Source organism: Anoplolepis gracilipes, unplaced genomic scaffold, assembly GCF_047496725.1.
Source record: "Anoplolepis gracilipes unplaced genomic scaffold, ASM4749672v1 Contig19, whole genome shotgun sequence".
NCBI lineage: Eukaryota > Metazoa > Arthropoda > Insecta > Hymenoptera > Formicidae > Anoplolepis > Anoplolepis gracilipes.
This window is the reverse complement of record NW_027328667.1, coordinates 585,659-657,747: the sequence shown is the minus strand read 5'-3', so window position 1 is coordinate 657,747 and position 72,089 is coordinate 585,659. Positions and strand designations below refer to the sequence as shown.

The following is a 72,089-nucleotide window of genomic DNA, read 5'->3' as shown; positions in this document are numbered from 1 at the left end:
TATAGACGTTCGCAACGTGGTAGAGGGAGAAGGTGCGATAGACGTTCGCAACGTGGTAGAGGGAGAAGGTGCTATAGACGTTCGCAACGTGGTAGAGGGAGAAGGTGCTATAGACGTTCGCAACGTGGTAGAGGGAGAAGGTGCGATAGACGTTCGCAACGTGGTAGAGGGAGAAGGTGCGATAGACGTTCGCAACGCGATAGAGGGAGAAGGTGCTATAGGCGTTCGCAACGCGTTAGAGGGAGACGGTGATATAGGCGTTCGCAACGCGTTAGAGGGAGACGGTGCTATAGGCGTTCTATATAGCGTAGGACAAGGAGAGTATGACGTGGTGTGAGAAGGAAAGCGCTGTATGTGTATGACAAGGGAGTGCATGATGATAGGAAAAGGAGAGCATGATGGTAGGAAAAGGAGATATGGGTGCGAGAGAAAAGAATAGAGAGGAAGAAGAATAGCGAGAAGGAGAGCGTGTTATGGGGGGCGAGAGAAAGAATAGAGAGGAAGGAGGATAGCGGAGGCGCAATAAGACGGAGGCTAAGGCGTACGCGAGAAAAAAGATAATTTTTGTATGTTAAGTTTTTTTATAATATTAAATGTTATCTTATTATCTAATTATATCTAATACAGAGGAAGAAAGATGGGATAGATAAAGAAGGCGGATAAGTAATAAATATATATAAGTTTAACATAAATTTTTATTTAAAAAGTGTGTATGTGTATACATATAAAGTGTGTGTGTGTTTTAAAATTAAAAAAGATATAAAAGATATAAAAATTTAAAAAGATAGAAAAGAATTAAAAATCGGTTGGGACGATGCGCCAGGGGCGCTGTCAAATGCATCTGTAACAGGAAAAAAACATTTTTATTAGTACTTTTAAAAATATTTTCTAAAATGATAAAAATTATAAATACTCACAATCTATTCAGAGTCACTCTCATCTGACGACCTGGAGTCCTCCTGCAGAGTTTCGAGGAGCCACGGTTCCTCTGTCTCCCACACCTCATACGGAAGCTCATCAAAGAGTTCGCAAACAAAGACGATCCTTGTTAAACTGAGGAGTCACCTCCTCACACCTCCAGTTCTCGGGAGTGTCACCCCAAAGATCATCACGCACCCATGCGTAACAATAATAGTTTTTGATGTTTTTACACATAAGTCCTCGGTGTATGTGCGACACTTACCAATAATAGTTTTTTTGTAGTATTCACACAAGTCTTAAGTCATACAAATTGGATACATATTGCAAGGTAATATTTGAAATAATGGAGTTCGACACTCGCTACAAAATAGTCCGAGAATTAATGCGTAAATATTAATTGAATGTTCCCGCACAGCACGAATCTCATCAAAAAGGTACGCCATTCTTATAAAACACGATGCGCAGAAATAGGTGCCATCTGCAGTTGCATAACAAAAATATATGCAGCACATCCTTGTTAGTTCATTATACGAATTAATTTTCGGTAAGTCCAAATCACGAGAGATTCTTTCCTCGAAAACACTTTCGTCACTCTCATAATCACTGTCCGCTAAGCGTTGTACTTCAATGTCCAAATCACCCTCTTCGTCAGAATTGTTCATATTATTATCACCATTATTTTCATTAACATCTAAACCGATATTTCCAATATTGGCATTATTGTCATCATCATCACTAGATAGTTCTAACAGTGGCACTTTATTGTCCGATTCCTCTTCGTCAGAAATGATCATTAAATAATCATTGTCATTATTTTCATCCATATTCGGAAGACACACGCGCAATGCACAGATTTACTCACGACACGAGCACAATGCATAGATTTACTTGCGACACGAGCATGTAATAAGCTTCTTCTTAGAGCATATAGGAAAAAAATAACCACGCGCATTTATCTCAAATATATAACACGAGATCCCATATCTCATCTCTCTCTAAATAGAGTATCTCTTTCTAAACAGACTATGCATATGATCTTATGAGAGGTATACGTCTTTGTTTGACTGAGACTAAGATAGCGCGAGGAGGAGGAGAAAGGAAGAGTCGTAGAATAAAATAGTGTGAAGAGAAACATTAATGTTAATAATAATTTTTTATTTAAAAAGATTTGTTTCAAGTATCATAAAGTATATCATTTATAGCACACGCCAACAATTCGCAATCTACGAGTGATCCGCTATCGAACGCGTCACTCTCGCGAATCGCTTTCACAGCATCATTTACATTAATAATATCGTTACGTTGCAAAACGTTACAAAATTGTTTAAATTTTTCATTCACGAGATGTGTATTTTGACACAACTATGAATGCATATGATCGATACAATCTTCAAAATCGAATAAATGTAATAATGTTTGAGGTTGCATATACAAAGACTTATTAGATAATGTTAATTTAATAATCCTCGATCCGTTTAATGCAATCATTTGGATAGATAGATCGCAGATCCATAATGGTTGACTTTCAGTCGATTGTACATGTCGTTCAATGTCTGTACGTTTCTGCATCAATGAGTGCCAGAGTACGATAGACAATACTAATCGATTACCTCGGTTGTCATCAAGTATCAATTCTACATACGACATAGCTCCAACGCTTATTCCAATCTCCAAATATTTGTAAGATGTCGGGGTTAAGATATACCTTCTCCCAAGTATGCAAACCGCACGACAAGAAGAAACGCTATATAAAATATTAAAATATATTAAAAAATAATATTTAGAAAATAATATTTAGAAAATAATTGAAACTTACATTTTCTTTGATTGAATTTCACCGTTCTCAATCGGAATGTAAAAATTCATCTTGCTGGTTTCTTTTGTGGAGCACATTTTTTTTAGCACAACCTTATGCACAAACAACTGATGCGATACTAAACTATTGAAAGTACTGCGAGCAATTTGTAATATCGCAATACGTAATGAGGAGGGGAGTATTTCTGACGTAATTTTGCAAGCGCCAATTAAGGCTGCTAAAAATTATTAAAAATCGCGTCCCTACGTGCTTTCTCGAGCGCCGTGTGTGGCTGCCGTATGATGAAATCGATTCAAATGTATACGACGACTGAAATATTCGGTTACAAATGTATACGGCAAAGCGTGAGATAAAATTTTTGCTAAATGATAACATAAACAGAACGTCGACAGTACGGATGTTTGCGCCGACAGTACGAATGTTTGCGCTAAAGAATAACGTTTCGCATAGTGGGTAAGCATTATCATGTATATTTGACTATAAATATAAATAATAAATATAATCCTATGCGTAGAGGATGTCATATATTACATTACCACGAAATATGTGTGAGATAAAGAGACGTGATATTATAGAAATGACGGATGTTTACACGAAAGAATAACGTTTTCGCAACGTGAAAAAGAATATAACGATTAGATATAAATCAGAACAAAGAGTCACATCTCGCCATTATTGTCGAAGCTTGCACGAGTGTACCTTATATGTAAAAAATGGAGCAGGTTTTAACGCATCAATCTACCTTGATAAATTCGGTAGAGGAGTACTTTGCGTGGGAGGAGCGATGCGATGATTATATCAAGTCGTTGGAAGAGCAGAGTCGAATTAAACGAAAAACGCGAATATCGATCGGATATCGACAATTGTTGATCGCAAAGATCGCGCGACTCGAAGGACTGAAAAATGCGTTGCGCAAACGTTTCGTACACGCGGGTGCCGGACACAGCGCGCATCAAGCTGCATTATTTTGGCGAGAAATTGATACAGCGTTCGAGAACCGTATATCGACTGGTGCGATAATCAATATCAATTATATCGAACCTCGCCAGTTTCTCGAAGACGCGAGTGATATCGTGCTCGAACATATGCGAGACGCTATCGAAACACACTGCAGTGTGAAAGTGAATACTGTGTTTAACGGTGAGTTTGTGGCGGGTGAAAAGCACGACAATAAAAGTGTAAGTACAAAAAACTGTGAACTCTTTCGTACATCTGATTTACGCGAATGGTACGAGCAACGTGTTATCGAGCTCACTTTAGCATCTCTCGAAGAATTTCAAGAACGTGATAGTGGGTGGGCATTATCGCGTATACTTAATTTGACTGTAAATATAAATAAATAATCCTATGCGTGCGGGATGTCATATTATATTACCGCGAAAGATAATGATGAAGCGAGCGGTAGTTAACGTGCAATCCAAAGACAATGCATGTTTTGCATGGGTAGTGACTGCTGTTATGTATCCCGCTGAAAGAAGGGTTGAACGAAAATTATCATACCCGCGTTATACGGATGTGCTAAATCTTCGAGACATTGAGTTTCCAGTGACTCTTAATCAAATTAAAAAGTTTGAAATTAACAACAATATTTCAATCAATGTGTATACCATCGAAAACGAAAATATTGTTCCTGTTCGTCTTTCGGAGCAAAAGAGGGACAAGCACGCCAATTTGCTCTACATTCAAGATGCGCGAGATATCGGACATTTCGCGTGGATCAAGAATTTATCGCGACTCGTGAGTTCGCAACTCAATAAACACAATGGACAAAAATATATCAGTATGTATATTTTAATATTATTAATTTTTCTTCAAAATATATATAATTATTATTCCTATTTTATAGATGTTAAAATATATATATAATTATTATTTCTTTTTATAGATGTCTACATTATTTTTATTCGAAGAGAAACTACAGTCACATACTGTAGACTGCGGGAAAATGAATGACTGTGCTATTCGATTACCGAGCGATAAAGATAAGTGGCTCGCTTTTAACAACTATTACAGGAAGGAGCATGTTCCTTTCGTCGTGTATGCCGACCTGGAATGTGTTTTGAGAAAAACGGACAAAAAAGAAGTATAAAAAAATGTATACCAGCATCATCAAGTGTTTAGTATCGCTTATTATGTACATTGCTTGTACGATAATTCGTTATCCGCGTATCATTTTCGTCGCGAAGCCAATTGCGTCGCATGGTTTGCTGAAGAATTAAAAAATTTAGCAATGCGCGTGAAAACAATTTTATCTACAAATCTTCCCATGATAAATTTGACGCGCGAAGAATTGGAAAAGTTTAATAGCGCTACTCAATGTCACATATGTGAGAAACCATTCGTGGAAGACGATACGCGCGTATACGATCATTGTCACCTCACTGGGCGGTACAGAGGTCCCGCGCATTCAAATTGCAATCTAAATTATAAAGAATCCTTTTATATTCCAATTATTTTCCACAATTTATCCAGTTACAATTCACATTTTATAATCGAGGAAATAGCCACAGCGTTCGAAGGAAGAATCGATCTACTTCCGATAACTAAAGAAAAATACGTTTCATTTACGAAAAATGTTTAACTTACGGAAGACAATTCGCGAAATCACATTAAATTACGTTTCATCGATTCTTTTAAATTTCTCACAACAAGTCTCAACAAATTAGCATCTTTTCTCAGTAAAGATAAATTTAAAATTTTACAATCTGAATATCAAAATTTGTGGGTAGAAGACTTTGATCTGTTAACGCGAAAAGGTGTCTTTCCGTACGAATATATCGATTATGTAGATAAATTGCACGATACATGTTTACCTCCGCGCGAATTATTTTACAGTTCCTTGACCGATGACACAGTATCCGAGAGCGATTACGCGCACGCCGAGACTGTTTGGAACCGATTCTCCATCAGAACGCTAGGCGAATATAGCGATCTATATTTAAAAATCGATGTCTTGTTATTAGCCGATGTTTTTGAAAATTTTCGTGACAATTGTATCAAGAGTTACGGGCTCGACCCTGCGCATTACTATACTCTGCCCGGATACACGTGGGATGCCATGTTGAAGCATACAAATATTAAGTTTGAATTGCTCACTGACATCGATATGGTAATGTTTATAGAACGAGGTATACGCGGTGGTTTGAGTCAATGTTCCAACAGATACGCGCATGCTAATAACAGTACATGCAGTCATACGACCCATTGAAACCGTCATCGTATCTAATGTATTTCGATGTAAATAATTTATACGGATGGGCAATGTGTCAACCTTTGCCTTACGCTAGTTTTCAATGGGTCGACAATATATTCAATTTTGATCTATCATCGATCGCGTCCGATTCGCCTACAGGCTATATCCTCGAAGTCGATCTCGAGTACCCGCAACATCTTCACGACGCGCATACTGACTTACCGTTTTGTCCGACGCGTGACAAACCACCCGGCAAGAGACAGAACAAGTTGCTCGCAACCTTATACGATAAGAAACGATACGTAATACACTACCGCAATCTGCAGCAATGTACGCGACACGGTCTTCGCGTTACAAAAATTCATCGCATATTACAATTCGCGCAATCTCCATGGTTACGTACATATATTGAATTAAACACGCAATTTAGAACAATGGCGAAAAATGATTTTGAAAAGAATTTATACAAATTAATGAATAATGCAGTTTTCGGCAAAACGATGGAAAATGTGCGCAATCGCGTAGATGTTAAACTTATAACAAAATGGGACGATAGGCACGGCGCAGAGACAATGATCGCGAAACCAAATTTTAATAGCAGGAGCATTTTTTCGGAAAATTTAATCGCTGTGGAATTGCGTAGACTCGAGGTGAAGTTTTACAAACCAATCTATGTAGGTATGTGTATATTTGATGTATCCAAGATGTGTTTGTACGAATTTCATCACGATTACATGATTCCAATGTATAAAGAAAAATGTAAAGTCATGTACACCGACACGGATAGTCTCATATATCACATTGAGTGCGAAGACGTGTACGAAAATATGAAGCGCGACATCGGCAAGTTCGACACGAGCGACTATGCGATAGACAATGCGTACGGTATACCGCTCGTGAATAAAAAGGGACCGGGTCTGATGAAGGATGAAAACAACGGTATGATAATGACAGAATTTGTCGGGCTTAAAGCAAAAATGTATGCGCTAAAAGTAGATGGTAAAAAGAATACGAAAAAGGTAAAAGGTGTCAAGAATAGCGTCGTCGCGAAAATGATAACATTTGACGATTACATGCAGTGTTTGAACGAAGGAATTGAAATGACGCGACAGCAATCGACTATCGAAGATCAAAAATGCATAAAGTATATACCATGCAGCAGAAAAAAATTGCTCTAAGTCCACACGATGATAAACGGTATATAATACCTAAAAGTATCGATACGCTACCATGGGGGCATTACAGAATACCGTTGTAAAAAGAAAAAAGTGTATATATTTGAATATTATATATTTATATATTTATATTTTTATATATTTATATATATATATATATGTAAACTTTATATAATATTTGTTATATTTTTACAATACATTATTTTTATGTATTGTAAAGAGAGTTCCGTGAACTATCGAATCCCAACCATTTCACAAAAACTTCATCCCCCCTCTTCCTCAATATCTTTTCCACAAGATATATATCGGGATTAGCAACGAGTTGTAGTTCGTATTTGTAAAATCCATTGGCGACGGGATTTCCGCGCGAATCTTTTAATATATACAGGGTGTCCCAGAACAACCTTCCATCCGTAAAATGACGTACTCCTGACACAATTCTAAGACAATTTTTCCTTTACCAAAATTTGATTTAAAGCGTAGTTTTTGAGTTATAAGCGAAAATAGTTAGCAAATAACGCGTCGAGTATAAAAGACAGCTAGGAGCGGCGCGGCGCACCGCGAGCGCGGGCGCAGCTGACTGTCCGACGAGTGATTACCGCCGCATGAGTCAAAATCGCTGACTATTTTATCTTATAACACAAAATTATGCTTTAAATAAAATTTTGATAAAGAAGAAAATGTCGTAAAATTACGTCAGGAATAAGTGTTCCTTAAAATAACGTCGGACGCTACGATCAGCTGATTGCTACACGCGATAAGTGTATGGCTGAGTGTGTGTGTAAAAGAAAGGGACAGAGTGAGTGAGTGAGTGAGTGTGAGTGAGTGAGTGAGTGAGTGAGTGTGAGTGAGTGAGTGTGAGTGAGTGAGTGTGAGTGAGTGAGTGAGTGAGTGAGTGAGTGAGTGTGAGTGAGTGTGAGTGAGTGAGTGAGTGAGTGTGAGTGAGTGAGTGAGTGAGTGAGTGTGAGTGAGTGAGTGAGTGTGAGTAAGTGAGAGAGAGAGAAAGAGAGAAAGAGAGAGAGAGAGAAATAAACCGTCTCTGCGACGGCGACGCTCCTTCGATTGTCATCGACATTGTCGTCGACGACTTCAAGCCGATCGATATATTGATTTTCCAGCTCAGCTGACAGGCACATCGCGTGTAGCAATCAGCTGATCGCAGCATCCGACGTTATTTTAAGGAACACTTATTCCTGACGTAATTATACGACATTTTCTTCTTTACCAAAATTTTATTTAAAGCATAATTTTGTGTTATAAGATAAAATAGTTAGCGATTTTGACTCATGCGACGATAATCACTCGTCGGATGGTCAGCTGCGCCCGCGCTCGTGGTGCGCTGCGCCGCTCCTGGCTGCCTTCTATACTCGACGCGTGATTTGCTAACTATTTTCGCTTATAACTCAAAAACTACGCTTTAAATCAAATTTTGGTAAAGGAAAAATTGTCTTAGAATTGTGTCAGGAGTACGTCATTTTACGGAAGGTTGTTCTGGGACACCCTGTATGTCACGGGATTAGTTTTCTGTATCTTAACAATTTCAAACACTTCGGTGGTCCAATTTGGTGTGTAGTCTTTTTCGAATAAAGTCTTAAATTTACACACGCGCACCGAATCGCCTGTTTTAAATTTCGCCGGCGCCGCAATCTTTACATTGCTGTACATCGTATTTAAAAGTTTATCCGCGACGGCTGGAATAATATCGACAGGTCTCATACCGATAGTGCGATGTTTTTGCGTGTTGTACTCTTCAACGAGTCTCGATAGTTCGTCGATCCACTTGTAGTTTCCATTGAGCGTAAACATTTTCCACATTTTATTCTTCAAAGTACGATTGAAGCGTTCCACGATCGAGGCTTTCATGACGGAATATGTCGAATAATGATTAATATTGTGTTTCTTCATGAGGTTTTGTACATTTGCATTGTAAAATTCTTTTCCTTGATCGGTTTGAAAATTTTTCGGGCATCTCGCATCGTCTCGAATTATCTCTGCAATCGCATCGGCCGTCTCGCTTCCACCTTTACTCTTGAGCGGTACGACCCACGCATACTTGTTCAACACATCGATAACAGTGAGTATGTAATTGTATCCCTTGTTGACTCGAGCATCTCGACGATGTCGGCTTGCCACAGATCATCGTATTTCCGCACTATGACATGTCTTCGGAGGAAATTTCTTCTCGCTGGCGCGTGCAGTTCGTTTACCAACTGCCGTCTCTCCAAACTATGTTGATTCTTTGTTTTGTCAGTTTTTCACGATGGTTGTTTGCTGTTTGCTTTTTTATCACTCATTTTCATTTATCGTCTTTTAATAACCGTTCTTTATGTTCCGTTTTTCCTATGTTTTTTCATATTTTCTGACCCGTTCTTAATCCGTTCTTGCGTCCTTCACCGCCGTCCTTCACCTATTTGAAAATCGTTCTTGACCCGTTCACAGTTTTTTTCACAGTCGTTTTTGACTCGTTCGTAGCCGCTTTTGAATCGTTCGTAGCCTCGTTCACAGACGTCTTTTGAACGATCGTAGGAGTTTTTGAGTTGTTTGTAACCTTGAGTGTAGCCGTGAAGAACGTGTTTGTAGCCTCGTTCGCAGCCCTCCTTGAGATGCTCATAACCTCGTTCGAGGCTGTTGTTGCTGCTGCTGCTGCTAGGTCGTTCACTACCACTGCCACTCATTGTAGTTAGATAGCAGTTTGGTAATTCTTCGTAGCTGTTCGATAATTGTTCGCAGCCGATCGATAATCCTTCGTAGCTGTTCGATAGCCGTTCGATAGCCGCTCCTAACCCGTTTACTGATGCTCATTCAGGTTGATAGCTGTCTTTGAGTTAGCGTTAGCCGCGCGTTGAAGTTTGTTTAGCGCAATCTGTAATGCTCGCACGTCCTTCTCAAGTGAAGTAAGCTTCTCGTCTGATTTTTTCTGTCGATTCATTAATCTTTTAACGCAGGACTGCACGTACAATTTGTTGACGGCATCGGTGTCAGCCTCAGGTTGCGCTACACGGCGAATCTTACGCGACCTCGCATCGAAGTCTGTAACGACGCGACACAGAGCGTTTTCGTGCACATAACTTTTTACCAATCTATCCCAAAAGCCGTTTGAACCGGTTGCATCATTTCTTGAATCGAATAAGCCAAATTTGTTGATAGGCATTTTTTTCCGACGCTTCGTAAAGTGTCACGCGACGCTGATCGACTGATTAGTTTTGTCGAGATATCATTCAATTTATAATAAGACCATCTTCGCGAAGTTCTTCGATAATCGACATGATTTCATTGTCGTGAGCATTGTTACCGGCTCGACGCGAAGCATCCAGTAATCGCAGACGATCTACCAACTCGTTTGGATCGTTCCAATGCACGTAGTCGATCTTATTGTCGTTTAGAGTCATAGCGCGCGGTAGTATACCTTTTCCAGCTTTTCTAGAAAATAACGGTGCAATTACATTTTTATACTTATATCCTTTAGTCCCTAATACTAGATTATGTGCTTTGTTCCCACGTTTATGCGCATTCGTCGCCAGTAATATACTTTTATATTTAAGCAGATCATCTTCGGTGTATATTTCATCGTTGGGGATTTTTTTGAAAATTAATTCATAGAGACCCGGCGTTCCCGTATATTTTACTTCATTGATAATTATATTATCATTTTTGTCTACGTCAAAATGTTTATCACTGAGGATTATTCCATCGTTAGAAAACTTAATGCCGTACACATTGTTACGTCCAGGCCCGTAGAAAGGATGGGTCAGAGGAAGGGCGTAACAGGAACTGTTCCGATGTCAAAAGTCTTATCGACGAGTGACTCGGTCGAGCGAGCTGCAGGTTAGCAAACAGGTAAACGACGGGTGTCGTTATTACTCTGTTATGCGAACGCTCTCTCGGTGGTCTCTTTTTGGTAAGAGAATCGAATCTCTTTTACGCGGGACGGGACCTTGTGTGATCTTTCGCGTGGAGGGAGTGAGGGAGTTAAATAAGTTTACCGATCATTTAATTTTTAAATTAACATTTATTCAATTGATCCCTACCATTATACATATAACTTTATTGATATTATCAAATCCGCCTTAGAATTATTTGTATGAGTGTGTGTGTGTGTTTGTGTGTGTGTGTTTGTGTGTGTGGATCGCGGGTGTTACATAAGTACGGAGGTCATCAACCAGAAAAGAAGGGGAACGAGTGCGAGTCTAAAGATTTTATTCTGGTTGGTATTTGTACAATAGTTTATAATAAGAAAAAAAAAATAATAATAAAGATTTACGAACAGTGTTGTGTATGTTACGGCGCGATTTCGCACACGGTCGTGTCGTCCGATCTATGGTCTCGGTTGGCTCGCGAGAATCGGCGGGTCGGCGCGATTTTAAACATTTTAAATAAAGAATAAGGTTGAATAAAAGGGAAAGGAGACGATGAGAGGAATAAAAACAAAAGAGAAGGAAATTAAACTTACTACTTAGGCAGTTTGGTTGCGTTTTAGGTGCTGGTGTAGTTGTGGTCTTACTCGGCGGGTGGTCTTGTTGAGCACTGATTCTAATAGTTTTTGAGACGTAAACGGAACTCCCGTAGTGTAGACGAATTGCTTGAGTCAGCGAACGACCGAAATGAATCTGATGTACTGTTAACTGATTTTAAATTTTGGAATCAATGGTAATGCGCGAGTCTTCCCTTTTTATATTAAATCTTGAGGGCGTGTTAACAATTTGGGCGAGAGTATTTTTTGAGATTTTGACGTGTAAAAGCTGTCGTTCGGTGAGATTCTTCTCCTCCTTATTTTTGATTGTTGCTGATTGGTGGGCTCTGTACGGCCTCTTAGGAAATTTGGAGATTCTTCATTTGGTTATCTCCTGGGATTATGCGGCTGTTTTTATCCATTATTTATTTAGGAGATCTCGCTTTCGGTCCTTTTCGGTCATTTCTTTGAACATCGATTTCAATATTTAAAACAAATATTTTTCGTTCCGCGGCCCTCTTATGACTAGTCGGCCAATTATTGCTTTATCTTTATAGAAGGTAAAGACGTGGAGCCGACAGTGCGTAGCGGCATTATTTGTTTCTTTCTTAGGATTATGCAGCTGTGTTTGTTGATTTATTCATTTAGAGGATCTCACTATCGATCCTTTCCGGTCGTTTCCTTTGAACATCAATTTCAATGTTTTAAAATATTTTTCGTCGCGCGATCCCTTTTATGATTAGTCGGGCGATTTTTGCTTCATTTTCGTGGGAGGAAAAACGTGGAGCCGACAGTGCGTAGCGGCATTATTTGTTTCTTTCTTAAGATTATGCAGCTGTGTTTGTCTGTTTCGTTGTTTAGTGAATTTCGTTATTGATCCCTTCCGGTATTTGTTTAGATATCGTTTTTAGTAGGTCTAAACATTATTTGATAATAACGGTTCTTTTCTATTGCGCGACCCGTTTTTTTTGTGACCGATCGGACGATTATTGTTCATTTCGTGGGAGGAAAAACGTGGAGGGGACAGGACGTGACAACATAATTCATAGCTTTATCTTTATCTTGATTCATAACAGTTAGTATATATTTTTGTCCGAGTGGACCTAAATGCTCTCGAAATATGTTTACACCTGCGGACGTTAGCAATTCACGTTGAACCGTTGTAACCAACGAATCGGGTGTAGTTTCAAAAATTTCGTCGGCGGGTGGTTGCTCGTACGATAATTGGCGCGGTTGCGCAATTTCTATCTGAGTAGATGTGTCCGGTATCGTTCGTCTTTAATTCGGTGTAGAAGTTATCGGCAAATCATTTAATGAGACATTTAATCGTTTTTGCTTTGGGCACCAAATCATTCAATGAGATTCTTGGTCGTTTTTTAACTTTAATAATTTTCTTTTCCACATGGTCTTTTTCGAGTATATCAAACGGCTCGATTTTCGATACGTCGGATTCTACATCGATGGTATTTTGAACAAGCTGTTTTAGAGGCTCGTTAATCGGCTTAAACTGTTTCTCCAACGCTACAATTTTACCAGTTTTTAACGCGCGATATTTTTTGCGAATTGACTCGCTCGTTTGTACAATTTTTCGCGCAATCTTTTCACGATCACTGTTATCACTCATGTTTTTTTATGTAGACGTTGCTCTGTCAATGTTTCGATAGCAACTGATCATTTTACGGTACCGCAAATTCATTAAAACCTCTTCTATAACGTCCATTGCTCATTGAACTGTCTTTGTCAATTACTAGAAATCCATACTTGTGCTGCCAACATTTTTGACATAACGCGCTAAAATCATCGTACGACATGTCAGTATTTACATGATCGTTGTACACATGTCGCAAGTTTGTACCGTCTTGTTTAAATAAAATCAACAGATTAGCATTGTCGCGTATAAGATGCTTGGGTATCTTGACATACGTTTGACAGAGATAGAAACAATCGACGCTTGAGTGTCGACCCATTGAGAAGTACTCTCTTATCGTATCTTGCTTGTCTCATGCCACGTCATCAAAGATAAAAACCGAATTTGGAAGCGCCTCTCTCCATGGAATGACATCGCTGTTATTAGAGAACGTAAAGTAACCAATTTCATCTATCGATGATAGTAAATTTTCCAAATATTGATATTTTGGTTGTTGACTTTCTATCAAGCTTATCAACAAGTTAGTTTTACCACAATTTGAAGGGCCGCAAATGAAACCGCGTATTGTATTCGGTAACATTTTTCCATGTTTGTGTATTTCTTTTTCAGGCATTAGCCTATTATCAAAATTTGTTACTTTAATTACTGTTGGTTGTAGCACGAATCGCATGACTTGTCTAATCAGACTTAACGATACTTTCTGAGGAGGAGGAGGCGGAGGAGAGCCTATTTATAGATGCGCATCAAATCGAAACTGCTCAGTATCAAACATGTTTCTTTCACTGTCGGATGACTGTGATATTCTCAACCTTACCTCAGAACAGTTGCAATATATACCAATATATGCAATATATATGAAGATTATTTTATTGAAACAGTTTGGTCGTTACGTGGAACGTCTGTGGGACAAACTTCCGGAATACATAAAGGTGGATTCGGAGGATCAGACCTATCGTCGCTGTTTCGAACATTACAATCGACCGTGGCAACGAACGCACATTGACGGTCCAGCGCCGATGATAAAAGATTGTTACGAATGTCAACAAAAACCGTAAGAGGCTGTGGTCTGTTGAATCGCGCGATAAACGCACTCCCTATCGAATTACATATTCCTGGATATCAGTTTTGCGAACCGGGAACTCGTTTACAAGAACGATTGGCTAGAGGCGATCGAGGCATCAACCCATTGGACGTCGCGTGTCGTGAACACGATTTAGCTTACTCGCGAAGCAACGACCTCGGCGAACGACACGTAGCGGATCGTATACTAGCTGCAAGGGCGCGAGAACGTATTACCACGAAAGATTCGAATTTTGGCGAAAGAGCAGCCGCCACGACCGTTTGGACGGTCATGAAAGCAAAGACGAAAATGGGTATGGGGATGAAAAAGTCGTCGACGAAGAAAAAGATTACGAAAAAACAAATACTTCCGGTAGCGAAACGCGGGGGCATATTATCAATTCTACCAGTGTTGGGTGCTCTCGGATCTCTGATTGGTGGAGCGGCTGGTGTAGCAAAGATGGTAAATGACGGAAAAGCTACGCAACGTCAGTTTCAAGAGATGCTACGTCACAATCGCGCCATGGAAGGTCGCGGATTGTATCTCGCGCCATACAAATACGGACAAGGAGTCTCAATGAGAAAGAAGAAAAAAAAAACGTCAAAGAGACACTAAAAATGCTAGACGGTGCAATTACCAACGTACAACTGCTGCAACTAGCAAAACGTATGCGCATTCCGTATTTTAGAGGTGTTTTTATGCGTGACTCATTACTGATCGGCGGTATATATCGAAACGAGAGCAGCATCATAAATTTGGATAACGCTAAAGACTCGGGTACTCACTGGGTAGCGTATGCAAAGAGAGGGAATCGCGCTATATATTTTGACAGTTTTGGCAATCTTCGCCCGCCGAATGAATTGATACGATATTTAAATGTCTCAAAAATAGATTATAATCATACATCCTATCAAACTTATAATCAAAGTATCTGCGGACAATTGTGCTTGCAGTTTCTCCGAACGGTCGATGCACGCGAATTTAAATTTTAACACATACACATTATATGTATGAAAACACATTTTGAATAAAAATTATATATTAAACATATATATCGACATATGTATCTTCTTTATAAAATCCTATCCTTCTTCCTGTATATTATATATTATATAAGTTACATTGATATATTTTTTTAATCGAAATGCGTGATTTATTGGAAATGTGTCAAGAATACTTTTAATATCTTAATAAGTTACGTTTATATTTCTTTTACTGCAGCCTTCTCCTTTGCTCTCTTCTTTCCTTACACATCATAATCTCCTTGTCCTACGCTTATAGCACTGCCCTTTTCCCACCATCATGCTCTCCTTGTCCTATGCCTATAGCGCTGCCCTTTTCCCACCATCATGCTCTCCTTGTCCTACGCCTATAGCGCTTTCCTTCTTACACCACGTCGTACTCTCCCTTGTCTTACGCTCTATTGTGCGTAACCTCCCTCTTTGGGATTCGCGGTGCGAAACATTTGAACGATGACTGACATTCTCAACATCGCTGACGAACCGATCTTTGACGATCGCATCGTCAAGATTGAGACTCACGCATACAACCCATTCGCCAACACAACGTTCGGACACAGTGACGAGATAAGAATACCCATACAACAACAGGATCTGTATACATTGCCGTACGAGAGTTTCTTATACATCGAGGGAGAATTGAAGATAAACAATCCAACTGACGGATCTAATGTGGTACTGCAAAATAATTGTGTAGCATTCATGTTTGACGAGATTCGATACGAACTCAATGGCGTGGAGATTGATCGCAACAGAAACGTGGGAATAACAAGTATGCTCAAAAACTAGGTAACAATATCATCCGATAGAAGTGTGATTATGAGAAATGCTGGCTGGAGTAATCCAACTACTGTGAATGAGCACTTTAATTTTTGCGTACCGCTCTACATGTTATTGGGATTTTGCGAGGATTACAGACGCATAGTAATTAACGCTCGTGACGAGTTGATCTTAATACGATCGCGCAATGACAACAATTGTCTGGTTGGAGCTTCGGCGGTGGAGCCTGTGATCAACATATTCAAGATACAATGGCGAATGTCACATGTGCTGTTGAGTGAAATTAAGAAGCTGTCTATGCTGCGCGCTCTGGAAAGCGGACGCTACCTCAGCAGTTTTCGCTCGTGGGATCTGTACGAGTTTCCGCTGTTGCAGCGTACAACCAATCATTTGTGGGCCATTAAGACCGCGACTCAGCTGGAGAAATCACGATACGTTATCTTTGCTTTGCAGACAGGTCGGAAGAATGTTATGCTCGAGGATATGAGTAAATTCGACGACTGCAAATTAACAAACGTGAAACTTTATCTGAACTCGGAATGTTATCCGTACGACGACATGAATCTGGATTTCGATAAAAACAGATGGTCGATTCTATATGACACGTACGCACGTTTCTGCAAAAACTATTACGGATACGAATACCTCGAACCTAACCGAGCCTCACCGTCTCACTGTTTCTACTTTACGGTCCGTTTGTAATCATCGATTGTTCTCGACAAAACGAATCGGTGAAAAATGCCGTAGACGTAAGAATAGAATTTGATTGTAAGGAAAATGTGCCGGCAAACACTACCGCTTATTGTCTCATTTTGCATGATCGCGTTGTCGAATCCTCTAACGAACGTAGTACGTAAAATTACATGAATCAACACGAGCAGGAACGCTCGTCTTATCAACCAACCAACGTTCGAATCTTCTGTAAACGAAATTGGAGAATTGCATACCGGATCATATAACATAAAAACTTGCGATACTCGATGATTAACGTCAGTCGTTCGTCGTCGTAGTTCTCGCTAATATCTTTTCATTATGGTTGTGCCAACGTTTGTGATCTTCAAGGATTTATTATCGATAAAAAATTTATTGTGAAAGAAATTGCGATTTTGACTCAAGGATCTGTACTGTCTTATTATATTTTTACGAGTCTTACACCATTCCGTTTGCTCACGAGGTCTGAGAGATCTCAGGTTGCATGGTTGGTTGGAAAACATCACAATCTCCAATGGGAAGATGGAAACGTTTCATACTACATGGCTAAACGTTTAATCACTGAGGCTGTGACGTTAAAAGATGCATCTTCTCGAGTGTATGTTAAAGGACATGAAAAACGAGAATGGTTGGCAAATTTACTGGAAGACGATGCGAGAATCGGTCTTATTATCGAGACATTGGATAACGACTATGATGACGTTCCTGCTTTAGATAAATTAGATGCTACTCTGCGTTGCGATAGACATGTACGAAATTGCGCTTTACAAAATGTATTTAAAATATTCAATTGGTGGTCGAATCATCATCATGAAGGTTCAATCAACTCATATTTACATTAAAAACTAAACTTCAAGTATTATTTTCTATATTCTGTAATTAAATTTTTTTAATTTTAAATAAATTTGGAATTTTTATACATTTATATTTCTTTTACTGTTGCCTTCTTCTTTTCTTACATATCATACTCTCCTTGTCCTACACCTATAGCGCTGTCCTTTTCTCACCATGCGCGCTCTTCTTCCCGCTATCCTCCTTCCTCTCTATTCTTTCTCTCACCATGCGCGCTGTTCTTCCTCTCTATTCTTTCTCTCGCACCCATATCTTTTTTTCCTACCCTCATGCTCTTCTTTTCTTATCGTCATGCACTCCTTGTCCTACACATACAGCACTTTCATTCTTACATCACATCGTACTATAGAACGCCTGATTATATTTATTATTTATATTTATAGTCAAATATACATGATAATGCTCACCTACTATGCGAAACGTTATTCTTTAGCGCAAACATATGTACTGTCGACGTTCTGTTTATGTTATCATTTAGCCAAAATATCTCTCGCTTTGTCGTATACATTTGTAACCGAATATTTGAATCGATTTCAACATCGATTTCAACAGCCGCACACACGGTGCTATAACTTTTGAATAGTTTAGTATTGCATAAACTACAACGCCTTCAGTAGTGCCATGAATTCTGTAGTGCAATTTTTACAAAATCGTGAAATTGGTTTACCAAAGACTTATACAAGATCGCTAAAACTGTTTTTCAAGATCCGTGACAAAATAGACTTTTTATGTGATGTGATCGATGAAAATACCGATATAGAACATACGCGATTTAAAGATATTCCGGAAATGAGGCATCTTAAAAAAATGAGGCTGCGACTGGTAAAAAGAATAAGAAGGAAAGCCTTTTTAGAAGAAAGAAGAAAGCGATTTGTACATAACTCATTTCTCAATACACACACATGTGTTGAAAAAAACTGAAAAAGGCTCAAAAAATCTTTTGTCTATCGATTCTGGATGTGTAATTTAAGCCTAGATGCTGTTATACATCCCCTACTTTTCTTTCCCCGAGACGTTGTCTAACTCCGTTGGAGCTTGCATAACGTGTCTGACTCTGGTGCACTGAACGTATTGTGTTAAAAAACAAAAAATGTCGCAAGTAGTCGCGTTTATGCACGCGATGTTTGAGACAGGCTTTCGCAACCGTCGTCTTCCTGAGGGGATTGCTCGCTGCCGGGCATTTCGGCGAGCGCAAGAATTGGCCCGCGCCCTGTTCCAGGCGCTGATGAACATTTTATTCGGAGATGTAAGTAGTTTTTATATACTTTTTTATCTATAATATATTTAAAAATATATTTATAATATATTTATATGTTTTTTATAGATTTTCGAAATAGGTGCTGATCCGATCCCTGGATATGTTAGCATCGCGCACATGAAGAGGATACGCCGGGTGTGGGAGAGAGAGCGCATCGAGCGTGACAATTTATGGCTCGATAGTCCTAGCGACCGAGATCACGAGGCGCGGTTTCCGTTTTCGTATGCGGATATATTTGAGCTCCGATTGTTATTCGAAGAGGAGCCCCTCCTAATGTAAGTATGCGCAAATTTTAAATATTTTTAAAAGTACTAATCAAAATGTTTTTTTCCTGTTACAGATGCATTTGGCAACGCCCTTGACGCATCGTCCCAACCGATTTTTAATTCTTTTATATCTTATATCTTTTTAAATTTTTATATCTTTTATATCTTTTTTAATTTTTAATTTTAAAACACACACACACTTTATATGTATACACATACACACTTTTTAAATAAAAATTTATGTTAAACTTATATATATTTATTACTTATCCGCCTTCTTCATCTATCCCATCCTTCTTCCTCTGTATTAGATATAATTAGATAATAAGATAACATTTAATATTATAAAAAAACTTAACATACAAAAATTATCTTTTTTCTCGCGTACGCCTTAGCCTCCGTCTCATCCGCTATCCTCCTTCCTCTCTATTCTTTCTCTCACCCCCCATAATACGCTCTCCTTCTCGCTATCCTTCTTCCTCTCTATTCTTTTCTCTCGCACCCATATCTCCTTTTCCTACCATCATGCTCTCCTTTTCCTATCATCATGCACTCCCTTGTCATACACATACAGCGCTTTCCTTCTCACACCACGTCATACTCTCCTTGTCCTACGCTATATAGAACGCCTATAGCACCTTCTCCCTCTACCGCGTTGCGAACGTCTATCGCACCGTCTCCCTCTACCGCGTTGCGAACGTAATTATTTATTGCAAATATACATTATGGATAAACAGAGTGGGGTGATTATTTTATCTGTAACAGTTGACATTCCTTTCTCTCACCATCAGACTTCCGCAGTCAGTCGGAGAGGACACTCCCTCCACGTGCGGAACCATATGTAGCCCCCCTCCCCCTCAATCAGGGTGGTTTTTTGGTACCACCCTTTCCCCTCAATCTGGGAGTACATTTGGTACCTCCCCCTTCTCCCTCAATCTGGGGGGACATTTAGTACTTCCCTCTTCCCCCTCAATCGGGGGGGACATTTGGTACTCCCCCCCTCGTCAGTACGGGGGGCGAGGTACCTCGTCTCGTCTCCCCCGCTTACCTCATCCCCCTCAGATCCCTGGATTAGAACTCTTTTATTATATCTACTGACCAGGATGAAGTGATGATACAAACGAAATTCGACAAGTTTATCAGGTAAATGTAATTATTATCTGATTCGTTTTCAATTTTAGTAAATATTATATTAATGATTTATCACTCAAAAGACATGTGCAATAATTTAATTCTCCCATAATTAAATTAAGTAAGTATTTTGTGTTATAGTTTATGGATATATCTATCTGCAACATTTTATTTTTTCGTTTATAGTACATACATATATTTTAACTGTAATTATTAAATATGTTCTAAACATATTCTCAATAAATATAATATGAATATAATATGAATATATTTAAAGTGAAGATCAGTATATTTTACTTCCTTTTGATAATAATAAAAAGTAATAATAATTTTATTAATAATAATAAAAATAGAAAGTAGTTTTTGTTATAGTATTTTTTATTTTCTAAACTATAATCTATAATATAATGTATATGTATTGTATATATATATATATATATATATATATATATATATATATTAGATTAAGTATTTTTTAAATATTATTAAAGAATTGGAAAGTGATAGTGACGGTGGTGATGATGAAGAATTGGTACAGGAACTTATTAATATTGAAAGAGATCTTAGAATACATGGCAAAAGAAGAAAATATATATGTATATATATATATATGGGACATTCTTTCTCAACGGGAGACCCCCTGCCTCCAAAATTCATTTGTACCAAAAAAGTTGTTCCAAGGCTTAAAATTTAGCTTAACGTGTCTACTTTCAAAAGCGCAGTGGTACTTTTTGAAATTCAAGATGGCGGATCCAATATGGCGGAAGATTTGAAAAAAATCGATCGAAGTGACTTGAAATTTTTTAAGATTATACTTAAAAATTAGTGCCATGTCATGAATTTGCAGACAAGCACTTATATTTTGATAACCAAAAAGTACTACTTTTAGCGCTATCCGGGAAGAACGACGTGCACCTAGTAGTTCCCATTGGGGTGATTAATGTGCCTCTCATTCAATAGGCAAGTGTATTTCCAGTAGGAGCATTCGAATATCTTTTGATCAGTAATTCTCTATTGTTTTGTACAATAAAGCAATGATTTTTCAATATTTCTGGGACAGCTGGTGCCTCGTTGAATCTTCTTCTAAGGAATCTTTCTACCTTCTCATGCATTTGTCGACTGTAAAATAATATTTTCATACTTGTGAAGTAGTTCTGACCCCATTTGACAAGTGTTTCGGCAGATAAAATGACTTCAGACGGCTTGCACAAGACTATTTCGTGCAGCTTCTCTTTTAAATAAAGCCTCAATTCAATCTGAAGCTCCTTTGCCATGTGCAGTCGCATGAACATGCCATTCAGCTTTAACGCCAAAGTCTTCTTCATGATGAATTAGATTCATCATCTGGAATTTATTTTTAAAGTGTTGCTTTGCACCGTCGCTAAAATAAATAATTTTCTTGACATCTAGGTTCTCCTTTAAATGAGGAATCAACATTTTCTGTATTGCATACACAGCGGCTGTATCATGACGGGTACTATCTGATAAAAAGACCAGACTCTTGTGTTTGAGTTCTGAATTTTCTTTGTAATAATATACAACGGGAAAAACTGTGCATTGGGAGTTATTAACACTAGATTGCCGGATGTTGGGTATATACCTATTTTGCCTGAAATGAGTCAATTTGACTCAAACATCAAAATTGAAGATTTAAAAAAAAAATAAAATTTTATTTTCAAGAAACTTTATTCAAAACAGTTTTTACATATATATTCCGTTTTTAAAATACATTTTCCGCAGATTTTTTTATTACATTTAGCACAGACGGCCTTACTTCTATTTCTTTTGCATGATACTTGAACTTGACAATTCGACCGTTTTTCAATATTCTGTATATTAGATAGAGGCGTGAAAGTATTTTCGGCTTCATGGTTACCGTTTAGTTCTTCAGCCAATTGTAAAATAAATTTTTTTCTTGAGATTTTTACTTGAATGACCTCTTTATATAAAACCCAAGCATTGATTGCTGCTAAATCTAAGATATAGAATACGTGAAGAGGCCATCTGCGAGAGCTTGCTTTGGTATCATATTTTCGCGCCATTTGATCAAGTATATCGACACCATATTTAGTATTATTGTAAAATGTTATGGTTTCTGGGACACAGTTTTTATTTTTTTCAATTTTTACATTTCGATGCTTCGAGCTCAATAATAGAACTTTTTTATTGGGCTTACTTTTATAAATAGTAAGAGTACAGTCCTTTGTTTTATAAAGTTGTGTGGAAAACCTTGTCGTGTTGTCCTTCTTGGCTTTTGCAATTTTAGGTAATTCTTTTCTATTTGCTCGTATTGTTCCAACCAAAGAAGTTTTTGTTTCAAGTAACCTTTTTGCAAGTGGAAGGCTTGTAAAAAAATTGTCTGTGGTAATATTTCGTCCACAACCTAAATATGGCTCAATGATTTTATACACAACAAATTCGCTCAATTGAATATTAGATCCGCTGGCTTCATTCTTGCCCAAATAGGGAAAACTATTTAGAATATACTTGCTTTTAACATCCGCAGCTAGCCAGAATTTGATGAAAAATTTATCTGGTTTATTCGGCATGTATTGAGTAAATGGGCACCTGGCTTTAGTTGAGAAATGTTCATCGACTGTTATGTTTGCGCCAGGTTTATAACAAGCCTGCTGTTCTCAATAAATTTTTCCCATACTTTTGAAATCAAAGCAAATTTGTCTGTTTTCAATCGTTCACTTCGTCCATTTTTCTTATCGAAACGTATAAATCGAAATATTTCTCTGAACTTATCTCTACACATTGTTCGAGAGAAAAAAGCAGGTCCCCATTTCTTAGACCATAAATACGAACACTTTAAATGTCTTGCCTCATAAGCTCCTCTAGCGTACAAAATTGCTACAAAGGCCCGTAATTCTGATTTTGTTACTTTCCAGTCTTTTTTCAAAACTTTACGAGCTTCGAGTTCAGTGCATGATTTTATATATTCCATCTTCGTCGATTATCAAATCAAAAGCGCTCTTTACAGTACTAAGTATAATATTTCTTTTGGCATAGGAAGTTGGCCCTGAGACGTCTTTGAATTTGGTGTGACCGGGAAATCTACCAGTACTTCTACCATCTTTCAACGTTTCCCATAATGTCAGCAGCTTTTTGTGTTAAAATTTCTTCATTATTATATTCATCTGCAGTGTCTAAATCACTTTTGGTTTCAAAATCTGGAATATACCGTACTCTTTTTTTGCCAGGAGTTATATAGCGATCACTAGCACTTGATTCACTTTCAGATAGAAAAGAAGCTCTCCTTTTTCTAGGAGCCGTATGATAAAGATCTTCATCTTCACTGCTTGAAAATTCAATTCTATTTGCTTGATTCTCAACTTCATTCTCGGTTTCATATAGTTCCGCATCAAATGCATCAGATTCGATATCTGATTCGTTTTCCTTTATTTGCGTCAGTTTTTTTCGCAATTCAAGATCTCTTCGATTTTTTACCATTATAGCGACCCTTATCTAGAACTAAAATATTTATTTACATTTACGTAAATACATCATATATATGAAATTCTGAAATTACCTTGGTACGCAAAAATTCTTCGAAAAAAATAAATTTTATAAATTATTTTCGTGTTGCTAAAAATGCACTATTCTCTTCGATGGCATAAATCGAAATGGAAGAACAGAAAGAATTTTTCAGGGCTTTCATAAAAGCCTTCAACAAAAAAAACTTGCAACAAGTAATTTCACAATATTGAATGTGCAAGTTGGTAATAGATTTCTAACTAGTAATTTGACAAGTTTGAATATGAAAAATGAAAACTCTCGCATCAGATTGTTTACAAAAAATTTCTATGCACAAGAAATAAGTTACATGTGTGTAAAACGACAAACTTTAAGAATATTTAATGAGTCAATTTGACTCATATCCGTTAAAATAGGTATATCACATATGAATTTTTAGAACTAGGAGGTGGGGAGGGAAAGGAATTAGTATTTGCATACATTTCATAATTTTATTAAAAACCAATGCATGTTTTTAAAAAATTTTTTTTGTTTTTTAAGATATATAGCAATAAAATCGTAAATAAGTCAAATTGACTCACTCCGGCAATCTAGTGTTAAAGTGGAACGCTTGAGACGCATCTTGAGCTATATATTTGTAGTTTTCAGAAAAATCCAAAATAACAAGCACTTCACCATCATCCAAATTAACCTTTTTATCGTTAAAGAACTGCGACTGCTGTTTTGCTAAGAAGGAATGAGGTTTTAAAAGTAGTAACTTATTATTCAGTTCTTCCATAAATTCTACTGTAGAGATAATTTGAGTTTGCAATGTCGATCGGTCAGTACCAGTCCACTATGCACTAAATTGTACATGGTGAATATTTTTATCCTCTAATAATTGTTGTACATATTGTGAAAAGTCTTCAATGCTTGGACATTGATCACATTTATAAAGAAAACAATTCTCACTAGGATTATTACAAGTGATTCGCTGTAAGCAATCCTTATAATTTCTAATTAGATTTTCAGAATCCTCAGTGAGTTTCGTAATGTTAATCGCATCCAACAACAACTTACAATTCTGGTGAATGATGCAGACGCAGACGAAATGAGTTCCGCTGCTACCAGCAAGAATACATTGTTTTGGACGAAGTTGTGAAAATTTACTGAAACTTACAGGAAAGTCTGGATAATTTTCTTTGTATGTACGAAAGAAGCTCTTTAAATCTAAAAGTAGAAGACGTTTCTGCATTAAACAGCGTCCCTCCTCATTTTTTACAGAGACAACATCTTTTTTGCCAGGCATTAACCTACTGTTTTCCTTGCTAGTATAAAAATCCACTATATTTTCTACAGTCGAATTGAATAATGGTTTACCAGCCTTCGCTGTAGTCTCTGCCAAAACACCTTTCGCAGCTCTAAGATTTTTAGCTTTCTTTGCAAACTGCCAACTGCAGCCAAATTCCTCTGAAATCTTTTTAGCACTCCATATTTTCGGAACTACAATGAGAATACTTAATCTTAGTGGATTATTATTCTGCAAGGTGGCAAACTTTTCTTTTAGATCACTCAGCAGATCTTCTAATTCAATTTCTCTTGCTGAACGAACAATCACAGGATTCACTCCATCATGGTCCATATCAATACTGACCTGAATTTCATTAAATTGATTCTCAGACGCTTCAGAGTCTCTTCTATGAAATTGCAGACTCATGATTTTTGCGTCTGCATTCCCAACAAATTCTACACACAGAAAAATATCATTCTACATCCGAAAAAATAAATTACTTATTTTATTCTATTTTGTTTAAGTAATAGTTTTCTTTAACAAAGAATATTTTCTCAATAATAGTTTCAAAATATTCTTGCCTTAAGTATTAGAAAAGGTCATCATCTTGTATTCAAAAGAAGAAATTATTTTTTTTTCAAGAACATTATAAAACTTTATTAAAACAAAGGTTAATTTGAACATAAGATTAATTTGAATATTTAACGATATATTAACGTAAGAATATTTATTTTATGAAAGGAATTTAGTATGTTTTTTATAATTCTACATAACAGAATCAGAAGAAATAAAAGTATACTATGGAAGAAGAAAAGTAGTTCTTGCTTCTAGTAAATCCATGTTCGTAATTTCAATAAATATTGTAATCTCAAAACAAATACTTCAGTTTCACAGACTAATAAACTAGGTTCTTTAGATAAGAATATGAAATACTTGAAATCAACTTAAATCTTATATATATATATTTATTTATTTATATATTTATATAAATGAACAATTGCCGCGTACTCGCTCAATGCGCGCGACGCAACTACTACCTCGTTTATTGGTCGCTTGAGTTGCGACAAACGGCGGCTTCTGCGCGATATGGTTCGCGGTACGATAAGGTATCGTGATTGGTTTACGCCGCTGTGACAGTCGCGTCGCAACGTGAGCGAGTGTCTCACAAGGGGTGCGTTCCATATGAACGCTCACCGTCTGTAAGCGCTCACGCTTATAAGCGCTATTTTCAATCGTTCCGTTTGCTGCTTAAGCGCTTAAAATTGCAAACAGAAAGTTATTCCTTTTGGATGCATGAGCATCGTGAGCATGTCAAAATGACGGAAAATCAAATTATTCTTTTGTGTTTGCTAATTATAATAATGTTTGAAATATTGTTGGATGACGCGGGAGATTCTTCAAAATTTAATACAGAAGTAGAAAACGTTCTTTTAATTCTTAATAAGTATCGCGAGAAAACCGCAATATTACGTATAAAGAATTACGTGGAAAAGATTTTACCATTATATACCGATGTACAATTTAAATCACATTTTAGGTAAGTGTAATAATTTTTATATAAATATTTGTACGAGTATCAACTTTATTTTCGATAAGACAAAATTATACATATATTTATAAATATATTTAATATACATATGTAAGTGAAAAACTTAATGTTTTATGTTATGTGTTATTGTTTCCTAAAGCTGACTTTTTAAAATTAATATATTTTAGAATGAAGCGCACTACATTCTATTACATCTTAAATATGATAAAACCTTCATTATTAGTTCCCTTAGAATAAGGTCTAAGAGTGGACGAAAAACAATATCACCGGAAAAACAATTTCTTATTGCCATATGGAAAATGACTACACCAGATTCATATCCGTATGAGAAAACAAAAATTACACTGGCAATCAAAATTATCGCATATGTAAATTTATGTCAAATTTTGCATGATTTCAAATAAGCATAACTCCGTCAAAAATGGTCGTATTAAAAAAATTTTTTTTTTATTTTAAAGCGTCTACAAGTAATTCGGAAACGAGGCAGGAATACGCATTTTTAAGCGCGAACATTTCCACACCTTTCTCGCTCAAATATACACATACACACACACACACACACATGCACACACGCACACACGCTCACGCGCACACACACACACGCACACACGCTCACACATACACACGCACACACACAACACACACAACACACACACACACACAAAGGGGAAAGAAGAAATTAAAAATCTAATGCTTTTCAAAGTAGAGACTTTAAGCTTTAAAATAAAAAAAAAATTTTAAATACGACCATTTTTGACGGAATTATGCTTATTTGAAATCATGAAAAATTTGGCATAAATTGACATTTGCGATAATTTTGATCGCCAGTGTATATTAAAACCAAAATTTTTTAAAATTTCTAAACAATGTTCTAAACTGTGTTTTTCTTTTAAATTGTATACTTGCTTATAATAGTTTAATTATTATATAGATCTATTTGTGAGAAATTTAATGTCGGAAGAGTTAGTGCGTTAAGAGCTGTTAGAAGAGTGTCAAAAGCAATTGCCAAATTATCTTCTATATTTATTATCTGGCCAGAAGGTAATAAAGCAGAAGAAATTATAATAAGATTTACTGTAGCTAGTGCTTTTCCCGCAATAATTGGAGCAATTGATGGCACGCATATTAATATAAAAGCGCCACATATCTACCCTGAATCTTATATAAATAGAAAAGGACATCACAGTATACAATTACAAGTAATGTAAATTATATTATATTTTTTTTAAAGTACCCATTCGGCATGTAACATTGCCGAAATACTAAAACAATGACAGCAATATTTCAGAAATACTACATGCCGAGTGGGTAGTTATATAAATTATAATAATTTTTTATTTATTATTTTCAGGCCGTTTGTGACCATGAACGACGCTTTATCCTGTCTTGCTGGACACGTTGGTTCTGTCCATGATCAATGTGTATTTCGTTTGTCCAAAATTTAAAATTATTTAGAAGATCCAACAAAATTTCCTAATAATAGCCATTTAGTAGGTAACTCAGCTTACTCTTTTAATGAACATTTAATGACACCATATCGGGATAATGGGCATTTAACAAATAAACAAAAAAATTATAATTTTTGCCATTCATCTGCTCGAATTGTGATTGAACGTGCTTTTGGTTTATTAAAAGGAAGATTTAAGAGCTTACTCGATATGGAACGTGTAGATTTAATTCTTGAATTCATCATTGCATGTTGTGTTTTGCACAACATCTGTTTGTTGCACAATGACGACTTTCAAGTAGAGACAAATTTGATAGAAAACTACAACAATGATAATGTATTTAGAAACCCCACAAGAGGAAATAATGCAGGTCACACAAAACGTGATGAAATTTGTAATAACTTACTTGTGCGAAATGTCTAATAATAATAAATAAATAAATTAATATATCTTTTGTTAATGAAGATATATAAAGTAACGCAAATTGTAATATATTCAATTATAGTTATATTTGATTTATTTGTATGCATTTGTATGGATACACTTTGCAATTACGCAAAATAATTAATACAAATTGTAAAAACTAATATTTTTTAAGAACTCTCTCAACAAAAAAATATTGTTACTATCAATATCACTGACAATAGAGAAAATTATACATAACAAACTAAGCAGAAAATGTCCGAAAGCAAAACATTAGAACAAGAAAAGTGTTTCAATGTTTCCAGCATATCTATATCAACTGCATACATGACATACATATTGTAAAACTTATTTGCTTTGTAGTACATATTATTCTTGTGTTTCTGTAAATAGTATTTTTAGTGTTATATCTAATAAACAATCAAAATGTTCTATTATTACTTTTTGTACTCCTACATTTGTTTCTTGTATCACATATTTATCACTAATAGTATATATATTATAGAACTAATAATATATAATATATATCACATGTTTTTGCGAAAAAGCAATAATAGAATATTATGTATTTGTATATTAGATACAATACTAAAAATATTATATATTATAGTATCGTATTTAATATACAAACAATATTCTATTATTTTTTGTATTTTTACATCTGTTTGTTGTACATATAACATATTATCACTAATAGTATATCAGATATACAAAAAATATATAATATTTTTAGTATTATATCTAATATAGAAACGTAATATTCTATTATTACTTTTTGTACTCTTACATCTATTTGTTGTATGTATCACATATTGTCTCTAATAATATATATCATATATTTTTTCAAAAAAGCAATAATAGAATATTACGTTTTTATATTCTTCTTGTATCTAATACTTCTCGTATTTTTATATGTTTTGCATATATTATTACATAATTTGAAAATATATACGGCTCCAATATTTACAAACATGATAAGATATACTCGGCAATGAGAGCCCATGCGCAGATGTTGATGCGTAAAGAAACTGCGTAAAGAAATTAATTCTTTTCACGAAAGAATTTTTAATTAGTGCACTGAACACATATTTAGATTCTCATTTTTGAGAACTCTAAAAACTCCTCTATACCCCCCTAAAGAGATGTAGACGAGAAAAAAACTCGGGTTCAATTCCCGATTCAGCGACTTCGCCCCGATATTTTTTCTCGTCTACATCTCTTTAGGGGGGTATAGAGGGGTTTTTAGAGTCCTCAAAAATGAGAATCTAAATATGTGTTCAGTGCACTAATTAAAAATTCTTTCGTGAAAAGAATTAATTTCTTTACGCAGTTTCTTTACGCATCAACATCCGCGCATGGGCTCTCATTGCCGAGTATATCTTATCATGTTTGTAAATATTGGAGCCGTATATATTTTCAAATTATTAAATTCACGCGGGGCTGAAAAATCGCGTTCTTCGGTTTATCTATCAAGAGGTTTATAAACAAATAGACGAGAGAAGTATCGGTGTGGGGCTGAATAGCTCAGTGGTAAGAGCAGTCGCCCGGCAAGCGAAAGACTCGGGTTCAATTCCCGATTCAGCGACTTCGCCCCGATATTTTTTCTCGTCTACATCTCTTTAGGGGGGTATAGAGGGGTTTTTAGAGTTCTCAAAAATGAGAATCTAAATATGTGCTCAGTGCACTAATTAAAAATTCTTTCGTGAAAAGAATTAATTTCTTTACGCAGTTTCTTTACGCATCAACATCCGCGCATGGGTTCTCATTGCCGAGTATATCTTATCATGTTTATATTATTACATATTATCAGAAATAATACATACATAACATTACATATGTTTAAATGTAATTAATTAAGATAATAAAGTAAAATAAATTTTAATACTAAAATTTAAATAAGCTAAAATAAACTTAAAATCGTATAATAAAATCATTTTTTTTAACTTTGTAACTCTGTAACTTTATATCTGTAACTTAAATCTTTTATTAATTAAAGTTATTTCTTACTTAAAATGTCTATCATTTTTTCAAAAGAATGAAGAAGTTGCTGGCATAGATCTACATTTCCTTTATGACGTCTTTCTAGCGCTTCTTCTGACATGTTTCTATCCTCTCTTAAATCATCTATTATTTTTTCAATGGAAGACATTTGCCGAGATTTTTCTACAAAAATTATTATGACATTATTATGATATTAAGATATAATTTAATTAAGATATTAATCTTAATTGCATAAATCTGTTAACTTACTGTGCACAGATTTTTCGTTTTCAGAACTCTCCACACTAGATGTACTGCATTCTGAGTCCACTTCTGTTCTTTTTCCTGTCGATGATACCGTTGTTATAGGTGATATATAGTTTTGAGTGCAGTAGATTATCCATATACTGAAAAAGTTATTAAAATAATTATACTTTTTTATTTCATCATATTAAATATTGATTAACTTAATAATAATAACTAAGAGAAAAATATGGCCATGTTTTTGTTCCAGATCCAGATTTGTTATTGTGATCTTTAATAGATACTTATAAGTTCGTTTTAGACCTGAAAATTTCGATAAACATTGTGGCCCAGTAACATTATGGCCATTTTTTACCATTTCCTCTGCAATTAACGCCCATATTTTTTTTGTGACATTTTTCCAGAGGTGAAATCATTCTGTCGCATATTATACTCATCTATCAGTAAGAGAATTGCTTCGTGAGGCCATTTGAACATAACTAAAAAAAAATTTATTAAGAAAATTTTATATAAAACTAATTTGTACTTGTATATACATTATATACATAAACATCCAAAGTAACAAAAATGGTCATTTTGATGTCACGAAAACCTCAAAAACAGTCTTTTTGACATCAAAATGACTAATTTTGCTACCTGGGATACACACTCATACACATACACATACACACACGCACGCACACACACATGCACACACATACACACACGCACACACGCTCACGCGCACATACGCACACACACACACAAACACAATTTTTTAAAAATTAGATATATAATGAAAAACTACCTCCACTTTCTTCATCTTGTACTGCTTGCAATTCATTTTCATTTTCATTTGCGACATATTCATTTTTATCGACCATTGTGTTTTGACGACATATATTATTGTCATCTATAAAAAAATTATTTTTACCATAAATTTATAAAAATTATATATATCTATATCTTTTTCTTAATTAATTTATAGTTATATAAAAGTAATTTATTATATAAAAAATATCTGTATAATAAAAACAATTATACTAGACAGAAACTTTAAAATGAACTTACCACTTTTATTTTTTGCCTCTGACAATTTTTGAGCTGCAAAGGTGTTATCTATAAAGAAGAAAGTAATAATTGTTATTGGAGAGATGAAAATTACATGAATATTTTTATATAATAGAAAAATAGAAGTCTATATATCTAACCTTATTCTCTCTCTTTTTCGCTCAACTTTATTATATTAATAATATAAATATTAATAAACTTACCAGTTTGTAAACGTTTGGCCTCTTCTTCCGTTACTAATAATGCATAAATTTTATTCGTGCCGACATCTTGTATTTGTACTATTATTTTTGGGACGTCCATTTTTCTATTCACCATATATACGCGATACCACGGGTGCGTTCCATATGAACGCTCACGCGCTGTAAGCGCTCACGCTTTTGCTGCCCTACCTCGAAGAAATAAGCATTTATGAGCACGAGTTATGACGTCACAGTGACGTCATTAATGCGTTTATAAGCGCTTATAACTCCAAATGGAACAGCGTAAGCAAATGCTTATAAGCGCTTTAAGCGTGTAAGCGTCCAAAAGGAACGCACCCAAGATCTCGAGGACTTTGTTCTCGATCGTGCTAGTGCGTATGCATGATCAAGGTATATGTTCATCTAAAAATCAAAAAAATCGGCATTTTCCAGCTATTGATATATATATCGTGCTGCCATGTTAATTGATCAGTGTTTATAAATATGGAGAACAATGTATTAGTGCAGAATATTGCAGATGTACTGCAGAAGATTGATTGCGGCCATTTATTACCACGTTTTGAAGGTTAGTGTTATATCTTTATCTTAATTGTTGTAATATAGAAATAGATTTCCTATATATAGAATTATTCAGTTTTTAACAATAATTTGTGATATAATGTGATGAGAATAGTCGTGTTAAACAGAACGTGATCATTGTCTCAAATTAGAATAAATAACACTGATTTTATCTTTTTATTAATTTCATTATTAGAACAAAAAATAGATATAGAACATATACCAAAATTAATAGCAGAGAAAGACATGATGCGTGAACTTATTCCAAATATTGGAGATAGATTAAATTTTATAAGTAAATATGAAGAATTATTTTCAAAAAAAAAGGACAATGTAAGTTACTGGCCTGTTTAGTCAAATATTTGTACTATTTTCTATTTATTCGTATATTTTATTACTACTAGGATATTACTGTCTGTCAAGTGAGAGATGATGAATTATTAATCCCACTTTTACAAGAAAAAGATCTGATATCTCAAAATATGACGGATACCTCAGATAGTGATGGTACTATTATAATAGCCGAAGATAAAAATAGGCAGATATGTAATTCGTATAAATTGTCAAAAGAAATGAATATGCCTGATTTTAATTTAATCGAATTGCTTGAACAAGCTCCACTGGGAAAAGCTATTATTTCTTACTATAATAATAAAAATTGTCTAAATGATCGCTTTCGAAACAAACTTGTGGATATCATAATGAGACATTTATTCCCATATCATTGCAAACAGTACGATAATTTTTATTATGTTTATTTTATATAATAAATGCTACATTTTATAAATAATAAAAAATTATTAAGAATAAACTTGTTTTAAACCATATAGGAATCGTTCGTGAAGAAAAATAATTAATTATTATTAATTATTTTTCAGCCGATTAACAGGAGAAAATTATAAATCCATAGTAAAAAAAATCGAAGACTTATTTCCTAACGAGCCTGCACCGATTTATTTTACTGGTACCATACGAAAAGAGGAGTCTCCAACTGGAAAAACTATTATAGCAAAAGAAAAATTAATCGATAAAGCAAAAAATTTAATTTATCAAGGTGGTTATGCAAAACTTACGAAAAAAAGAAAGGCAACAGAAAATATCATCGAAAAACCAACAAAAAAGAAAATAGGTAAAATAAGAAAGAAATAAAAAATTTATATTACATAAATTTAATATTTTCAGCTTTAATAGGATTGATTTTTGGATTTAAGCCGTAAATTCTTCATTTGATTGTGACGTTTTGTGAACATTTCATTAAGGAGGAATTATACTCGATATACTGAGTGACACTGGACAATATCACACACTTCCTCTCCGTGATGAAGTGAACTAAAGTGTTCAAGTGTTTGAAACGTAGGGATCGAAGAATTTACGCGGCTTAAATCCGAAAATCAATCGGAATTTTCATGTACACTGCCAAAGACAAAAATATAAAATTTTCAGATTTGTTCACGAACGATTCCTATTTATGGTTAAAAACAAGAAATGATCCTTGGAAAGAAGTTGTTATTCATTGGAAGAATACTTATCAATTAAGACAAGAATTAGAAGCAGCTACTGCGTATGATTTCATTGAACAATGACCTATTTTAAATCAATCAAATGTAGATACCTTGGTAAGATAATAATTATTAGAATTCTCTAATCTCTCTCTCTCACGCACGCACGCACGCACGCACGCACGCACGCACGCACGCACGCACGCACGCACGCACGCACGCACGCACGCACGCCCGCACGCACGCACGCACGCACGCACGCACGCACGCACGCACGCACGCACGCACGCACGCACGCACGCACGCACGCACGCACGCACGCACGCACGCACGCACGCACGCACGCACGCACGCACGCACTCACTCACTCACTCACTCAGCTTTTTAAAATCTTTCTCAAAATAATAATACGTGTTTCATTTTGTTACATATTATTATAGATAAATTATGATTTTGAACAATTATTTCCAAATCGTACTTGTAACCTGTACAAATATTGGAATTCATTATTTGATCAAGTGGTTAATTATAAAGAAGGTTGTAACAAGAAGAATGTGCAAATTGACATTGATGATTTAAATTCACTTTCTGAAAGTAAGTATATATATAACATATTAAATCGAATGTAATAAATATAATGATGATTGTATAGTATAATATATGAAAAAAGTTCCAAAGAATGTTCTTTACGAGATGTAATTGCGTGAAGTGAAATGTATCTCTTCTGTTACAGATTCTAAAGTAATAAAACAAATAATATTATTGTGTCATATTTTACCACCAAAGGGAAGACTCATAATAAAGAAAACACATTGGAAACTTTCAACTCAAGAATGTATAGATTCCATTATTATTCATGCAACTGTGAGTATTATCAGTAATTATCAAAAATTATAAATCTATCTTTTCGAAATATCTATAGAGATATTTCAATATTTACTATTACATTAGAGTGCAGCTGATATTGAAACTAAACTAAATTTGCAAAAAGAAAGAGCAAAAATACGTGGTCTACATTTGCAACCTTTTCTATTAATCGAAGGACCCACTTACGCCGATATTAATAAAATTTATATTATCATTAATGAAGCAAAATACAAGTATGACAATAGTCTTAAGGCATTAGATGTGCTTTTCAAAATTTTTCATGTTATGTATCTTCACTATTCTCTTCAAAGCGAGCATATTTACGAAATTATTGAAATAGTAATTTTTAATAGCCAAAGAAAATGTTTGAAAAGATATGCCTATGTTCAGGATATTATTGAAAAGATAAAATTTGATCAGTGCATTTGATTGTTAACAGCTAAGAAATTGCTAATTTTCAACAATGAATTGTCCCTATTGCGATATCAGTTTTGATGATATTAATAAATATATTTTTTATTTTAAATATATTCATAAACAAGATATTTTCACTTGCCATATTGATAATTGCTTTAGATCATTTCACAGAAAAGATAGTTTTAAGAAACACATTTTTACTCATGGATTTAATGAATCCTTACAAAAATTAGTAAATGTTCCAACTGCACACACAATAGAGATACACAGCTCCGATTCTAATTTAAGTACAAAATTTTGTTCTGAGCCTAAATCTTCTTTAGATAATAATACATTAAGAGATATTCCTTCGCTTTCATCAGACAATAATACATTGGAAGAGAAAAATATTCCGTCGTTTCTTGAAAAACTTGGCACAGCAATTCAAAATATAGTTATTCAATTATATGATAACTTATCTTTAACAAAATCTGACATACAGAAAATTTTAGAAATTATTCAAAATTTTTTTTGTTCAGAATTATTAAATGGACTTGAGCAAGTTATTTTAAATTGTGAATTGAATGAGGTAGTAAGTACTTTTAAAGTAATTTCAAAATATTTTGATAACTTTAGTACAGAGTATAAAAGAGACATGACAAAAGATAAATTTATTTTGCATTGTGCTTTGTAGTGGGTGATAATTTAGGAGTGCATTCAATACTCGGATTGACTGAAAGTTTCTCTTCCAATTATTATTGCAGATTTTGCTTGGCAGAAAAAAATCTTACAAAAAAATTAACTACAGAGCAATCAAATCTGCTAAAATTGAAAGATCAATATATTCATCATTTGGAAAACAAGCATTTTGGAATAAAAGAAAGATGTATTTTTAATGATTTGGATTATTATCATATTTATGAAAATCAATGTGTAGATATTATGCATGATCTATGAAGGAGTTTTAAGATATGATATGGCAAATATAATATCAAAATTAATATCTTTAAAATATTTTACAATAGAAACTCTTAATTTCAAAATTAAGTACAATTTATATAATCCAAATGAAAAGAACATACCTCCAGGTATTAAGGAAAGTCATTTAAAAAATAGGAGTATAATCTGTTCAGCTTCTGAGATGAATATATTAGTCAATAATTTTCGTTTTATAGTCGGCGATATGATTCCAAACGGTAATGAAATTTGGGATTTGTACTTGTTAGCTTTAAAAATAACAGAAATTATTTCTAGTCCTTGTATATCTAAAACAACAATTAATCAACTAAGTCTTTATATTTTTGAACATATAAATTATATATATCACTTTTTGGCGATCTAAAACCTAAACACCATTTTTTTAACACATTATCCTCGCATTATTGAAAAAATTGGACCTCCTCATTACTTATCCTCTATGAGATTTGAAGCAAAGCATAAAGATTTAAAATTAAGTGCTCATAATTGCAGAAGTCGCGTAAATTTACCCTTTACACTTCTTAATCGAATACAGCTGAAATCTACTTATCGATATTTAAATAAAAGAGGATTTTCCGATTGTATTCAATGGGGTCGTATAAACACATCAGTATTATTGAAAAATGAAATCAACGAGGCATTCAACGACTTTTTATCATCTACATATTACGAAAAAAATGGTATTTGCTACAAACCATCTTCTGGGATTAGAACGACAAATAATAATATTTTACCACAATTCTATAGAATAAAATATGTTCTGAAGAAAATAGTTGATAATAGCTGTTATCTCTATTGTGAACGATTAACTACATTAAATTATAATGAACACTTTCATGCGTATGAAGTAATTAATGATAAAAAAAAGAATGTTATGTTTTATCCTATCAGTGAATTGAGTTATATTCTTCCACTTCATTTACATGTGATAAATACAGGTCAAATGATGATTTCTCTCCCAAAATATTAATTACAATTTCTTGGCTGTCTATATTAATATATATGCAAAAATAATATAAATATAAAAATATACATATATACAGGGTGAGAAAAGTTTTAAATGAAAGTTATTTAGTTGCAGGGAACATAATAGCATTATTTATTTTTTATTTAGATTTCCTTCAAAAAAGTTATTTATGTGGTCTGTTTTGGACAGGCCTTACCCTGTATATATGTGGGAATCAGTTCCATGCAATATAAATAACGATTTGTGATATATATCTATACATATATATATATATATATATATATATATATATAACAAAATAAGAAATTAACAAAATACCAAGAGATCATTGCATTATATTCATCAATTGAACTGGATCGATACATTTTTGGATAATCGATACGTTATTTATACGTAGTAAAATGTTATCGTGCAATATCGATATAATTATATTAATTGTAAGTTACGCAATGTTATCTCTCTTTTACCCTCTTTCTGTATATTCTTATTTTTACATGCATAATCCTAATCACATTAGCACCGTTTGCTCCTTATACGTTCTCGCTCTCTCTTGCGGCGACACTTCGGCATTGATAGAATCTTTCCTTATCTCTACAAATATAAACATCTTACTGAATAAAGCTAAGACTTTTATTTCGCATTTATCGGCTTGAAAATAACTTTAATGAATTAACAAAATTTTTACGATTAAGATGATACCAAACACGATATAAATCGGTTAACATTTAATTAGAAATATAATCGTAATTACGATTAAATTTATAATTAATAATAACATTTATAATAATAATTATAATTATTATTAATAATAATAATTATAATTAATAGTAACAACAAATGTATATAGACCCACATATATATGGCGGACAGTGGTCCTTCTTTATTTTAATAATGTTCCCTTTATTTTATTTGCTTACTTTTTCCTTTTACTATAATAAATAACAGTTTAAATGAAATCGATGGTGTGATATTTTGTCACTGCTCCCAGCGAACGTTTTACTACTTGCGCTTGCTATCGATTAGAGTGAGAGAGCGGTATCTCTCGTATACACTATCGTATAGGTAGTCTGACATGCGTCGGCTTATCTCAGGCGCGCGTACATCTCTTAGTCATTTGTGTATGACTCTGTTGAATCTGGTCAACAGCTGCTCATAGCGATTATTACTCGTTCGGTTCTAATTAACGACTGCCCGTGACGATTATTCCTCTTTAGGATCTGATCAACGACTGCCCGTCGCTTCATCGCGGCGGGTGCTGTTCTTCCCTTCGAACTGCATGGTTCTTCGGAGGGGATCCCTTAGCAACATGACCAAATATGGTTATGTTGCTGAATTCGCGTTTTAGTGCAGGCGAGGAAGTTCAAGTCGAATTTCCTCGCTTGTACTTTTAGCAATTCGGCGACACCTTTCCGGTGCGTTTCCGAGAGCTCTTTCCGGTTTCGCGTTCGCGCTCGGTCTCGGGCGTGCGTGGCTCGCTGCGTCAGCGGCTCGCGCGATTATCGCTTCGGTCGCGATGCATTCCTGCATCAATATAATTATATGTATATATATATATATATATATATATATATATATATTCATTAATTAAATATATAGCCTTTTCTTAACAGTATGGTGTGGGATTGTAAATGGATATTTAATTGGTCCTTACTTTTTTGAGCGAAATGTTGATAGAGAAAGCTACTTGAAGTTGATAAAAGATCGGTTGCCAGAATTATTGGAAAATGTTGATTTTGAAACAAGACGAAGAATGTGGTTTCAGCACGATGGTGCAGCACCACATTTCGCACGAATCGTACAGGACTTTTTAAATGAAAATTATAATGAGAGATGGATCGGACGAGGAGGTCCAGTTAACTGGCCTCCTTGCTCACCTGATCTCACACCTCCAGATTTTTATTTGTGAGGCTATTTAAAGAATGTTATTTTTCAACAACGACCCACAACTAGAACTGACATGCAAAACCGCATTCGTCGAACATGCGCAACAATTCCCAGGCTGACTTTGGAAAACGCCGTACGCCATTTTCAAAGGCGTTTAACTTTGTGCCTTGAAGCAAATGGAGGCAACTTCGAACATTTGCTTCGTGGTTAAAGTTATAATCGTAACGATAGTGAGAGGCAAGAAGACTCACTTTAATCAAACACCCCAAAGGAAACAGAACTTACTACGTCCACGTCATTGTTTCCGGGTAACGCTAAAAGTAAGGTTAACTCATTTAAAGCAACAGCTACTAAGAGCTTGTGAAATAAGAAACACTAAATGGCCTTTTTATGTTATGAAAAACCTTAAAACGTTAAATTTTTCATTTTTTCTTGATTCGATATCAAAAACAAAGTTTCCCGTTAATAAAACCACTCTGTCCTTTAAATGACCTTGAAAAATGACGTCAAGGTCAACATTGTTGAGGTTGTTGTCACATTCCAGTTCGATCTTTCTTATAAAGGTACCTTCACAACGTTTATTCCACCAGAAAATTTAAATAAACAGCTACCAGGCAGTTATTTAGCATTTGACCTTAAATTGACCTTCTCAAGGTCACGAAAACAAACTTCAACATATCATTTCAGACGTAAAATTTTCCGCTCTTTTCGAATCCGGTGTCAAAAATAGGGGTTCCCATTTAAAAAAACCACACTGACCTTCAAATAACCTTCAAAAATAATCTCAAGGTCAAAGCTAGTTACACAGATAGGTGACCCCCGTTATCTTGAACAACCTTTGTCTGAATCATTTTTCCGTATCTGTCTTAGGTACAAAGAAATTTGGGTGCATAGATTAAAATGGCCCATCCTGTATATATTTATATATATATATATATATATATATATATATATATATATATATATGTATGTATATGTATATGTATATACATATATATAAAAAAAAGATGTAAGTTAAAGAGTAAGAGATTAAATTTAAAAAAAATTTAATAATAAAAATCCACTCTTCGCCAATATATACGTTTTTTTCTTGTAAAAAATTATTTACAAATAATATTAATAATAAATAATCTTAATAATTTTAATAACAAAATTTTTCTAATAATATCTATCAATTTTATATGGGCAACAACGTATATGTTGTTGCTCAACGGAAACCGCGAGAAGGTGGTGGTCTCTTCGGTCAAGAAAAAATGTAAAAAAAGTTTCCTTCAATATTATATTAAATATAATAAAATTACACACACACATATATACAGCCATTGATAAAATTATTAGGCACCCTTAAATTTTTCGTGTTTCTTATTTTGTTAACAGTATATAAATACTAAAAAGATTAAAAAATTTAAAAAAACTGTCTACAGCACTTTAAAATTGAAATTTCAAGCTTTAAAATGTTTTTTTAATTTTTCGTCTATCTTAATTTTTCGCCGAGTATCGACACATGTCTGAAAAACACAGATTTAGTTTCAAAATTATGTATCTCGGTCAAAAAAAATTTAGGAAAGTTTTAAAAAAAGCATTTTGTAGGCAAAATGTTGTAGTTTATGGAACTTGACATAAATTTTTCAAGAGAAATTTTTTTACCAAGTTGCAGAGTGTCACAAATACAATAAAATTTTTAGAAACAAAACAATGTTCTTTTTTAAAGCACAAAACAAGGAAAATACAACAATTTTTTAATGTACTGATAACGCGTTAAAGTTGCTATCGGTAATTTATTATAATTAATTAAGTTAGAATTATCAAAATCTCATATTTAATAAAACTAAGTTTCAATTACATAAATTTCAAAAATGTCTAAAGAAAGAGTATAAAAGGTAAAAAATATTTTCTGTATCTTATTATATCAATAAGAAATAATTTTATCATATTATTTATTATAATAATAATACATATATATTTTTTCAAGTTATGTGAATATAATGATATGTGTATGTACATGTTTAAATTCTCGAATCTCGAGACACTAGCCGCTACCGCTAACATCATTCTCGAGACATTAGCTATAGCTCTCGCTCGAGAGAGAGAAAAGGAGAGCAAATCGTATGTCTGTCCTTTCCTACTTCTCGAAGTTTGCCGATCGCCGGGCGACACACGTACACGACTCTTTCGTTGTGTGTGTGGCCTCACCACGCGGCCCGCTTACAGGCAATCGGCCGAGAATTGGCATCTCTGGTGCAAGGTCGTCGGCGTTCGCGATTAAACTCGGTTCTATTTCGCCAAATGGAAATTCGCGTTCTATTAGTACATTTGCTCCGTATTCGTTTTTAGACGAACTATCGCTTAAGTAATCCGTTTCTAAGTTTCTGCGCACTCTATTACTAATATCTCTAAACACGGTTTCTGCTATTCTCTGCGAGCTTAATAGACTATTTGCTATTGCCCTTCCCGTAGATCCGCTATGTAGCCACGAGGCGTTTGCGTTAGTGTTTTACATGTCTCGATTGTCCGACATATAATTTATTAATGTGTCTGACTTACATTAATACCAAGAGTAGCATTCTTGCCGTCGGTTACTTATCGTGAGGTAGGGCAGTATCTTCTTTAGCTGTGTTTGTGTTATTGTCTCGGGTGATTCACCGTCACGTGTTGGTCTCTGTTCTTCGGTCGTCGCTGTTCGACGTTATTACCTTTTTTGTCTTCCTCGTGCTGGCAGGATCCCACTGCTGCCACCAATTAATGTTGTGCCCGTCTACTCTAAAGTAGGGTGTAAAAAGGGATTCTGACTGCCCAAAGGATTGGAACCCACGCCCTAAGAAAAACACTCCGTACTCTAGCGTAAAAGAGTATATTTCGTCGAATACAGTTATAATAATGGTTGCGCTTAATGCTTACACTGACAACGGCGCGATGATCTTCGCGATGTCTTTATATATCTAACTTTTTCTGCAGGTGGGAAAGACAACGGTTCTGATCGGAGCACGTATTGCTTTTGTTTTCATTGTCGCTTCCGCTTACACAGCATCTTTCTGTTGTGTCGTCTTCTAATTTCCGTCATGTATACTTATCCTTTTTATCTTTCTCTTTTAAACTTTTATATTTAATATTTTTTATTTGATTACTTCTTCCTTAATCCTTTCTACGAATTGTTAATATTTCATATCTGATCTGGCCGTGACATTATGCTTAGTGATAAAAAGATGACTTTGGCCCCGCAAATTATATATATTAGTATCATAAAAGTTTTTTGGAAGTAATAAAAAAGTTTTAACATTATCACTCGCAAATGTAATATGACTTTAATATATATCACTTTGATGTATTAAAAGTAGATCATTTTTTACAATTTAATAGCTTTTTATTATATAATATCATTTACTCTCTTATACAATTTTTCAGTTTGTATATATTTAGGAATTCATCTAATTTATTATAGTGTATCGTACGTATGTGATAATATCATAGTGAATGTGTTTTTCTTGCAAAGCAGTTAGAAAAATTCTGCATAGAAAATGCAATACAATGATGCGGCGTCATCAGCATTATTTAAATTTACCACCGTATTCATACATTACGACAATCAATCATATGTCTTGTTACTTCTAGAAGAGTAGCTGATTGGCCACTTAATATTGGAGCTTAATATAAGTCTTTTGAGAATATTATCAGAGAGAAATATAATAGTATTATATTGCTGATAATATTAAAACATATATATTTTCATTGCAGTCGAAATACTTTCGTTAAGAATGGAGGTTACCACAAAACCGGTAAGTAATATAATCGTGCACAAGCTTTTGCTTGTGCTTTTAATTTTTGTATTTTATATATTTTACTTTATAACTTATTAAGTTTATCATTATTAGTTTAAGGGAAAAATATTTCATGCATTTCATGACTTAAACAGTTAACAAGGTTTAGGTTGAACATTATCTCGTGAATGTGTCTAATAGGCTGTGGATCATTTGTTCCAGTATTGATAACGTAAAATTTATGTCATGTAAATTTTTAATCTGGTGTTAGTGAGTATCAGAACACTTATGTTGCGTGTATGAAAAAAAATAAACAAGTTGTGTGCAAGGAATATACATATCTAAATTAGATATAAAAAGTTAAGTATGATAAGCATAAAGATATTCTATTATATATATTATAACCCCTGTTTTAATTTTCAGTCGTTGTTTGGCCAGATGGTGGCATTTGCGTGGTGGCTACAAAATGGTTGAATAAATCTAAAGAGAGTGTTGTGTATTCCATTAAAATTAAATGCTCTACAAGACTAGTAATGTCTCTTGTAGAAGCACAAGAAGACTGAGAAGAATTTAACATTAAATTTTTGCACAGTTATAGTAAGTAACTTAGCTGTAATCCTTATGTACTATAGACTCAGTTACGGATACTAAACTGCATTTTCTCTCATGTTTCCAGGAACTTATAACCTGGTTTGTAAAGCTGCTATACTGGCCGCTGACGATCAATTTATTGACTCCAATATAGAAACTGATTACGATAAACCGCGGAAACGGTAACTTCCAGTCAGATTTATTCAAAGTTCTGATGACGACTGGGAATCAGAAAATATGCATACGAAACATAAACGGCACGTTGCGGGAGAATCCTGTCGAGACACGCAACTTATGGAGAACGAAGAGAAAAATTGTATATCAGCCCCTGCAGCAAATATCAGGGAGCAGCTCGCTGCATTGAAAGTTCAAGTTTCTAATTCCAAAAAAACATTGAAGTCCAACAAATGTTATTCAAATACAAAAAAAAAAAATCTTGAAGAAAGTTATCAAAACAGTAAATAACAAAGGGTCTTCCAGAAAATCACCATCAAAAGGTAATAAATTTTTGAATGACATGACTCGTAACTATTCCTACTCATTTTTATCATATGTATACAAGTTCTGTGAACGCTTTGCAATTGATTTATGTTTCTACAGAAATTCTAAACAATTATGGAAATAGTTCTGCAGATAGAGGAAACACAAGTACTGCTGATATTCCGAATACATTCCAAGATATAAACCTTCATGCCTTCAACTTCTTTAAGGATAGTGACAGTAGTAAGTCTTTTTTTGAAGAGAATTTTTGTGATATTTCTTGAATTAATTTTTTTTTATACTAAATGAGTATTTTTTTATCTGCCGCCACCTACTCGCAGAGAGTATTTACACAATTCAAAACATTTTGCCTATCAAAATATATCAAAGAAAAAATTACAGCAGTCAGCTTTGAAATTTCTATAAGAATTATAATTCATATATAAATTAGACAGTGCTTTAATTATTCTTTCATTTTCCCAGATATAACTTCTAATTCAGAGACATTGCCTACAGCGCAGACAATGTCTAAAGTTTCCTCCACATTTCATCAATTAGGAGGTCAAGAAGAACAAGATGAAGAACAAGATGATTTTTCAAAACAGTGACGGGCGTACTAATAATGATAAATGATATGCGAAAGTTTGAGAAACACAGATCTGTACAAGATTTTGATAATAATAACGAGACCTCAGTAAAGACACATACAGTAAAATCGTCCTTGAGAATAATTGTTTTGTTTTGTTTCTATTCAATTTGTTTTTTATTATACATTATGTATTTTTAAGGTTCTGGTGATGACTCCTCATCCTACAAGAAGGGAAAAAGAAATATTGGTAAGTATTCGTAATGTTTTCATTTCCATGTCAATTACAAGATGTGAAAATGGAATCGATTAAATGATTGGATATCATTTCAGAACATCGGAAATTAATGACAATATTGTCAAAGTTCAAGAAGAAATACGCATCATGCTTGATCATATAAGTGTCAAGTTAGATCGTATCGTAAGGAAGCTCTTTCCAGAGGAAGTAAAATTGAAACGATCACATGGAATTCCAACATTTTCTCTACGTAAAGAAAAGGAGTGGGAAAATCTCGAAGAAATTCTTGCAGATGATAATGTGTTTACATACGTGATAAATACTTTAATACTCTATTTGATTTATTGTTTAAAATTACGTATTTTTTTTCGTTCCGTTAAGGCTTATCCAAACAAATTTGCATAGTCGCATAAACATGCATAAGGAAATTGATTGATTAGGTCCATGAGCAAATGCAAAGGAAATGGACTAATCAATTTTTTATACATATATTTATGCGACTATGTAAGTTTATTTGAATAAGCCTTAACAGTATGTTCTGTCAAAATTAAAATCATACTCCTAATGTTAATTCATTTGTGAAATTTTTGTACAGGTGGTTGTCTTTGCGGCAAAAATTAAAAGCCAAGAATCAGAAACCGCTGCTGTGCAGTCTGTACTTCCGAAAATAATTACAAATTCCCTCTCAAGATGTATTAGCTGGGCAGGAACTAAAAAAACAAAAATTGCTTTTAACAGAAGCAAAACATATAAAGTTATTCAAGGTGAGCAATTAGTTTTGTTTTATGCATTGTTGCATTCTATGTACAAATGTATAATTAATAAAATCTAAAGGTGTACTTCACATTTTAAGAAATGGATTTTATATATCTTTTAACTTTAACAAAAATTTCCCTAATACACTGGCGATCAAAATTATCGCATATGTAAATTTATGCAAAATTTTGCGTGACTTCAAATAAGCATAATTCCGTTAAAAATGGTCGTATTTGAAAAAGTTTTTTTTTATTTTAAAGCTTAAAGTCTCTACTTTGAAAAGCATTTATTAGATTTTAAATTTCTCCTTTCCCCTTTCCTGTCAAAAATAAGGACGTGTTTCGTTTCCAAGAAATTGCATAGTTTGACGCACTCCACAGAGTGGACTAAATTTTTTTGCCAATATTATGACAACCATCGTAAAATTTAGACTTTTCTTTGAAAATTAAAAAAAATTGAGGTTGATACGATTTTTTTTCGTGGAGTTATGGCGTTTTAAAGTTGTTCATGCATTTTTGATCAATTACCGCCAGCATTAGCATTACCCGATGCGCACCACGAGGAGGTTGCTAGTCGGACTTTGCGCATCGTGCGTGTGTGTGTGTGTGTGTGTGTGTTTGAGCGAGAGAAGTGTGGAAATGTTCACGCTTAAAAATGCGTATTCCTGCTCCTTGTCGAATTACTTTTTGTAGACGCATATTAATGCAAGCTCTAATTGTGGCTTGAGGAATTTCATGCCATATTTGCTGTAACGTTGCTTTCAGTTCTTGAAGATTGACTGGCGGTCTCTCTAAATTCTTAATCTTCTTCCCATTATATCCCATATGTGTTCAATGGGATTTAAATCTGGGCTCATCTGTGAATGTGGTAGCACCTCAATGTTATTTTCTGCAAGAAAATTGTGGATCCCTCTAGCAGTGGACGAGCATTGTCCTGCATTAAAATGAAGTTGTTTCCCATTTGGCAACGCATGGAATTACGTGAGGACGTAAAACTTCCTCTATGTAGTGCATTGCTGTCATTCCAGGTGGTGATAAAATGACGAGGTCTGTGCGTCTATGCGTTGATATTCCACCCCATACCATAATAGAATCACCACTAAATGCTCGGACAGGCTCGACGTAATTCGGTTCGTAACGTTGTCCCTGACGACGCCAAACACGGGTTCTTGCATCAGAACTGAAGAGACAAAACCGTGACTCGTCGGTGAACAATACGTTCCATTGTCTTGCAGTTCAGTTCTGATAATTGCGTGCATATTGCAAACAAATACGTCGATGGGCTGCACTCAGCATTGGCACTCGGACACGAGCACGCGACCTCAAACCTCTTTCACGTAAACGTTTTTTGATTGTTGAATCACTAATTCGTCTATGAGGGAGAATTTCATTTACAATTTGTCGCGCGTTTATCGTTAGATTACGTTTCATTAATAATGAAGCAATCTTCTCGAACTGATGTTATTCGTCTTCGGCCTTGGCCTTTCCTTCGACGAAATCTACCTGTTTCTTGATGACGAGTCCACACTCAAGAGATAGAAGACCGACGAACATTCATCCTCCTCGCAACATGATTTTGACAAAATCCTTTTTATAACAGAGCAATAATTTGCGCACATTAAACTTCATTCAAACGAGGCAATTTTAAACTGCATAGTAAAATTAATCAAACATTTTATATTTTATTATTGTGATAGCTATTATTTTTATCGTGATAAATATTAATCAAAAACATTCTCATAAAATTTCTTTCATACCATTGTCCCACGTTTACCACGATTCTCAAGATAAATTCTAAGAGAAAATTCTCTCATCTGTGTGCGTGAGTGTATTTGTCAAAGTCGATACAATTTCTAATAGAAAAAAAATTCGTTTATTATTCGGTGTGTCAACGTCTCGTTGCGAGTCTACTCCAGTCGTACACAATTATCCATCAGAAGACATCAAACATTTCTACAAAGTAAGAATAAATGAGTGAGAGAAAGAAAGAGAGAGAGAGAGAGAGAGAGAGAAAATATGTGTATATACACACGCACACACACACATCGCGTGTAGATAACAGCTGATCGCAGCGAGCGCCCGCGTAATCGTCCGCATCGGATAATGAATTGCGCCGCTCCTGCCTACTGCCCGTACGCGTGCCATAATTCACTACCTATTTTCTTTTATAACTTGAAAACTAACTAAGCTTCGGATAAAATTTTGCCAAAGGAAAAATCGTCTAAGAATTCATTCAGGAATATGACATTTCAAGGACAAATGGTTGTTTTGAATCACCCTGTACATACAGGGTGTCTCAAAATGACCGTATCACCTCTCGGGTGCAGATAGAGCGGGTGAAATGGAATAGAAAAGTTCTATACCATTTTGCGATTTTCGGAATATTTATTGAGAAATTAATTTACAAAGATTGGTAAATCCGGCGCGAGTATCAGCCCGCCGCAAAAAAGATGGCGAAAAGGACGACCCACCGCTAGGCCGGTCGCTAACCGCGAGCGGCGTAAATAGGCGCCATTGTCTCGCGGTTACCAGGGGCATAGACGAGAAACGTTGATAAAATGACTCTACAAATAATAATATCCGTTTTCTATCCCGTCTCCTTTTCTTCGTCGAAATATTAATCAAATAAAATATTCTGATAAATATTCTAATAGAAAATATAAAATTATTTAAATAGAAAATATAAAATATTATTATAAAATAAGCTATCAAATAATTATTATTGGCTATCATTTCCACACCTTGCGGTAGATAGCATGGCGCATTTTTTTAAAAGTGGTATCCCCAATAGGTCTAATACACTATCATAATTTAATTCAATAACTGTTCGAAGTGCCTTCCCTGTTGTTGTACACAAAATTCGGCTCTTCGAACAATGTTGCGCGTTGCATGATACGTCACCTCTGATGTGATGCTATCGAAAGCTGCAAGAATTGCTTCTCGTACTTCAGCTTCCGTAGTACCACGTCTGTGTTCGATTAAGTCTTTGATATGACCACAAAGAAAATTATCTAACATTTAGGTCTGGCGATCGCGCCGGCCAAAAGATTGGACCACCTCGATCATCGGTCCGCATAATGCGTATTTAAATATTTGCGTGCTTGACGCGAAAAGTGAGCAGGAGCGCCGTCATGCTGGAGAATTATCTCTTGTCGCATGTGCAGAGAAATTTCTTCCAGGAGTCCTGGTAACTCATTTTGTAAAAAATGGGCATATATCGCTCCATTTAAGCGCGGCGGTAAAAAATAGGGACCGATCTGAAAATCGACGGAAGATAATAATTTGTTAATAAATTGTCAAATAAAATTTCTTACTAGCTTACTAACAATAAATAAATCTACTTACGATTTGGTCCGCTATTATTTCTGCGCATACGTTAATCGCCTAGCGATATTGAAACACGCTCTCGTACGGCGTGTGGGTTTTCTTCATGCCATAATAAATAATTACGGTTATTGAAGATACCATTCGAGGTAAAAGTTACTTCGTCCGTCCACAGTATACGGTCAGGGAATAAATTATTCCGCCGACATTGCGCGAGAAATTCTGCGTATTCGTTTCATTGATTATAATAATATTTATTAAAAATAACGCGAAAATATTAAATGAAAATAATAAAATTATCTTCGCAAAAATAGACGCGCTGTTCGTAATCTGCCGGTAAAAGTTGTTGTACTCGCTGGTAATGGTATGGATGCAATCCGTTTCGTTGTAGAACACGGTGCATCATGCATCTCGGGAGACGAAGCATTTCAGCCGCACGGCGTACACTTCTCCTCAAACTCGAGATGAGCAAAACAATTCATTTCAGTGAGTGGTTCAGAGTTGGTTCGTTCTCTTAAGTGAATCGGTTCTTTTATACGATTCATCGGTTCTTCATAAATAAATAATTATTCTATATTTTTTTAAATTTATTAATTTATTCTTGTACAAAAAATCTTTTATATTCACTTATATATCATAAATGTTTAGGAAATAAAAAAATTATTTTTTCTTTATTATATATATTTTTCTTTATTAGTATTAATAATATACTAATTATAACAATTATATAATAACATAAGATTATGTTGCACAACTAAAATTTTGATTTTTTTTGTTGTTAATCGGCTCCTTTTTTCATTGTAAATTTGTCCTGCTTTTGAAAATATTCTTTCGCATGAGACCGAAGTTGCAGGGATGCAGAGCCTTTTCAGCATTATTTTATACAAATGGGGATATAGATTTTTTCTTGCTTCCCATCAAATTAGAGAATCATTTGTCCTGGTAATGTGAAGTTCGGCCAAATATTTGTCTAACTCTATAATTGCTGCAGTAGAAGGGTTGTGCATTCCTTGAAGGTGGCTTATTGTAGTATCAAATTCTTCCCAAACTGAGGTTGTCGAAGACGTCGTCGAAAGAGATTGGACTGATTGGGAATGTTGGGACAAAGACTGTAGAGATTCCTGGTTAGTGTAAGCTTTAACTTTTGCTATTAGAGTTTGATATGTTGCCTGAAACTTGTTTTCATCTTCGAAGCCCTGTTTTTTAAATCTGGGATCTAAGAATATCGATTAGGCAATTAAATCATTTCCTTCTCTTCCTCCAAATCGGTTTGCCAAACCTTCTATTAATCTCTCCCCTAAATTTTTTATCATTGACGGTAACGTATTATTCTCTAAATATGTTTTCACTTTTCGGATCATTACTCTAGAGAGAACAGAAGTCTTTGATAGAGAAAAATTTTTTTCTGACGATACTTCTATCGTAATTTCGTTAAATATCTGTAATATATTTATACAGTGCTCTATTAGGTCCCATTCCTCTGGGCCAAAGTATTCTTATACCCTAACAATGCCAAAGCAGAAATAATAGGTTCCTTATTAAAAAAAAAAAACGATTAAACATATCAAAAGTAGAGTTCCACCGAGTAGATACATTCTGTTTTAATTTTAAATGACCTTCATTTAAGTTATTTTGCATCTCATGCAGTTTTGCCAAAGTGAAGCTAATTTGTTTGAAATATTGTACAATGCTTTTAGTCTTTTCAATTAAATCTTTAATGTTTTTGTCAATAGCATCTTATACAACGAGATTCAATGAATGAGCAAAACAAGAAATATGTCTTAATTTTAAAATATTAACAGCAGCTTTTATATTAGCTGCGTTGTCTATCACCACTGCACAAATTTTAAAATCTATATTGAATTTTTTTAAGACTGTCAATCCATTGAGAAATATTTAAACCAGTATGCCTATCGCTAAATTCTGAACATTTTAACAAATATGATTTAAGACGTGTATTTGAATTCAAATAATGAGCAGTAAGAGCATATAAAAACTGATATTATTAATATTTGTCCAACCATCGCACGTTAAACAAATGGCTTGTGAGTCGGCTAATTGGCTAGTTAGTTTATTTAAAATTTCACTATATATGGAAGGCAATAAAGAATTGAACAATGTTTTACGACTAGGTAAACTATAAGTAGGGCATAAAAGTTTGATAAACTTCTTAAATTCTTCATCTTCTACTATTGCAAATGGATGAAACTCCTTGCATACCATTATTAATAATTGAGTGTCAATAGATTTGCTTTTACTTAACGGTATAGGTTTAATAATATGAACAAATCTATTCATTGAATACTGTGGCTGAACTAAATTTGGGGGTGAAGAAGTAACAGGGCTAATCGGAGATGAAAATTCAAATCTTGATTGTGAAGATCCAGGAATTGAAATAGGGTCAATAGGGCATGATCTAGCGCTACGAGGTCTAGGATTAGATGAATCTGGCTGGGAAATAATAATTTGTACTTCGGAATTTTCACTAGATTCAGTTGAAACCGAGCGAGATCGCGAACGACGACTTGCTGAATCACATGAATCTTCCCGCAAGAATGGTACAATGGGATGTTTACTTTTCAAATGCCTCTTGAAATTTCCAGTAGATGATCCTCCAGGCATCGATATCGTCATTTGACAATAACGACATCGTCCTTTTCCATCTGTTTTAGCAAAATGATACCAAATATTGCTAGTGTCTCGGGGTAAAGACATTTTAATCTAAAAAATTTATTAAAAAATACATCATTGATTAATATTATCATAAAGCTAGTACATTTTAAAATTTATACTAAATATTAGAAAAATATACACAGATATAATAGTGCAAATTATAATGCTAACCTAAAATTGCCAGTGCATACTTACATTTATATATACTTACTTGTATACTTGATTTAGATGTAAAAAAACAAACGAAAACAGTTGAAGAATGGTTGTTTGGTGGATGAAACTAATGAGTTGTCGAGTCAAAATAAAATAAAATTCCAGAAAAGAGAGCGAAAACTGTTCTAAATAGTTCTGTGGCGGGATTCTCTAACGTATTAGCAATGATTGTCGTTATCGTTAATTATATTTATTGATCGTTGATTGGTGTGTTCTTTTAGATCTAAAAGTATACACCAATGAACTATCGATAAATATAATTAACGATAACGACAGTCATCGCTAAGACGTTAGAGAATCCCGTCACTGAACTGATTTAAGAGAACGATATAAGAAATGAGAGGGAATCCCCTTAGTTCAGGGCAGGTCCGCATATGGCCTTATGCACATAAGACGCGTCGACGTATGACAAGAGGCGACGTGATAGCCAATAAAAAGTTGGATCGAGATCAATTTTGGCGCGCGAAAATTATGTATAAAAATGTGGCAATTTGATTGGCTATCGTGTCATCTCTCGACACATGTAGTGATTCTAGATTCTAGGGACATTATGTCAGAAGCTCTTCTCTGTGGAGTCTAGAATCGAATTGCCGAAAATTCCGGTAGAGTGCACTACTGAACCGAAGAACCGTGGTTTTTTTTATAGACCCGATTTCGAGCGCTCTCTGATGTGAACCAATTCACTTGAACGATTCGCGAACCATTTGCCCATCTCTACCTCAAACGCTCGTAGGACCCTTTCCTCTTCATGAACGTGATGTTGTAAAACTCTACCGCATATCTTCGATTTATCGATAGTCCGACAAATCCAGTTTCTCTGGTGCGTTGTACACAGCGTAAAATAGTACTAAACGCTGGATGTCATTCTCGTTCGGGAAATTGTTCCGCATAAAGTCGAGCGTTTCGTCCGGCTGCTCCATACGCGATAATTATTTCCGTGTCTGCAGTAAACTCCATTCTCACACTTCTTGCGTTATATTTCAAGAAACGCGTACACTGGGCTTCTCTTGCTATCGCTCTGCGTTATGCGAAACGCACAACAATCGAAATAAATAACAATGCTGGTAGAGTTATACAACATCATGTTCATGAAGAGGAAAGAGTTTTACGAGCATTTGAGTAGGAGTGTACGCCGTGCGGATGAAATGCTTCATTTCCCGAGATGCATGGTGCACCGTGTTCTACAACGAAATGGATTGCATCCATACCATTACCAGCGAGTACAACAACTTTTACCGGAAGATTATGAACAGCGCGTCCATTTTTGCGAAGGTAATTTTATTATTTTCATTTAATATTTTCGCGTTATTTTTAATAAATATTATAATCAACGAAACGAATACGCAGGATTTCTCGCGCAGTGTCGGTGGAATAATTTATTCCCTGACCGTATACTGTGGACGGACGAAGTAACTTTTACCCCAAATGGTGTCTTCAATAGCCGTAATTATTCATTATGGCACAAAGAAAACCCGCACACCGTACGAGAGTGCGCGTTTCAATATCGCTGGGCGATTAACGTATGCACAGGAATAATAGCGGACCGAATCGTAAGTAGATTTATTTATTGTTAGTAAGCTGGTAAGAAATTTTATTTGACAACTTATTAACAAATTATTATCTTCCGTCGATTTTCAGATCGGTCCCTATTTTTTACCGCCGCGCTTAAATGGAGCGATATATGCACATTTTTTACAAAATGAGTTACCAGGACTCCTGGAAGAAATTTCTCTGCACATGCGACAAGAGATAATTCTCCAGCATGACGGCGCTCCTGCTCACTTTTCGCGTCAAGCACGCGAATATTTAAATACGCATTATGCGGACCGATGATCGAGGTGGTCCAATCTTTTGGCCGGCGCGATTGCCAGACCTAAATGTGTTAGATTATTTTCTTTGGGGTCACATCAAAGACTTAATCGAACACAGACGTGGTACTACGGAAGCTGAAGTACGAGAAGCAATTCTCGCAGCTTTCGATAGCATCACACCAGAGGTGACGTATCGTGCAACGCGCAACATTGTTCGAAGAGCCGAATTTTGTTTACAACAACAAGGAAAGTACTTCGAACAGTTATTGAATTAAATTGTGATAGTGGATTAGACCTATTGGGGATACCACTTTTAAAAAAATACGCCATGCTATCTACCGCAAGGTGGTGTGGAGATGATAGCCAATAATAATTATTTGATAGCCTATTTTATAATAATATTTTATATTTTCTATTTAAATAATTTTATATTTTCTATTAGAATATTTATCAGAATATTTTATTTGATTAATATTTCAACGAAAAAAAGGAGACGGGATAGAAAACGGATATTATTATTTGTAGAGCCATTTTATCAACCCTTCTCGTCTATGCCTCTGGTAACTGCGAGACAATGGCGCCTATTTACGCCGCGCACGCTTACGGACCGGCCTAGCGGTGGGTCGTCCTTCTTGCCATCTTTTTTGCAGCGGGCTGATACTCGCGCCGGATTTGTCGATCTTTGTAAATTAATTTCTCAATAAATATTCCGAAAATCGCAAAATGGTATAGGACTTTTCTATTCCATTTAACCCGCTCTACCTGCACCCGAGAGGTGATACGGTCATTTTAAGACATCCTGTATATATGTTTATATTTTATATATGTTAATTTTATACATACATTTATATAATTATATAAAATTTAATACATATATACCGATAAATGTGTTATATTTTCAACCTTTCTACTTTTTATGTATTAATAGTTCTTGCAAACAGGACGTGGTAAGGCCGCGTGGCAAAAGGCAACACACACGGTACCCAGGTAGCAGAATGACGTAAAATGACGTTTTAATGACATCTTATTGACATATCTAACGTCAATAAGATGTCACTAAAACATTTTACGCCATTTTGCTACCTGGATATATAGCCAATCAAATCTTTTGTTCATATGGAAAAGTTGTAAGTTAACTGGTTTTTGAATCGCTTTTTGTCACGTGGCAAACGTTATCGCCACATCCTGTCTGTAAGAGCCATACGGAAGAACCCGCTGTATTTTTGGATATCCCCATATTCTTAGTAGGATGACATTTCCTTGACGGTAAGAAACTCAAATTTTTCGACCAAAAATAGTAATGTTGACTTCTTCTGTTATGACATAATTATGACATCAAAATAATGTCATTTTGATTATGTGTTCCTTGGGTTGATGAAGTCTTAAAGACGTTAAGAAAAGACATGTTTAAGACGTTTAAAAAAATACGTCTTAAATAGAATGTCTTAAAGACGTTAGAAAGACGTCTTTTGATGAAGTTTTAAAGATGTCAAAAAAAATACATGTTTAGACGTTTAAAAAAATACGTCTACAATTGAATGTCTTAAAGAACTCAGAAAGACGTCTTTTGGTCAAGTCTTAAAGGCGTCATAAGAGAACGTCTTTAATATGTCTTTAAGATATGCATGTTGTCTGGGTGCTCAAGTGAGCAAAATGTAATCAAAAAGAGTTCTTGAAATACTCATATTTAAGAGTTGGACGGTAATTATTTACTATAGGGGAGGCAGCTCTAATGACCTTGATCTTGGCATATGTTGTCAAGGTCACTGTCTTGAGTAATATTCAAAAGGTTTTAGCCGTCGCTCGTTATTTCTTAAAAAATTATTAACAAAGAAAGTTTGACAAATAGGATATTATTATTCGTTCGTAGGAGTACTTATATAATATCTTATATTGTATATTGTATAATTTTATTTAACTTATTTAATTTATTCATTTACATTTTCACTTTAAGGATACTTAATAGCCATTACTTCGAAAAAAACATCTAATCGTTTTTCAAAATCAAATCTCTTTTTAAATATAAACTGTGCTAAATAATGATTAAAATGTTCCTCTTTACGACCATACTCTTAGTGAACAACAATACGAAAGGATACAGTCTATACACACACACACACACGGGGGGTGCAAGGGAGGCCTTCGGCCCCCCCTCCCACACCCACCCCGTTTTACCTCGCTTCGTGTGGAAAGTTGCAAACCCATGTAAACTTTGCTTTGTCTTGCAACGTATATTCGAAATAACGAGCGACGGCTAAAACCTTTTGAATATTACTTAGGACAGTGACCTTGACAACATATGTCAAGATCAAGGTCATTGGAGCTGCCTCCTATATAGTAAATAATTACCAATTGGACTTCTAATAGTAGCGTTTGACTAATAACATAGTGATGTCAATAAGTCCTCTAATGCGTCGAATTTAGAGGAAAAGGACATCACATAAATGACATCTAAAAGAATACTAAAAGAATACTAAAATCTGACTTCTTATAAATATCAAAAAAATGTTACCGTTAAGAATTATTATTTGTAGCATTTATATATTTAAATGTATTTTCGTATTAAAAAAATATTTTAGGGTAGGTAGGTATTGATATATAACTTTAGTATACATTTCTTCTATATTTTATTATAATTTTGCAAAATACATGACAATAATACATCTATTATTTTTATATCATAAAAATTTTTTATTTTACAATATAATAATTTGACAATTAAACTAACATAATTGCACATTTTATCTTGCTTTATTCTATAAAAAAAAATTTATATTGCATGGAAAACGAGTCAAATATATGTTTCATAAATTTAAAAACTAAATGTATATAATAAAATATATATAATACTTTGATATTACAAAAAAAGTATACAAGGCAATAAATTATATTTGTTATAGTCCGATAAGCTATAACTGATATGCTAGTAATTAAGAACCAAATGATTGCGAAATAAGGCAAGAAGTTTCGCATACCGCGACTGGAGTATTGACCGCGCGTACCAATGACGCAGCGATCCTCGCGCGGAACTCGATTGCAAAAACCGAAACACCACGACGACAATTGCGAAAGGGTGCAAGCAAAAAATTCCGATCTTTGGACTCACTACGCTTGCACCCGATGCGGGTTAAAGAACCCGTACGAATTTTGCGCAAGCACGCAGCGCTATAAAAACCCGCCTGCGCTTGGACGCGTGGGCAGTCGCGAAATTGAGTTAGAATTATTGAGAGTAACGGACAGTCACGAATTAAGCAATCTAAGTGCATCGCGAGAAATCGAGCATCCGACAACCGAGCGTGGAGAAAGAAGAGAATCGTGTAACGCAAAAACGAATTATAGAATTAAAGGATTCATATCTGTTAAACCAGACTACATCATTCCACGTCATTGAACTCCTCTGGTCCGTTCCTTTCGGCAAATCCCGAACCCGTGTCGCTCCCGCAGTAGCATAACAACTGGTGGTAGCGATGGAATGCTGGAAGACTGCACCTAGGGAGAAAATCACCACAGTGTGACGAGACAAGTGGGATACTGGAAAACTGCATCCAGGAAAAAGCATCAGTGTGACAAGGACAGGCGAGATCCTAGAAGACTACAGCTAGGAAGCTGAAGAAGGACGCAAGCCAGTCAACGCCACGATCTACGACAACTCCACAATCGACAACGCAGCGTCGCACGCCGTAGCAGCTGTTGAATCTGCAGCGTCAGCATGACCACGAACGAGCGAAAAATGCGAGCCGTAATATTACTGTAAGTCCGAAATTCAATATTATTATAACGCATCGAACAAATGTGAACCGATTATCAGAATTTAAGTATAAAAATCTAGCGTGAATGTCGGCACCAGCGAAACGCGTAACCTTTTACCGACCACGGTTTTTAAGTATACCGGCGCGACTAGCGAATAAATTCGGTCACGAATCCCGAACAGATAATCGAAGGAACGACCCGCGATATTCACGAGAATGTGCGAAGGAATTTAGAAGGCCAATATTTGGACGAGGAACCCGACAACGCTATCGATAATCACCCCGACGTGAACGGACCAATCACTGGCCGTAATACCGTCGACCGCGTTTCCGTTAGAAGGACGTATTCACCTTTGTCGTTTGACGAAAGTATATTCGAGCCCGCTGTAGAATCAAACATGGCCCGACAACCGAATGTACCGTCAGAAGAAATAGATAGAGAAATTGAGCGTATGCGAGCACAAGCAGGAGGAAATTCCACTGCACGACAGGCAAACGCGGAACAGGCAATAGGCAATAATAGGGCTAATGAGGTATTAATAGAACTTTTACACAGTTTTCGGAAAATGCAAACGGAAATAAGAGATTTACGGGAATAAGTGCAAGATATGCACATAAATCGCGAAGAATTAAACCGAACACGAAACATACCTCGCGATAATAACTTAGACCTCACATACGGACGGACAGAGTACGATGTCAGGCATCGACAGAGTATAGCTCCACAGTATTGTTACGTCCAGACTCGGGAAGGATGAGTTAAAAGGAAAGGCGTAATAGTCAGCTCTCGAAACCGTGCGGGTCAGGATGTAGGTTTCGAGTCGAACGAATTATCAGGTCCAAAAACAAGTCAACGATAATGAATATCGCTATTACTTGTTGTTTTGGACATTCGTTGAAGGGTCCTTTTTGGTAAAGGAAATTAATCCTTATTACGCGGGACCTAGTGCGATCTTTCAACTGATTGAGGGGTTAGAAGTCACTGAGAGAATTGAGTTTAATTTTACATAAATTTATTCATAGTTTTAAAAAGTATATTGCATAAAATTATTGTCAAGGTTGGTTATAAATATGTGTATATAATGTATATAGTGTATATAATGTGTTTACATGTATTTGTTATTAAATTACAATCATTCTCTATTTTATGTTCGCATGAGTACGTGTGGTTGTGTGCGTGTGTGTGTATGAGTATTTTAATCGAGTGTTACATTAGTGCGGAGGACGTCAATCAGAATGGAGAAGGGAGAGAGACTCTATTATTAAATTTTAATTCTGATTGGAAGTTTACAATGATCTTATTAAAATAAAAAAATGAAATGCAAAATAAAGAAGTGTGTAAGTGTGTGTATAGGCGAAAGAGACATTGGAGATTCTTTAAGAGTCGGAAGGTGAAAGTCTTCGAACACTTCCGTGATGATATTCCAGAGGTCTTCTGAGGATATGGACGTTAATGATGGAAAACGTTGGAGTGATGGAGGTTGCGAAGGAGAAGGTGTTCGACGGGGAATTTTGCGTGTTCGCGGGCGCAAGGGTTCCGATTTATTCGTCTTTTTTAATAGTTTGTCGGGGGGACCGACGCCTGGGCAGTACTGACTACTTCCAACGGTTTAAGTATTTCCGCCCCTTAAGGCGTAACGACCGGCGAATTATTGGTTTAGGCACTATGCAAATTTAAATACATAAAATAATAAGTAAATGAGGGAAAGATAGGGGAGAAAAAGAATCGGAACGGAACAAGAGGAAGAGTAAATAATACGGAAGTGGACTTACTATTGAACGATCAGGGTTTAAACGAACTGGCGTCGGTTTCGTTTGCGAGCCTGGAAAATCCTCCGTGATCCAATTGCCGTCGGAGTGTTGCCATGGATTCGGCGGTCCTGGTGGTTCACTAATAAACTTTTATCGTTCACTTCACAGAATGACGGGTTAAGGTAGACTGGTGAAAGAGTTTGTGTTCGTTTTCTTCCAAAACCTCTCTTTTATATAGTTTTTGGAGCAAGATTATCGCTCATGTGGTTCTGAGTCATATTATTTTCTATGTTCTCTGCTGATTGTTCTATCGGTTAGAAACTCTTCTAACGTTGTCAGGAACCCGTTTCCTGTTTTTTAGGTGCTTCCGGTGCATTTAAAAATCATATGGAAAAGGATTTGTTTCATGATTTTGTGAGAGGATTTAGACTTAGATATTAAGTGCATTATCATTTCCCAATAGATTAGAGTCGTACTGCCCTTTTCCGTTTTTTATGATAACGAATTGTTATCGCGCTCTCAGTTGTTACCACGACTCCGCGAGAGTCGTCGAGACAGTATGCCCTAGTAAGTGTCGTAGTGTAGACAGTTAGTGTTAAAGTTCCGTTGAAGGAAGGAATCGTGCAGTCGAAACGACGTAACAGTATCATTAAAAGAAGCGCGAACTCTAATTCCGGAATTTGATGGAATTTCGAGAAATAATTTGCAAGATTTTATAAACTCATACACCTACACAATGAACAGGCTAGGCAAGACTTTGAAACACGGGATATACAGTCGTACGATGAATTAAAACAACAATTCGAAGACTGTTACTAACCAAAACAGAGCACTACACATTTATAAATAGAATTTAACTCACTGAAACAGAAAACGAACGAGACCCCTCACGCTTTCGGGCAACGCGTAGATCAACTTGCTATGAAACTATATGAATCAATGATAGAAGGGGAAGAACATTCGCCCATGTTCAAACGTGCAATCCAACGGACAATAAAGAAGCAGGCTCTAATAAATTTTGAAACAGGACTACGCGACTATCAAACTATTAGTTCGAGCTCAACGCTACACAACACTACAGGAGGCAATAAACGGGGCGAATTCGGAAGAAAAACTCATCGAACCTACGGGAAAAAATTACAACTTATTTAATAAAAATAAGACTGAAGCAAGGTATTTGCGACAAAATCAGAATTCGAGTCCGCAATGTTTCAAATGCAGTAAAAATGAACACTTCGAGCGCGATTGTCGAAGTAGTAAACATGTAGTTCCCAAGTCGGATAAAACTACACGAGTAACTGCGATAAGTAAATACTGTAATTACTGCAAAAAATCCGAACACAACCGAGATGAATGCTGGAGCCTAAAGGGACGACCAAGAACGACGACTAGTAAAATAAAAGAAAATAATAACAAAACACGTGATGGAAGTGCGCACAAAAATAAGAATCCACATCGTCAGCGAAAGAAAAGCACTGCCTCAACAAATAGCGATAGTGACGACGGACAAGAAGAAACCAGAAACAAACAGCCGCGACCTGCATCGACATATCGTGTAGCACATTTAAAAAATACCGCGTTCACAAAAACCAACCGAACTATTAATAGCGAACTTATTAATGCGCGAAGCAAAACGCGATAGAGTAAAAATGCTCTACGATTCTGGATCAACGATTTCCTTGATAAAACTTAAACATTTGAAAGATGAAATTCTTATATACGAAAATCAAATTACGCTTGCGGGTGTAACAGGACACTAAATACATACATTAGGAAAAATGTGTGCTACGATTATATTAGATAAAATCAAAATAAAGCATGCCTTCTATATCGTGAAAGACGACGTTCCGATCGAACACGACGGAATTTTGGGGATTGATTTCCTACGAGAACACTCCGTGACTTGTGACTACCAACGCGCAATACTAAAAATAGAAGATTCTGCCGTAAAACTCTACCCATTTAATAAAATTATTTTAAAACCACGTAGTGAAACCATAATAACCGCAAATATGGAAGGAAATAGAATCAGACTCGTGTAATCTGAAGAAATCGCACCAGGCGTATACATAGGAAATTGTATGGTAAAAGCTGAAAATCATACATGCCCGATCAGCATTATTAACACCACGGAAAAAGAAATTGAAATATGCACACCCATTGTCACTTTCGAAGAAATCGCAAATAATAAAACAGCAGAAGTCAATACGATACGAGCACGAGGAAATTCGAACCTTAGTTCACCGCGATCCTCACACATTTGACAGTTACTGCGAACAGACCATTTAAACATAGAAGAAAAACAGACTCTCGAAAATATATGCAAACAATACACAGACGTATTCCATGTGGAGGGAGAACCCTTGACAAGTACATCCACAGTAAAACACGAAATCAAGACGCGAACTGATTCTTCACCGGTTAACGTAAAACCATATCGTCTTACGGAAAAACATAAAACAGAGGTAGATAGACAAGTGAGAAAAATGTTAGAAGATGACATAATTCAAACAAGCGCTAGTCAATGGAACGCACCTTTATTAGTGGTTTCAGAAAAAAGGCAGACGCATCCGGGAAACCGAAATTTCGAATAGTAGTAGATTTTTGGAAGCTCAACGACTTAACAATAGTTTCCATTACCCAATATAACTGACATATTAGATCAGCTAGGAAACGCCAAATACTTTACCACACTGGACTTGGCATCAGGGTATCACCAGATACCGATGGCTGAGCAAAATAAACAAAAGACAGCATTTTCAACACCCTACGGACATTATGAGTTTAACCGAATGCCTTTTGGATTAAAAAATGCGCCAGCAACCTTTCAGCGACTAATGAATTCCGTCCTGACAGGATTGCAAGGATTTAAATGTCTAGTCTACCAGGATGACATTGTTATATACGGAACAAGCCTGGAGGACCACAATAAGCGACTCAAGGAAGTACTGAAGAGACTCCGAGAGAATAACCTAAAACTACAGCCAGATAAATGCGAATTCTTACGAAAAGAAGTAATTTATCTAGGGCATATAATTTCAGAGAAGGGGATCTCACCAGATCCATCAAAACTAACGGCCGTAAAGAATTTTCCAACGCCGAAAAGAGTAAAGAATGTACAATCATTCATAGGTCTCGCTGGATATTATAGAAAGTTCATTAAAGACTTCTCGAAAATAGCCAAACCTTTAACTAAATTAACTAAGAAGACAGAAAAGTTCCAGACTATAGAGCAGCAAAACGTATTTGATATACTAAAAGAAAAATTAACGACAGCACCAGTATTAAAATATCCAGATTTTACTCAAGAGTTCATTGTGACCACTGACACATCCGATTACGCGATCGGAGCCGTGCTCTCACAAGGCGAAGTGGACCATGACCGACCAATTGCTTACGCCAGCAGAGTTCTGTCACGGGCAAAACAAAATTACAACACAACAGAAAAAGAATTATTAGCAATCGTATGGGCCGTAAAATATTTTAGACCCTACGTATATGGCACAAAATTTAAGATCGTAACCGACCATAAACCATTAATATGGCTATTTAACATAAACGATCCAGGTTCAAGATTAATACGATGGAGACTAAAGCTTGAGGAATACAATTACAAAATTATTCATAAAGCCGAACGTGCGAACTCAAATGCCGATGCCCTGAGTCGCAACGTAACTCAAGAAGCGGCCAAGAAAGAAGAGGAACACGAAATTTTCACTATAGAAAAAGAAGAAGATGAAGTCAGTAAAGACGACGTAAAATCGTACACGGAAGAAGAAAAAAAGCAACTACTGTATGAATATCATGATGTCCCTATAGGAGGACATGAAGGAGTAGATACGAACGATAAAAAGGATTAAACTAAATCATAGTTGGCCAGGAATGACTAAAGACGTAGAAGCGTATATAGCAAAATGTGAACAATGTCAGAAAAATAAATTGTCACGAAAAAATAAGGCACCGCTCGAAAACGCAAAACGCAAGACTCTTGCAAAAAGAAATAACAAAGTTTTTCGAGTGCGACGAAATAAACGAACATTTTATAATAATAACCGCAGTCATCACAAATTTGATATGTGATGTAGAAAACACGATAGAATATTTAACATATATTCGAAGCGGAGCAATGCATCCAAAATTAATGCCGGTAGATAACATTGTCACGCAGCTAAAAGAAGCCATGCAACAACTACCACAAGGATTATATTTTCCATTTAAAGTTAGCACTGAGGACTGGCTAACTATAGAGAAACACAAATAAGCGCTTTTTACAGTAAAAATAATATTTTTACGATTCTATGCTTTCTCCTAATCACATATCCAAACTACGAAATCTTCAGTGTAATCGCTCTCCCTGCACTTGATTATAATAATATATGAACGGAAACGGAGATCAATAATAAACTAATCGGGATAGACAAAGAAAAACTAACATATATTACACCGAAAGACAGCAAATTGAAAAATGTGCAAAAATAAATTCAAGATATACAGGGTGTCCCAGAACTCATAACCGACCTTTCAGGAGATGAAGGAGAATAAAATTCTGAGACGAAAGTTTCTGTGTCATTTTTTTCTCCGATCATTATTTACAGAGTTATTTAACAGTTAAGTCAACGAATCCTGTGAGCCGGTATGTGCGCTAACAGTGCCGGCTCAAGCGGCGCGGCAGCTGCATACCTAATACTCAAACTTTTTTATTTATTTCATTTGAATATTGTTCTTTTTTATCAATTGATGAGTCAATTATGATCAAATGATAAAAGGCGTGAGAGAGAGAGAGAGAGAGAGAGAGAGGGAGGGAGGGAGGGAGGGAGGGAGAAAGAGAGAGGGAGAGGGAGAGGGAGACATGAAAAACATATCAGGAACATAAAGATTGATAAAATAGCAGACATTAAAAAAACATGTTTAACAGTAAAATAATTAAATGACTCGATTACATAGATCGATGACGTTAATGGCCAATATTGAATGAAAAGTGGAAATTATCAAAAGGCAAACAATAAATCGAAAATTATTCATAATTTTTAATTTATTTAAATTTACATAAAATTTATTTTGATGAGACTCATACTTAAAAAATATCTAAAGAATTTTGTTCACATAGTTGGCTCAAAATGACTATCCTCAGCCACGGCATGTGATATTAAAATCACACGCGACATGCAGTACACGAGCTCGCTTCCCGACGGATACAATTTAACACGCGGTACGACAAATCTCGACAACTAAACGATACTTAACACGGCAATACAATAATGACTATCGGCGGCGGTTACAGAGAGAAACGTTATGCTCTTTTACGACTCGGATGAAATGCGGCCCCTCACAAATTCCAACAATGAAACGGCAACAAATACGCGACAGCAGAATATAATCTCCCCGTGAATCGCGACAACTAAAATTACGATAATTATGACAGGTCACGCTCGTCCGAATCGCGTGAGTTACCGGTTTGGCGGCCTTACAATCCTTTTCCTTCTTCGTCGTCCGGTCTCGCACGGGATCCTCTTTCGTCGGGTCGATAGGCCTGTCGTCCTCGATCGCTCGCCGAACAGTGACGAGCGTGAGGCTTGCGGGAGACACGCCGGCGACATCATACGCAATTAGGCCACCTGTGGTGCTATCGTGGCCCTTAGGGCCAATCACGGCCGTTTCTTATCGCGGCCGGTTCGATTCAGATTATCGATCTTTGATCCTTCGGTTCCCGCAAGGCAACTTCCCGGTGCGGCTTGTCGGCAGCTTCCGGCCGGCTCGGTCCGGTGCCCTTGGTTTCCCCGGACCCCATGGTCGAGTCAGACCTTTCAGCTCCATGGTCGGGGCTCCGATGCTTAATACGTCGGGAGTGGCCATCCCCTTGACCGTTTCTTTCCGGTCCTTCGCCCTCGGTACGATCCTGCGGATCTGTGAACCTTTTAACGGCAGCCGATGTTTCCGCCGATTTATGAATTATCAAATAAAAATGTACGATCCTTACCGGGCGTGATTTCTTCGCATTCCTTGACCTCCGCTCGCCGTCATAACCAGGGTTCCTCGGATCTGTGTAGCTGTCGAACTAGAGATTGCTGCCGCCAAACTCGCAAATAACGCGCGCAAATAAAAAGTGAATTTCGCAGGGCGCTCTCTCTGTAATTCGAGGGCGCAGGCCCCGCGAAAACCCTTCCCGATCGGGCCTTTTGGCCCTTGTGACGGACAAAAGAAAAACGTCACGTCACAATATATATATAGGGTGTCTCATAACTAATGAGCCAACGCTCGTAAGTGGGTAGAGTACAGTGAACTAAACAAAAAAGTATAAGTCATTTTACGATTTTCGCAATAATTATTAAAATATTAATTAAAAACGTTTAGCAAACAATATTATACATATCTACAAGATGTCCGGTAATAATCGCTCCAACTGTCTAGGGCAGATAGAGCAGGTCAAACTGAACATAAAAGTCCTGTATCATTTTACGATTAGCGCAATAATTATTGAACTATTAATTAAAAACGCTCAGGGTATGCTGAGCGCTATATGCAGCGCGCGCTTATACGCTGAGCGTTTTTAAAATTTTTAATAAACCTCCGTAAGGCGAGACCAACTCTAAATAAGACAACCAAAGGAATCTTAGAAATCGAATAGAGCATAAACACTTGAACTGCTCTCTAAACGCTAAAAGAATTTTAAATAAAACAGTCACCGTAACTCAAAGCAGTTGTTTAGAACTGCAATCGTAAATTTGAAATGGCGACGAAAACTTAAGAAGCATTCGATAAGAGAGCTCGTCTGATGGACCACCTAAAGTGACAGCTGTTTATAATAAATTTCTAAAGAGCGATAAGCGACTCTGACGGTACCAAACTTCTCATTGGCTAAACGGAAAAATCAATAGAGAAGAATTTTTTGAGACTCGAAGTTGAAAGAAACATCCCTCCAAGCATATAGGGGCATTAATTAAAATTCTAATTCGTCCAATTGTTCAATGAAGAGGAGGTATTAATTCTAGTATTTAATGCAAAGAACAATGCACCGCGACATCACTACTACGGTTCGATCTCTCGTCCACGGTACTAATTATTTCTTCGACCTCGGCTTCGAAACGCGGAATCGATTACTCCATCTCCGTTGTTAATTCTTCGAGTATTAACACCTTCGGGTATTAATACTTTCGATTCCGCGACGTGTGCTTCGGCAAATATTTAACGCAGACTCTCTGTGAAGTGGTTGAGTGTGAATTAAAATTTAAAGACAGTATCAAGTGTTAGACATTTAAGTGATTGTGTCATCCAACACAAAGGAATAGACATAAGATTGCTGTCAAATTCAAACCGACGCCACGAGATCCGCTGCCGAGGTCCTTTACAATAACAAAATCACCAACGTACGCAATAAGTAGTGAGCCTCTAGCAAATAATTTTATTTGATTGTTACCCCTCTCAGACTAAAAATCATTGAAACAGTTCTTGGCCTATCAGTAAATAATTTAAGTATCAATATTTCAATTTTTGTTTGTCTATCCTCTCTTCCTCTCCTTTATCTCACTCTCATTTTTATTTCCCTCTTTACCACTATATTTATGTATATCGACATTCACACGTCAGGTTACTGATTCTCTCTTTACCACTGTATTTATGTATACCGACATTCACACGTCAGATTACTGAGTACAGTTAAAGGTAATCTTTTTATTTCTCCCTTTACCACTGTATTTATGTATGTCGACATTCACACGTCAGGTTACTGAGTACAGTAAAAGGTAATCTTTTTATTTCTCTCTTTACCACTGTATTTATGTATACCGACATTCACACGTCAGGTTACTGGGAACGGTTAAAGGTAATCTTTTTATTTCTCTCTTTATCACTGTATTTATGTATACCGACATTCACACGTCAGGTTACTGAGAACGGTTAAAGGTAATCTTTTTATTTCTCTCTTTACCACTGTATTTATGTATACTGACATTCATACGTCAGGTTACTATATATAAATACTGTTAAAAATAACCTCTTATTTCTCTCTTCATCCTTGGTTTTATGTATACTGGCATTCACACCCCAGCTTACTAAATTCATTTAAATGTAATTCTTTTATTTTTCTCTTCATACCTGTATTTATGTATACCGAGGTTCACACTCAGGTTACTAAATATAGTTAAGGGAATTTATGCCCCTTCCTCGTTCCTCCTAATACTGATAATAAAACCTTGTTAATTTCTACAGTCGTACTATTACTACAACCAATTTAAGTCCTATTATTTTAATACTATTGTCAATTTTTTATTTATTTTAATACTATTGCACTTATTGTCGATAGTATTCCATACTATCTTGTTCTCGGTTTCTCTCGTTATTCTTATTAGTTTTGTAATTTAACATATAAATTAACCAAGAACTGTTTCCCCAAATAAAAATAAGATATTAACGTCCTCGTGGGGGTTCTTAGTGGATCCTGCCACTCTCAAGAAAACTAAGTCAGGCGCCAGAGTAAACAAACGGCGCCGTAACCATCGTACAGTCAGAGTCGCGGCCAGGGTCTTAGCAGATAGAAATTTCATAATAGATTTTTCAAAAATAAATGTAGAGTTATTTAATTTACTTATAGCTAAGCAAACAAACTTACAAACTAACACTGACATTTCCCCTCCTATTTCAATAAACACTCCTCCTCCCTTTCCTCCTTCAAGAGAGCCGAAATCATCCCGCTCACCTGACCCTTCTCTTCGCATCACCATCGATCCTCCTCCCTTTCACATCCCATAGTATCATCCTCTTACGAATACCCCTCCCCATCTCCTCTCGATTTACCGGACCCTTCCAAGGAAACTCCCTCTACCTCTGAACCCCCACGTCCACCCTTTACATCCACCCTCATCAGCTTCTACCATCATCTTGGATGATTTACCCCTCTGATTCTCAAGAAAAATCAAATAAAATTTGGGAGACCCTTCGTGAGGTTGCCGAGGTCGTTGTCGACCTCGAGAAAGGAAACGCAAGTTCCACCGAAAGGGAACAACCCAATAATTCCGAACATCAAGAAGTTGCTCGCCTCTCTCCTCTGGATCCTCTCCAATATTTACTCAATAACCTCTCAGAGATCCGACATCCCCTTCCAGACGGCTCGTATACAACCGGGTCTGGCCCCATCAACTTAGAAACCCTGTACTTCGTCCTTATATCTAACCCTGCGCGATCCGTTATCCCGTGGTTTCTCCCTGGCTATAGATATCCCCTCGCCGTTCCAATAGAGGCTCTCTGGAAGAAATTTCCCCCTTCCACGATTAGTTTTCAGGAATTATAATTCCTTCCCTGCCCTTTCCCTTAAAAATTTAAAAATTATTGTATAAATACTAGTCAAATAATAAGTCCCTTTTTGCCCACTTCCAATTTATCTGACTGACGTCCTTCCGAATTAATGTAACACCCGTGAACTCCCACACACTCACACACACACACACTCAGCCCATTAATAAGTTAGATTAACCTAATTATAATGTTAATAAATTTTTAAATCTTATATATATATTTTCATTTTTTTTTATCAATAAATGCATAAAATTAAAATTTTAATCGATTAATACAATTTATTAACCCTTTCAAAAATACATTCCCTGACTCTTAGATCGCACAAGGTCCCGTCTCGCGTAACAGGGATTAAATTCTCTTACCGAAAAGGGACCACTGAACGAACGGCCTACTGACCCAATAAAAGAGATCCTCAAGGTCTTTGATCAGGTCCGGCCTTGCACAGTTCGTTTGAGTTGAGAGCGTTAAGATTCTAATGCGTTTCGACAGGAGTAAGTTCCGTCCTTCCGTTATCTCTTCCTTTTTCCGAGTCTGGACGTAACAGTACCATTAAGTCGCATTAAGTTTGGATATTGACAAAAGCAGAATCGTTTCTTGCTGTTGGAGATAGATTCGGAATATCTGCTAGCACAGCACATTTTTGTTTTCAAAACATAATAAAAATATTAGCATCATTATTAGGAACATATATCAAGTGGCCAAATACAGAAAATGTACAGAATATATTAGTGAGGTAAGTAATATCATATATATATATATATATATATATATTTAATATAAAATAATAAATATAAAATTATATAATTTATATTATCAATTAGATAATTAGATATATGAACTGTGTGTGAAGAAATTCTGCTATTTCTTAACAAAAATAACTATGCATTTTAAAAAAACAATCTTTGGTAATTGAAGATAGATTTGATATATATTACACTTTTTCTCTATCTAAATATACCTATAAATTAAACGCAAATAGTATTACACTTTTAATATTCAAATTAAACATAAAATTAATATTTATTTTTCTAATATTTATTTTTAAACTAATAATAAAAACTAAACAAAAATTCACATTTATAATTTTTCAAATTGTATTTTTTAAAGTGAACACAAATTAAAATTTTTTCAAAATAAAATAAAAAAATTAACATAAAATATTATGACTTATTTTTTAAATAATCGGTTAAATCTGTTAACATTTTATTTCGTTCTTTTTGTATGTTTATCATGTTATCAACTGATTCATGTAATTTTTTGGTCTCTTCCAATTTATCTTTACCTATTTCTACTAAATCTTTTCGAAATGCGTTATAATTTCGTTTCACAACTCTTTTATTTTTTATATTTTCTTTGTCATTAGAAGCAGAACTTGAATTTTCACGGTCTTTATTTGTTGATGTATTAGTTATGGCATCATCAGGATTTATTAAATCTAGAGATAAATCCAATATTTCTGGATTTATTGTTTTATCACTTTCAGTTATAACTCGCATTCTACTCAATATATAATCCATTGAAACAGTTTTATCATTATCAAATATGTTGCAAAAATTATCGTAGTATTCTCACGTAACTGTACCTCTACCAGTATTTATTGTTTTCTTATTATTGTCTTGTATTTTTAAATATGTTTTTTTTAAATTTCTAAATTTTTTATCCAATATTTCAGTAGTTATTATGTGATCATGTTTAAGAAATTCATCTTTCAACCCATAACAATTTTTTCTTGATCGTAGGATTTCTAAATTTATCTTTTCTTTTCTCGTACTCTTCTAATAATAATTTAATTACTTTGTAACGTTTCGCCTTTCCCGACGTCTCGGACAATGCTCGTCGGTTCCAGAATTCGGGACAAGGACAGGCACGGCAGATGATAGACTCCCTTTCTTTTACCGTTCTTAAACTGGTTTATTCTATTTATACAATGCTATTCGTAGACACGGTATTTACAAACGCGCAGGGATGAGATATATACAGGGTCGGTATGTACAGGCTGGGTCCCGTGCGGGCCGTCGGTGTTCGTCCTGGTGACGCTGGTTCGGTTGGGGGCGTCCGGGTGATGGACGACTTGGCAGTTCGGTCGGTGGCGTCCTGGTGGCGGACGACTTGGCGGTTCGGTCGGTGGCGTCCTGGCGGCGGACGGCTTGATGGGAGCGCACGACAGGCGGGCGCTTGGTTGTGCGGCCGGTGGTGTCCTAGTGGTGGACGGTTCTCTTTCTGGTCGCCTGAAGACGGGCGGATTGGTTGGTGTCGTTCGGAAACGGACGGATGTCAACGTTATTCGCCCGGAAACGAGCGGTTTGCTTGTGAGCGTCCGGAAACGGATGGTTTCTAGCTCTTGCAAGGGACCGAAGGCCGGGGACGCCCGGTCGGTTCAACGAGAACTCCCGTTGTCCGGAGGATGGTCGAAAAGGAGCCGGAGGCCGGGGACGCCCGGTCGGTTCAACGAGAACTCCCGTTGTCCGGAGGATGGTTGCTAAAGGGCCGGAGGCCGGGGACGCCCGATCGGTTCAACGAGAACGTCCGTTGTCTGGAGGATTGTATAGGAATAGTCGCTTGTGTCTGGAGCCTCGTAAATATACATTAAATAATATATATTTAAAAAATATGTATATATATTTTTTAAATACTATACACACACAGAGTATATATACATATATATATAAAAGATCAAAAATATTTTTGTATTTTGCTTTTCTAGAATTTAGAGTATCGCTCTCGTGGGATACCGGGAGTAATTGGTGCCATTGATGGTTGCCACATCCCGATAATGCAACCACATCATAATCCAACAGATTATTACAACAGAAAAAGTTTTCATAGTGTCATTTTACAAAGCGTATGCGATAATAAAAGAAGATTCATAGATGTGCACATAGGTGTGCCAGGAAGATGTCACGATGCACGCGTTTTTAGAAATAGCCCTCTTTTTCAAAATATCATGTACCACAATTTAATTCCGGATACACATCATTTAATCGGCGATTGTGCTTATCCATTAAGTAGATTTTTGATGGTACCATTTAGAGATAATGGTCACTTATCGAACAAGCAAATTATATATAATAAGAGATTAAGTTCTATTCGATCTACAATTGAACAAACTTTTGGCTTATTAAAAGGTAAATTTCGAAAATTAAAATACTTAGAAATGTACAATATGGATTTGATAAACTATGCAATCCGCGTGTATCTTGCACAATTTTATATTAATAAAAGAAGATGACTATAATGATTATTTTGAAGAAGCTGAAGAAAACAATATTGAGAATGTTGAAAATGAAGATTACAATGAAAATAATGAAATAGAAAATCAAGATAGTATAAGAAATATAATCGATAATGGCAATGAAAAAAGAAATGCTGTTGTAGAATATGTATGTTGTAACAAAAAAAAATGTAGAGAATACAACTTTAACAAACATTTAATATTATCTAATTTATTTATTAACTTACATTAATTATTATTATAATCTTAGAATTTTTTGCTTTTACTTGCCATTATCAGTTCCTGTTGCAGCTCCTGTTGCAGTTTCTGTTGTAGTTTCTGTTGCAGCTTCAAATTCCAATTGTGAAGCATTCTGATTCATGTAATTTGATGCAAAAATAGGATCTATATAAATAAAAATTACAATTAAATTAACATTCAAATAAAAGATTATTTAACGTTTTGAATATATGTATATACTAAAGTGATGAAACAAAATAACAGCAAATTTAATATTTTGTGATATATGTATGTTATATCAATTAGAGACAAATAATGTCATTTTTC

General features: G+C 35.5%; 1 protein-coding gene, 1 long non-coding RNA gene, 1 other non-coding gene and 4 pseudogenes across 3 annotated transcripts; 5 read left to right on the top strand and 2 right to left on the bottom strand.

Annotated features, from left to right (window-relative positions):
* The first annotated feature begins 3,686 nt into the window (after nucleotides 1-3,686).
* LOC140675581 (uncharacterized) lies at nucleotides 3,687-4,826 on the top strand (annotated as a pseudogene).
* A 25,137-nt stretch (nucleotides 4,827-29,963) lies between these two features.
* On the top strand, nucleotides 29,964-30,035 carry Trnaa-ggc (transfer RNA alanine (anticodon GGC)). Its single transcript has one exon. It is a non-coding gene; the product is annotated as a tRNA-Ala (tRNA).
* Nucleotides 30,036-30,446: 411 nt separating this feature from the next.
* Nucleotides 30,447-32,047, bottom strand: LOC140675580 (uncharacterized; annotated as a pseudogene).
* Nucleotides 32,048-32,430: 383 nt separating this feature from the next.
* Nucleotides 32,431-34,885, top strand: LOC140675579 (uncharacterized; annotated as a pseudogene).
* Nucleotides 34,886-42,518: 7,633 nt separating this feature from the next.
* LOC140675554 (uncharacterized) lies at nucleotides 42,519-44,530 on the top strand. Its single transcript, XR_012048409.1, has 5 exons — nucleotides 42,519-42,869; nucleotides 43,074-43,448; nucleotides 43,528-43,939; nucleotides 44,043-44,165; nucleotides 44,406-44,530. It is a non-coding gene; the product is annotated as an uncharacterized lncRNA (long non-coding RNA).
* Nucleotides 44,531-44,821: 291 nt separating this feature from the next.
* Nucleotides 44,822-46,280, top strand: LOC140675578 (uncharacterized). The gene is made up of 3 exons (XM_072910166.1): nucleotides 44,822-45,046; nucleotides 45,342-45,510; nucleotides 46,267-46,280. The coding sequence occupies exons 1-3, from the start codon at nucleotides 44,822-44,824 to the stop codon at nucleotides 46,278-46,280; spliced, it is 408 nt and encodes a 135-aa protein (XP_072766267.1).
* A 23,191-nt stretch (nucleotides 46,281-69,471) lies between these two features.
* On the bottom strand, nucleotides 69,472-70,898 carry LOC140675563 (uncharacterized; annotated as a pseudogene).
* Nucleotides 70,899-72,089: the final 1,191 nt, after the last annotated feature.

What these genes read in the sequence shown, in the direction of transcription:
- LOC140675578 (XM_072910166.1), top strand. Translation starts at nt 44,822, where the DNA reads ATGATTGGATATCATTTCAGAACATCGGAAATTAATGACAATATTGTC. An exon ending in AAATTCTTGCAGATGATAAT is followed by an intron (nt 45,047 to 45,341) that starts GTGTTTACATAC and finishes ATTTTTGTACAG; the next exon opens with GTGGTTGTCTTTGCGGCAAA.